The sequence below is a fragment of the Dioscorea cayenensis genome, chromosome 20 (genome assembly GCF_009730915.1).
Source record: "Dioscorea cayenensis subsp. rotundata cultivar TDr96_F1 chromosome 20, TDr96_F1_v2_PseudoChromosome.rev07_lg8_w22 25.fasta, whole genome shotgun sequence".
Classification (NCBI taxonomy): Eukaryota; Viridiplantae; Streptophyta; class Magnoliopsida; order Dioscoreales; family Dioscoreaceae; genus Dioscorea; species Dioscorea cayenensis.
Window position 1 is genome coordinate 6,857,182 of NC_052490.1, and position 72,089 is coordinate 6,929,270.

Sequence of the window (72,089 nt, forward strand, 5' to 3'; positions counted from 1 at the left end):
TTGATATTTGAGACGGCATTGGTTGACATGTATAGTAAGTGTAAAACGGGGTGGATGTCATGAGAAAGTTTTGATTGGATTGACAGGAGAAGAACTTAGTTTCTTGAATACGATGATCTTGCATTGTATGCATGCTTGTGCCCAGGATGGTCTTTGCATTGTTTGATGAAATGGTTCAAATAGGTAGGTTTCTGTTTTAGCTGATATGAGACTTTGTTGTAGATGATTTGAATGAGCTTGTTCTAAGTGTGTTTCTGTGATTTGGTATCTTCAGGTGAAGAAGATTCAGAATTAAAAACCCCGATGAAACTACATTTATTTTGAATTTTATTGGTTGTTCCTAAAAGTGCTATTGTTGGATGAAGGAAGGAGATACTTCTGACGAGATGAGCCAAGCATACATAGTCTCAAACCCACATTTGCACATTATTGGTGCATGCGGCAAATCTACACTGGAGTCTTGGTATGGTTCAAGAAGCGGAAGAGGTGTTGATGGGCATGCTGAGACACCGAGTCACAGGTGGAGTACTTTGTTTGTCTATGTCGCTGTGGAGACATAGAATTAGGCGAGCAGATAGGCAAGAGGCTGATTGAGCTTGGAACCGTACAACAGCCTCGCTATGCGTTATTATGAACATTTACAGTGTAGCTGAAAGATGGGAAGATGTTGAGAAGGTGAAGGAGATGCTGAAACAAAGAGCAGTGAAGACATCACCCGGTCATAGCTTGTTTGATCTAAAAGAAATAGTTCATAGTTTCAAGGCCGGGGATCGATCCCAACCAGATGAAAGATATCTATTCAATGATGGACGAGATCGCTGCAAGGCTCAAATTTAGAGCACAGGCTCATGGTCCAAGTTGCCTGTATAATTCTCTGTATTGTGAGCTGACTTTTGTGGCATTGTTGGACAAGTGTTGTTGTCAAGTCACCCTGCCATCAGAATGAGAAACCAGTTACAGAAATAAAATTTTAATATAAAACTGAACCATTTTAGAAGTTTCTTTTGAGAAATGTGATTATGAAAAATGAGAATTTGTTATGAAAAATTGAGAAATTTTTCATGCAGAAATATCACAAGTCAAGAACTTGTCAGTTTGCGTAATCTGCAGCAATCGTAACCATTGATGATTATTTTTGGTCATATGTTGTGAAGCAACTTGCTTTTTGCAGAAATATCAACAAGACAAGATTATAGATTTGCTGCCAACTTGAAAACATTCCTTCTTATACTCTGCTGATGTGTCAGATTCACTAATTTCCTCCTCTCTCTACTGCAAGCGTTTGAGAAATATTTCATACTATTACAACTTGGGATATTCCATGGACAGAAATTAGAGGAGTTCACGCTTTGCTTTAATTGATATAAGTTCTGATATGGATCTTTGGTTTATATCCATGAGACTTACAAAATGGATTTCGTGCTTTTATATCAGTGCATACTGAGTGTTAGTCTATAGGTGTGTATGATATATATATATATATATATATTGCATTCTTATCTAATTTCCTTCTTTACTCCTCCATCCTCACAAATTTTGTTGGTATGCACACATATATATCTATTTTGTTGGTATGCACACATATATATCTATTTTAAAATTAAATTAAATACTGTTGAAATTATTTTATAAATTGTAAATATATTGGTTTATTATTTTCAATAATTTTTATTTTATTTAAATTTTTTTTATTTCATTTACTTATAGTTTAAAAACAATGTAAAACCATGGATTATAGGTTTAGCAATAAAGGCCTATTGTCTACAGGCAGAACACATATAAATTAATCATTGCTCATTGTATTTACACCACATTATTAAAAATAATAATAAAGAATCTATTTATAATTTATTAAATAATATCAATAATAATAAGATTATGTTACTGTTTAATTTTTTCTTAAAAATTCAGTTAAAATAGAAGAAAAATCAAAAGAAGTAGAAGAAGGAACTCGAGGAGGAACTAGAGTAAAAGAGAAAGGAGAAAATAATAAAGACAAATAAAAATTAAAATATCTAAAAATAAATAAAAATAATAATAATTAGAAGAGCTGATTTATTTATTTTTTTTAAATAAAATCAAGTTAAAAAATTAGCCATATTTTTTTAGAAAAATAGTTTTAATTTATTTTAAAAATTATTTTAAAAAAAGGCAGCTAAATTAATTATAAAAATATAAAATTCTATTAAGGGTCACAAAAACCACGCTTAGCGTTTGTTTTGTAAAACAAAGCTCACAGAATACATATGCATAATTGCACCGATAGATAAAACTTGAGGAGTAATATATTAATTTTATTTAGATGAAATTCTTTATACATGTTTCTGGGAAAATTGACAAGTAATGAACTAGATTTTATTCATTACATTGGTTTATCAACATTTTTTAAGAAAAAAAAACTGAAATATAAACAATATTTTAAACATAAAATAGATTTAACGACTATCTGAATTGAATATCAACCAATGGGCTCGTAGCTAACCGGGTACCCCCAGTCCCCTGCAGAGAGACGTGAGTCTCGATTCCCCGTCCGCACTCCCCCGCCTCAAAGGGGTGAATACGTTGTGGCATAAAAAAAAACAATTATGACTATCAATAAATAAGAAGCATAACTGGAACTCAAAGCAAAAAATAAAATAAATAAACACCGCTGAGATTTTCTTTTACTATACTAAATAGATTTTATCTATTTTGTTTTCTTTCGCTAAATACAAGAAGTTCGTGTCTTTGTTCAATCATCATTAAGAAGTATCCATCAAAACAAAGATCTCGATGACAGTCATAAATTTCATCTACGATTGATGAATATGCAGAAAGTGGGAATGTTGTGGAGACGATGACGTTGTTTAGAAAGATGCCAACAGAAGACGTTCAGCCAAAGGAGGTCAAGGCAATGGTTGTACCGCCTAGCGTGGCTAACTAGGAAATGTTCATGAAGGAAATTCAGTTTATGAGTTGTTGTTGAGGATTGGACTATGCTCTGATTCTTCACTCAAGAATTGTTTGATCACAATGTACTGCAAGTGTGAGAGACTGGACATTGCTACTGAGATCTTTTAGATGTTGCCAACAAAGACTCTTGTTTCTTTGAATACTATGATTTCTGGCTATGCGCAAAAAGGGCGAGTAGAAGATGCTCTTGGTATCATTTGCGGATTTGCAGTAGAAAGAATGTTCAGCCAGATTTGTTCACTTTGGTTAGTGCGATTCCTACACTCCCTGATGTATCAATGCTTCAAGCGAAATGGATGTATGGAACATGCTATATGCACTACAATATTTTTGGCTTTTAGAGGCAGTTAAATAGAGGGTTTTAAAAAACCACCTCTATAAGAAAATAGGATATTTTTCTTCATGTTTTTAGAGCTAGTTTAATTAAACCCCTCTACATTAATTTTGTTTTAAAAAATAATTAAAAACCCTCTCTCTCTCTCTCTCTCTCGCCCCTAATTTATTCATTCTCTCATCTTCGTGCTTGCCTCCCTAAACCTTCTCCCCTTCTTGGGGCCATCCTCAAACCCAGAGCCCCACGATAACTCCTCTCGAGAACCCTCATCCCTCCGCCTCCATGGCACGCTGCCTCACCCTCGCTGCCTTCCTCGGCCATCCTCTCAAGCTAGCCTTCGCTATCACCCCGATCTCTCAGTCTGAGACCCCCCCTGAAATCCCTCTGTGATGATGAGAAAGTCCGCACTCGAAGACCACCCTCACCTTTGATCCAGATGACATCAAGGTGCTTTTGATTGCTACTTAAGCTCAAAGTGAAGACCAATCTACTCCCTGATGCTATCTCCATCATGGACCACCTCATTGCTCTGGAACCTAACGACAAGGACCTTCCCCTGCTCTTCTAATGTGATTATTTTGGTTTTGATATGTGATTGGTTTTTAATAGAATGAATTTGTTTTTTTCGATGGATGGTTTTCCTTTTTGCTACAGCAATTTTTTGCTGAGTTTGCATTGCAAGAATGGGTGTAGTTTTGATTTTTAGACTTGTTTTGTGTTTTTAATGTGATTAGTGTTTTGATTTGTTGAATTTGTGTGTTGATGGGCTAGATTCATTTTTTCGATGTTGCGATTGAGGGAGATGTTTAGCATTCTTTATTTGACTTTATTTCATTCTATTTTTTTGTAGTTTGGTTTGACTTTATAGGCTATTGCGGTGTGATTACTTTTGTTTTGTTTTGGATCAAGACTTTAATCTCTTGAATTGTTGTAATGATGAATTGGATTTTGTTTTAGTGATTCTTGGATCTTGCGTTGGTATGGTGTTTAGATTTTCACGGCAAACTTGATTTGAATTTATTTTCTGTTTTTATGTGAATAATGTGGTTTTATTTTGGGGGACTAAGGTTCAATTCGTTGTCTTTGAGTTTTGTTAAGTTAGATCCTAGTTTTAGGGGTTGTGTGCTTCTTGATCTTTGAGTCAAAAAGAAAGGCAAGGATCTTGATTTTTTTCTTTGGCCTTTCCTTGTTTCTTATGGTTATAATTGGGTTATTCGGCCATGGTTTGTGCTTGGTTTGTTGGAGAAGTATTCTATATTCAAAGATCCATTTAATCTGGGCTTTTAGCATGATTTCTCTAGCCAAAAATATAGTTTAGTGTAAATCTTGTAACTATAGTTCTTTACAAAGACTATTATACTATCCACATGAACACTTACAAGGCTTTTTCGCATCTTACAAGAGAAGCTCTAAGATGTGTGCTATGATTTCTTTAATTTCTAGCTTCCTACTCACTTTAGCAACATGCTAAAATAAGTAGAATTCCTTTAGTAGTTTGTAAATTTTAGTCTACTAGTTTAGTTTAAAGGATTTGTGATATAAGGCAGTGCTTTGGGTTGATTCTATGCCTGGGGTACTTGATGTGTTCTCCACAAGTGCACGGGTTAGGGTTGTCGAACCACAGGGACTGGACATAAAGTACTAATTTATCTTCTGAAGTTTAGTTAAACAAAGATGGATTGAGGTTGAATTAAAAGCAAGCATCAAAGGAGAGAAATGAGTAGTGATAGGGGGATTAGGATTGAGATTTCAACAACAAAAGAGCAATACCCCGAGATGATTCATATAAGTTATAGCATGATGACTTGATCCTAAAGCCTACTAGGTACATTCTATGGTTCAGGTGTGCGCTCAAGAGCAATGTTGCATTTCAGCCAAGGTGGTAACAACATCCACTTGGTAAATTCTGGTGCCTTGCCCGGTTTGCTTCTCTCAGAACTCCATTGATAGCCATTGTTTGCCATCTTTTCAATTAAAGTGTATGCCACACTCAGTTGCTTGTTGTAGAACGATCCCCCTGAGGTTGCGTTAAGCATTTGTTTAGTGGAGATGTTCAACCCATTATAAAAAAAATCCGGATTTGCATCCATTCCACAATTCCATGAGGTGGGCATTTCCTCAACATTTCCTTATACCGCTCCCAAGCATCGTACATAGTTTCAGACTCTAGCTACACAAAGGATGAGATGTCACTCATCAATTTAGTAATCTTTGCTGGGGGAAAGTATCTTGTGATAAAGGTTTCTAAGATTTGATTCCATGTTGTCAACGACCCTTGCGGCAAGGAATTTAGCCACTATTTAGCCCTTCCTCACAACGAGAATGGAAAGAGTGGAAGGCGAAAAGCTTCCTCAGAGACGTTATTTGCCTTAAAAGTATCGCAAATCTCAAGGAAACTACTCAAATGCTCGTACAGGTCTTCATCCTAAAATCCATCGAACTAGCACATCTCGCTGTATCAATGTAATAAAAATTTGGTTTTAGTTTTGAAATTGTTCACAGCAGAACCAAAGGGTGAACAATACTAGACCCCCACTCCCTCTAAGTTTAGCTCGGGCATAACCCTGAAATACTTTGTTGTTTATTCTCGCCATATCTTCTTCTTGACCAACTTACACTTATCTCCACTAACCCCTGCTTTCAGCCAAGTTAATTTGTCTAATTCTTCTTTAGAAATTCATCTCACCTCCGGATCGTGATTCGCCAATGGAGAAGATGTACTTCCATGGGTCATGCTATTGTACCTACACCCCTATAAGTAGATAAGAGAATAAATAAAAATGGAAAGAAAAACTAAAAATAATGAATAAAAACATACAAGAAAAACAAGTATTCATAAATATAAACAGTATTAACAAATTAAATCACTAAAATCCAAATTTTTCTAAAAATTGCCAGTCCCCGATAACGGCGCCAAAAAACTTGATGTGTTCTTCGCAAGTTCACGGGTCGTACATAAGTAGTAAAGTGGTACCCCTTGAGGGGTACGGTTGTCAAACAACAGGGACTGTACTTAAAGTACTAATTTATCTTCTGATATTCAATTAAACAAAGATTGGATTAAGGTTGAATTAAAAGCAAGCAACAAAGGAGAGAAACGATGGTAGGGACAGGGAGATTAGGATTGAGATTTAAATAACAAAAGAGAAAGTGTGTGCTTATGAGTTATACCAAGTACATTCTATTGTTCAAGTGTGTGCTCAAGAGAAATGTTGCATCTATGATTCTCAAATACACCAAGTTTTGCTAAGTTAATCAGATTACCTAAGCAACCGTGCAAATCAAACACATCAAGTTATGCTAACACATGATTAACACAAGAAACCAAAAGAACTCCATAAACATTAAAATCAAATAATCAAAGCATACAAAATAACATAGTTCACATCCTGGAGCACCGTGGACAATAGCCCCTCATGGATGGGTACAAAGATGAAAACAAAGATGAAGAACTAGAGAAAGAAGACATAAATCGCTTCGCTCAAGATAATCTTCCTCGCCCAGCTCAGATAAGCTAACCCCACTTCTCTTGTGCCTCCAACTCATCCTTGATCCCCTTAAAAGATGTGGTGAAGCCTCGATCTTCACTCTCTTCAAAGTTCTCCCAGAGAGATTAGAATCCCCGAACAAAAAGTGAGAGCAAACCGTAGAAATTGGAGTTAAAAAGGATGTTTTTGAGATCGACACGGGTTAAGCACGATTGTGTTTTGACCGTGTTTCTATGGTAGGGTTTGAGTGAATCAGCTAAGTGCTCGCCTGGAATTTCCAGTGGAAGAAAGTGCAGTCATGCTTGGACCATGCTTCACTTGAGCATGATCATGCTAAGAGCATCCATCGCGTGCTGCTCCTGTTGAGCAGAAAATAACTCCAGCTAGAGATTTCCAAGGTGAGGAGCACGAGTGTGCTCCTACCGAGTTTGGCTTGGTGACACCCCACTGCAAGCTTTATCACCTGGGTCATCATGAGGATGAATTATCTGAGGGGGACATAGCACCACTATGCTCGCCCATGCTAAGCTTGAACACTTAGCAATTTCTCTAATCTTCACTCGCTTTGGTATCTATTTCACTCCCTAATTGCTTCGAGCTCCCCAATTTCTACATCATTAACAATTATACCCAGAATAGCACCAAATGTATACACAGATGTACTGAAAGGCAAGCAAAAGCATGAATTGAGGGTAAGAAAACATGATATGAGTTGCACTCATCAGTACTTTTGTAGTATTTAACATGTCAAATTCAATTTCATAGTGATTAGATTTAATTTTGTGAAACTAACTAATAACTTTTTTTCATGTGTTTACTTAGACTAAATATGTTGTAGCAAGATTAGTATCAAAGAAAATTTAACCTATATTTGAAAATGAAAAAAAAAACCAATTTGTTATTGTACTGGGATATCTAATTGATTACATGAGGATGAGAGACTGATTCATAATTACTAATTTCATTGATATTGAACTATTGGAGGACAACCATAACCAAACATCATCAGTATACATTGGAATAGTTAAATGGTTCACAGGATGAGAATTTTGACTATTTCCTGTGTTTAATTCTGATTGAAAATTATGTTTGATTTAATTTTCTATTGAACTCAACTTAGGTTGACGAAAATATATTGTTTGACTTTGCTCTAAACTAAAATTTTTTTTAACCAAATTTTGTGGAAGACCTATCAGGTGATGGTTCAAGCTGCTTGTCTCAATGAAACATGCAGTGTTACTAGGCTTGTGCCTATTATAAGGTCTTTACAACACCATGGTGGTGCAATTTCCTAACCTATCTTGTCCTTAACCTGAATGGTTGGTAAATGCTGAATGTTGAATGCTCATAAGTATAACCTGAATGTCAAGCCCTTAAAGAATGAAAGGATTTTCTTTTTCTTTTTCCTTTTTTTTTTACCTGGGCAAGATTGTTCAAGTGATGGTGTTAGGTACTGTCAACTTCATAGATTCACACCATCAAAGCCAAATAAAGAATCAAAAGAAGACGGTTGAGAGTAGATCATTCATTACGGGATACCAAATTGTTAGTATTTATGCTTCCCGAACTTGAGTTTCTCAAATTCAAAGAATGGTTGACAAATTTTTTGTTGAAAATTTGTTCATCTTTCTCCACTTTTTCCATTTTGCACTGTAATCATTCCAGTTATATGTATTATTGATTTAAACTTGCTATGTTAATTTTAAATATCGAAAGAATAATGATAAATATATACTCTAAGATGCAGATTATTCATTTATTTATTTATTTATTCTGACAATGATCCTTTTGTTACTTGGAGTACAGGCCAGAGTTGAGTATTTAAAAGATTCAAGCATCATGCTGCCTGTCCAGATTAATGGAAAAACTAGGGGCACCATATTAGTTAATGAGGACTGTTCAGAGGTTGAGGCCTTCAAATTGGCATCACTTGATGAAAAGCTTTCCAAATACTTACATGGGAAGGCAATCAAGAAAAGAAATTATGCCCCCAGAAGAATCTTTAATGTGATCTTGGATCAGCAAAAAGTACATGCATTTTTTTTATTGTCCATGTTGTTAATCATTTTTAACAAAATGTTGTATGTGTTATTTTTGGTTCATTCAACCATCAATATATTCTTTCAATGTTAATTTTATAAAGTACACTTTATGAAATATTGTTTTCATAGTAAGTAAGTAAAAGATTTCTTTTATTTTGCTACTCCTTTCATAGTTTATTTCTTACACTTTGATTGAGAGCAAATTATTCTTTTAATCAAGTCTTTTTAATGGATTCTTTGTTAAGAGAAAGTTATTATTTTTGTGACCTAGTTATTATTTAATGGATTCTTTATTAACTAGTTATGATGCTCTTTGCAATTTGTTCAAGTATTATGATTCTGTTAATATCCTTTGAGTTAGACTAATGTTATTACCTTGTTACCCTGTGCAGCTTTTGGAGATTGCACAAGTTCCTGATGCACATGTAAGCTTTGATTGTAATCCTATGTACCTCATAGTTATTAATTTTTTCATCTTTTATTTTAGGTGAATGAGTTTAAATCAATTGAAAAATTCAAGATCTTGATCTCGAACAACTTGTATGCTCCATTTCTTGCTTTCTAGTGTCAAATTATATGTAAATGGATCCTAACCATTGTGTTGAAATAGATGGGCGAACTTGAAGGCTATCATGCGACTTATGGAGGCCGATGCACTTAAAATGAAGATCATTCCTAACCCTAAGGCGAGTTCCCATTTTTCCTTTATAGATAACACACTATTTTTGTTTAATTTTGGCATGGATATAGTTGACAGTAACAACAAAAAGTACTAAAAATATCCGGAAGTCAATGGTATGAAAAATTCTTCAACTTGAAATTGCAGCGGTGCAAGTAATACAAGCATCATGTGGCAATCTTAAAAAAATTTACAATTAGTTTTTCAAAGTTACTTATCTTTTAATTGCACAAAAAACCCTTATTTGTCATTTCTAGTTCTTCGATCATTCTATTGGGATTGATGTTGACACGACCGAATATGCGTAAACCGCAAGTGCATGGGTGTCGAAGTAATAATACCCCGGTGAGAGGGTAGTCGAATCCATAGGAAATAGTGCTTAAAACCACCAAGATTGTTATTTAACTAGAATGAAAATATGTTGAAAGTGATGTGAAAACAAACTTAATGCAAATGAAAATAATAAAAGATAAAGGAGGCGCAAGTAAAAGACAGGGGAGGCAATCGACGATAAATGGGGTACCCAAATATTGATCCACCTAGGACAATCGTTTCAAGTGCAAGAACCCTCTATTATACTTCCTAATTGATGCAACAATTAGTCATGGAAATCCTTAATTACATGATCCCAAATCTAAGGTCAACCATGCCTAACTCTATACATGTCCCGGAGAAGAGATTGAATAACCTCTCAACCTCGCACTAGCATAGAATTGCAATGAGCTCTAGGGATTCCGAGTGATAAACCCTATTCCTATGTATAGACCTAACCCTTTGGTCCAGGTGGAAGATCCCTAGCCACAATTAAGCCCTAGGTGCTAAAATCAGTTCAACGCTTCACTCCGTTGCACTCGCCACGAAGCCCCAGTGGAAGGTCATCCCTTAGCCCATTCACTCTACTATACCCGCAAAGAACTCTGGAACGTGGAGGTAGGATAGATCACAACGGAGGGGAAAGGGGACACTCCGCTACCTCTCGACTCACGCTCTTAACCCTCTCCAATCTAGCTTTGTCTAACTCTCATGGTGTGTCACTCACTCACAAGAGTTACCAACAAAAACTCTCAACCCTAGTGTCACTCTAGGGGAGTATTCATACAATCAAGTCTCCAAGATTGGAACTCACAATCAACATCAATTAATTGAAAGCATAATAAAGAGATTCAGTGAAACGAATACATCCTAGGGTTCACAAATACCCAAGTACCCACTAGGGGTTTAGCTCTCCATGGAGCAAAATAAAATAGATAATGAAATCAAAAGTAAAGAGATGCAATCTATGAATGAAAACCCCCTTGTGTTTGTGTCAAAGGTCTTGTGGATCGGCCACGTCTTCTTCAAAGGTCCCCTCGTGAAACCTAGGGCACACCACCCCGCGATCGGTGCCGACGAAAGCTCCCCCAATAGCTCTCTTCCGAAGGAAACGCGGTGTTGAAGGCCGTCAAACCTCTCCAAAGGCTTGCCAAAGCCTCTCCAAACCCTAGCCGTCGGCTCCTCCAAAGATGGGGAAAGATGGAAGAAAAGATAGGGGAAAAAGATAGATAAATCGGGCTGAATCGCGGCTTTTAAAGTCTTTGGAATCGGGCATCCACACGACCCATCGTGGAATTTCCACAGCCTGCAGTGAATTCTCTCGAATTTCGATTTTCGGGACGGTCGTGAATAGTAACCGTGCCAGTAAATTGCTACAATGTTTTGCTATATTAATTTGCTATAGTACTCCCCGCCAAAAACACTCCCGAATCCAGTTTTCATCGAGGCAATATAAATGGGCACACGTTTATGTCATAGATCGCGTCGTTTCTTTAATAAACGGTTTCATTGGTGAAGATCTTGCTATCATTGCACAAGTTGGGATACGCATATGTGACTACCTTCGTGCCCCTCCAACTCATTGTAATGGCTTGAATACATGGAAGTTGGCACACATTCACGTATCTTAGAGCCCCACTTGTATCTTCGCGTTGTTGCTTCTAAGATTCCACCAAATAGTGCGTACACGATCTATTTTTTTGGCTTATTTTCTTAAAACATAGCTTCACAACCCTACATGCGCAAAAGAACACAAATACACATGTATTAGCGCTTAAACCTGATAAAAGTAATGCTCATTGTAAGGAAAGAACACTTTGCATTCTTATCACACAAGCACTTATCAAATGTTCCCCGCTCTCACTTATTTCCTATGAAAGCAAAATCATACTTGTTGCTAGTCCAGGTTATATTTTAATTCAAAATCTTGGCTTATAAGTTTGATTATGACGAGTGATTTTGGCATGTGATTTATTATATGCTACTTCTATAGTCTGATCTCTATACTCTCGTTGATGGCTTTGTGATTGACACACCCCTTACATGTTTGTACCGCAACTACACAGGTTATCAAAGTAATAAAGTACCCCGGTGAATCGGTAGTTGTATCCATAGGGAATAATTGCTCAGAAACATAAGTATTGCTATTTAACTATAGTGAAAACCAAATTATGATTTGAGTGAATAACATCAATGCAACTAAAAATAAAGAAAAGAGAAAAGGAAGCAACTGGAATAAGGAGAGGTAATCGATGATATAATGGGGTACTCGGATAATGCTTGCCCTAAGACTATTTAATATGGTTGTAAATACTTCGTTTCTTCAATTAGAACGATGATTTATGTCTAGAACAAAGTTAGAAGCATTTTTGAGTTGTATTTTTAGATTTTTGTAGCGTGGCCGTGCGGTTCTCATGCCCCATGGATCCAGACGGGCGTGCAGAAATTCCACACGACCGTGTGGATTTCTGCAGCATTGGTTTATCAACTTGTTTAATCCATTTCGTTTAAATCTTGCAGATTATGGCACCTAGGTCAAAGAAGCAAGCTAATAAGAGACCACTTGAGTCATCTCCTGAGCCCGAGGGCATGCGGTTTGCAATTCCAGATCATCAGGTTCGCTATGAGCGCTTGTCGAAGCTCCGTTATGTGCAGACTCGATTTTTAGACATAACTATATTGTGAGATCTACAGCAGGAAGATGAGTTTACTGATGAGATCGAGGATCTCGTTTCAGAAGGTGGTTGGCGGCGATGTCGACGATTAGAGAGCCGGCCATCTGAGAGTTTGCACTGGAGGTGCTTTCATCATTCGAGTTTGATAGATCGTATGCGAGCTTCGACAGTGTGGACACCATTCAGTTTAGAGTATTTGGACACCACCATAGCTTGAGCATCACGCAGTTTTTAGTACTATTTGGCTTGTACGAGGAGGCATTCATAGATACAGAGGAGTACGCACGATTACTGGGTCGATTACCCTAGAATCTTGACCCCGCAGAGAGCTTACAGAGTGTTATGTGGTCACGGTCAGTACGAGCCAGGGGTGTCCAAGGCCACGTGCCTTTCTTGACCTGCATACAGATACTTGCATGCCATTATGAGTAGGTCGGTAAATGGCCGTGGTGATAGCACTGGTGTCCTGAGCCGTCGGGAGCTCATCGTACTTTGTACTCGATGGTGCAGCACGTACTGATTCATTTAGGGCACATCCCTGGCGAGTACATCGGACATCGGGGACACTATGCTAGGGCCGGGAGCGATCTTCTCGAGGGCCCCTATATTACGAGATTAGTGTTAGGCATGGGTCTCTTGGATTCGATTCGCGGGGTCAAGAAGATGAGTGTACCTGCTCCCCTGAGTCTAGAGACGATGCGGATGATGGGCATGGTCCGCAGGGTTCGGACAGGGATTTTTGCTTTAGTAATACCAGCTCCAGAGATAGCCGGGGATGAGGGTGATGAAGCCGGAGCATCTCAGCCCGCTCACGAGCCTCAGCCAGCAACGATGGAGACCGAGGCACCTCAAGTGGTAGAGGAGCCACCCCGTGCAGTATGTTTTTCATCATCTCGAGCCAATGATCGCTTTGAGAGGCTCGAGAATGCTATAGGAGTGATCCGAGCTGAGGTTGCTGAGATTAGGGCTACGAAGGCCACTCAGTACACAGAGTTCATGGCGCGTTTCAACATGTTACAGCAGATTTTAGAGCGAGACATCGCCTCATTATTTGTATTGCGGACGAGGACTCCTCCGGCCCCCTCAGTTCCTCTAGCACCTCCATCCTCTACCCCGGCACCGGTAGACCCACTATGTGTTTCACCAACAGCAGCAGCACAGGAGCCTGAGAGCGACACTGACACTTGATTTTCCCTTCCTTTACTTTCTTGCATTTTATTTTATTTTTCCTATTTTTAGACTTTTTTCACTCAGAAAGGATTCTCCTTATGAGTTTATTTTCATTTTGCATCATCGAGTTGTAGTCATTGCTTTATCTTTTATATGCACTCGATTTATTTTGTCTTTATTGAGCTTCACTGAACCCCTCGTGTATGCGTGCAGATGGTCTTGTTTCTTAGGAATTGAGACTTAGTCATGGGCACGGTCAAGGTACTGAGGTACTTGGCCGTGTGAGCTTCACAACCCGTTGGAACCCTACTCCCAACGAACTAGCTTCATCAAACGTCACACTAGGAGTCAGGGGAGTATTGTTTTGATTGCTTCTCCCACATTTTCTTTTGAATGATTTACATTTTGAGTGAGCTTGAATGTGTACATTGGGGACAATGTACAACTTAAGTGTGGGGGGGAGTTTCATAGTGCACACATCTTTTCTATTGTTCTTGATTGATATATGCTCACATAGCTAATGGCGTTTCACCTTAGTTGCAATGATTGTATTCTTCAGATTAGGAGAATTTCTAACATTGAATGTTTTCATGCTCTAGTTCTTGCTTGAATTTCTAGGAATATTTGCCCGATTTGCACTTAGTGCACTACTCACTCTTTGAACTCTATTGGAAACTCATATTCGATGTTAAAGGGACTAGTTAGGTTTATTTTCTTGTGCTAAATTTTCAAAAAAAAAAAATGGAAAATGAAAAGAAAGAACAAAATAGTTTTATTGTTTATTTGTGCTTGTTGGGTCGAAAGAGCTACCACCTATGTAGTATGAAGCTACTCTCATAAGTCGGATACTAGCTATGCCTTAATGAGAGAAAGAGCTATCTCATAGGATGAGTGAAAGCTACCACTCTGGTATAAAGAGCTACCACCTCGAAAGTGTGAAAGCCACCTTAGCGGACGCTTTGGAAAGTGCTACCTTAGAGGATGTGTGAAGCTACTACCATCTTTGAAATTGTTGTCACATTTGTAGATAAATAAGTCCCTTGTACTTAGAATTTTGAGGAGTATACCTTGGGTTGTTATGAGTGAGTTCACACACGTACACGATTTCGGGTTTGTTGTCCTTTTTTATTCAAGTTTTTAGCTAGAGCTTTGGTTTTTTGTTTTTAATGTTGAAATTTCCCTTACTTGTAGAATGCTCTCTTTGTATACTTTGGTGAACCTAAGACCAAGCACTTCCAATATATTTTCTTCATTGATGCACATAACGTTTTTAATTTTTGCTTGAGGACAAGCAAAATCTTAAGTGTGGGGGAGTTTGATAAGTGCTTCTGCGTTACGAATGCGAAGTGTTCATTCCTTATGTTGAGCATTACTTTTCTTGGGTCTTTACACTAATATGTGTGTTTTTATGTTACTTTTATGCAGGTAGGGTTGTGAGGCCGAGTATGAAGGAAATAGGTCAATGTGGATCACAGTGCACTGATTTTGGAGCAAATCTTGCTAAGGTTCAAACGCGAAGACATAGGTCGATGTGACATAGGTCGATGTGAGATGCTAGAGTGTGTGCCAACCTCCTCGTATTTGAGTTGGAACATCCATTTGGAGGGGCACAAAAGGCGGTCACACTCGAGCATTCCGACTTATGCACATAGAACAAGAGTTTCACCAACGTGTACACCATTGAAGAAGCAAGTGATCCACGACGTGAACGTGTGCCCGTTTGCGTTACCCCGATGAAAGTATGGAATTAGGAGCTATTCAGGTCGAATCATTGTAGCGAGCACCATGAGCATGTATCTGTAGCAGACCGCGTTCACGGACGCTCGAGAAACCAGAGAAACAGAGAATCCACACGGGCGTGTGGAAATTATCCATGCCCGTGTGGAAATTCCATACGGGCGCGTGGAGCATCCACGCCCGTGTAGTCGCCCGATTCCAGCCCTATTTAAAGCCGATTCAGCCCCGATTTTGGTATTCTTTTCTCCATCTTTTCCCCAACTTGCGAGAGGGCTTCGGCTAGGGTTTCAAGGGGTATTAGCTAGGTTTTTGGAGAGGTTCTACGGCTTTGACATCGCGCATCGTTTGGAAGAAGGTTATTGGGAGAGCTTTCGTCGGCACCGATCTGGCGAGGTGTATCCTAGGCCGGACAAAGGATCCCTTGCAACGAGTACAGGACTCTCCACAAGACCATCGACACGACCATCGAGGGGGTTTCTTTATGGATTCATTGCTTTTACATTCTATTTCTTTGATTGTACTTAGCTCCATGGAGAGCTAAATCCTTAGTGGGTACTCGGGTATTGTGAACCCTAGGATGTATTTGTTTCTTTGAACCTCTTTATTATGCTTTCAATAAATTGATGTTTATTGTGAGTTCCAACCTTGAATGCTTGATTGTATGAACATTTCCTCTAGAGTTACACTAGGGTTGAGAGTTCTTGTTGGTAACCTTGTGAGTGAGTGACACACCACGAGCGTTAGACAAAACTAGGTTGGAGAGGGTTGAGAGGGTGAGTCGAGAGGTACAGGAGAGTCCCCTTTCCCTCCGGCGTGATAGATTCTACCTCCATTCCTCGAGTTCTTTGCGGCCATAATAGAGTGAATGGTCTAAGGGATGAACTTCCGCTGGGGCTTAATTGCGCGTGCAACGGAGTAAAGCGTTGAGGTGATCTTAGTGTCTAGGGCTCAATTGTGGTTAGGGACCTTCCACCTGGACCAAAGGGTTAGGTCTATTATAAGGAAGAGATTTATCACTTGGAATCCCTAGAGCTCATTGCAACTCTATACGAGTGCGAGGTGTTGAGATTGTTTGATTTCTCCTTCGGGACATATATAGAGTTAGGCATAGTTGACCTTAGATTTGGGACTATGTAATTAAGGATTTCCACGACTCACCATTGCATTGATTGGAAAGCATAATAGAGGGTTCTTGCACTTGAAACAATTATCCTAGGTGGAGCATTATCCGGGTACCCCATCTTTATCGATTGCCTTATCCCCTTCTTTACTTTTGCTCTCTTACTTGTTGCTTTTACTGTTGAGAATTGAATTATTGTCACACTCATTATCATTGATCTTTTACATAGCTAAGAATCTAATTAAGTATTTTTATTCCCTACTCCCTGTGGATTCGATACCCGCTCACCCAGGATTATTACTTCGACAAACCCGTGCACTTGCGGGATATACACAAGGGGACCTTGTCATAGGTAGAATCAGAGTGCCTCATTGGTGTGTAGATAGCATTATTGAGGATAGTTCCAAATTTCTTCTGCTGATAAATGATCGACAAAGCTCATCCTGATGGAAACATCAATACTCATGCACAAAATAGCCATAACACGATCATCGGCAACCGGCCAAGCCTTGACAGCAGCCGCAACAGTCATTGCCTCATCAGGAGGATCATCAAATAGATGAGAGGCTAGACCAACTGATCTCAAAAGCATGCATACCGAAAATGCCCACTCATGATAATTTTGACCATTAAGTCTAATATTGGTGTGAGAAAGAGACCACTGGCAATAACTGTGTCAGAGGACTGAATTGGGATCGACATTTTTTTACTGTTGTATATCACTGTATGTTGTCATTGTGCATGTCACTATACGCCGTCACTATGCATGTCACTGTATGTCGGTACTATACACATCACTGTTTGTCAGCACTGTGTGCCATTACTATGCGCCGACATTGTACACATCATTGTGCTTGTCTCCATGCAGGTGTCTCATGTAGATATCTCTTTGTGCTTGTTTCTTTGTATTTATGTTAGATCCTTTTACATGTTTTTGTTACAGAATAATATGATTTGAGAAAATTTTGAATGATGTAGATAGATAAAATGAAGAATTTGAATTGAACATACCTAAGAAACATAGCCATGTTTCATTGAACATAACTACAATTTTACTCATTTAAGTATGGCCAGAGAACATGACCGTGATCCTGTCCCATAAGGCTGTGTGCCAGGAAGAACAAGACCTTGTTTGTATTCTGTGGACACGTGTCCTAAGCCATGTATTTGCTCGATGATCATAGATTAAGAACATCAATGACTTAACACACCCACTAAACACCCCCATGTTTTGTGTTCGAGTTTAGCCTTCTAAAAGACTCTATAAATAGATGTTCAAGAATTTCTTTTTATTTTTTTTAGGGGAGGGGGAGGGTCTAGAATTTGAAGTTCAAAGACTTTATTGGAGATCAAGTAAGCAATTGAAGAAGAGTGTCAAAGTTGAAGAGTTGGGAGTCATTTTGTACCTCATTCCATTAAATTTGTGGAAGACATTCATGAAACCATTTCATTTGTAATTTCATCACATTTTTTTCATGTTGTTTACAACTATGAGTAGAAAAAAACATATTTCTTGGTGTTTGGATTGGATGAAACTTGGTTGAAATAAATTTTTCTAGACTCCTTTTGCTATTGATCTAATTTGTTTTGATATTGAGATTCAATTGTATCAATGCTTCATCCATTTGATTAGTAACAAGAGCCTCAGCTTGTGAGCATATGTTTAGTTATCAAGAGCCTGAACTTGTGATTGATTGCATGCTTAGTTGTCTAGAGTTAGAGTATGCGAATGATCTCACACAATTGAAAGAGTTTAAACTTCTTTCTCATAGATAGAATAATAAGAACTTTTCGAACTAAGGTGACTTGGTAGAGAGGACCAAGAATCATAATGCATTCATGGGGGGAATGTGCAAAATACCTGGCCTACCATGTTTAGGACCTAGCCACTTAGAGATAGGTACTAGTTTATGTAAGGAACCTTTATGGTCCAACGATCATAACCAATTAGGCTCAAGAATTCTTAAAAAAATAGATGTCTTTACTCTTAACAACCAAGGAAAATCTTATCCAACTACCATTCTTATCATCTTAATTTTTACTTGATTATATTAGCGTTTCTTTGAAGTATATTCTTTGTTGTTAGAAATCTGAATTTTGATTTGATTGGCTAGATAATAAGGGAAAGAGTTAGTATCTAGTGTTCAATTTCCTTCGTGAGATCGACCTTACTTATTTGCACACTTATATTGCTACAACATGTGCACTTGTGTCACTATTAGGTTTGTTTGTGCGCCTTATCAAATTTTGATATAAAACTTGTATAATTAAGCACTTATCAGTTTTCCAAATATTTACATCACTAGTAATGTGAGTAATTTTAAAGATGGGGAAAAAAATTAATAGCATATTTTTCCATAATCTAGTTTTTAATTTTTTTTTCTTTTTATATATCATATACCATAAGAATTGCATAGGCATCACTGCCTCTAACAAAAAAAAATCAAATATATAAGAATTATATTAATGGCATTTGTGAAACCAAGGACCTCTCGTCTGGTATTGTTTTTGTATTTTGGGTGTGTATAGTAGTGTGGTTTGAGTAGTTGGGGATTTCCTTGACGTAGAAAGATCATTTCTACATTTTTTGTAGAATACATGACCCAAAATCCACACCGGCATGCACACGCCTGTGTGAAGGTTGTATAGGCCTTTGTGTCTTTTCTGGTGTTGTGCACCACATGCCTGTGTGAAGGTTGTATATGCCTTTGTGTCTTTTCTGGTGTTGTGTACCACACGCTCATGTGGGTGCCCTTGTTTCTTTCTGGCATTTGGTAATGTGGTAGTAGGCTTGTAGCAAACTACAGTAGCACGGTATTGTAGCAATTTGGCAGAAAGGCGCACAGGGTGGCACACGGCCGTGTGGAATTTTTCATACGCCCACATAAAGATTTTTCTAGGGCATTTAGGCGAGGGGATTTTGGTCTTTTATCCATTTTTCTTCCCTTTTAATGCTTTCTTTCTTTTCTTCTTTATTTTTTACTTGGATGAGTGCCTCCCCAACCCTTCTCTTGCTACTTTGATTATGGATTGAAGGATGATCCTTCACCTCTTCTTTTTGAAATCATCAAGGTATGGTTTCTCCTTTCCTTGTTCATTCATATTTTCTCCTAGATGTTGAATCTAGGGTTTTGTTGAATGATGATCACTTGAGCTCTTAATCTTGCAATCTCTTCTTCTAAGATGTTTAAAATGTTATTGATTATAATCCATTTTGTATCCTCTCCAAATCTTGTTGAAATCTTGAGTAGATTTCATCCTTGAGATCGACATTACTGTATCGGTAGTATAGCAAGCAAAACCCATTAGTTCTTGTTTTAGGTAAATTGGACATCATTTGAGTCTAATTCGGGCCAAATCATGCTGATTAGGGGAGTCACACGCGTGTGTTTTTATGTATTTTTTGTTTTCATCATTTTCATGTGTTGTGTTCTTGCTTGCTAGGTGGACCAACCTCTGAGTATAGTGAGGAGCTCACGGAGGTGTGGAAATGACTTTTTGGGAGTGTTTGTTTTTGAGTGGGTTATGTTGAAATGCATACTTCTATTAGGATCTTTAAATGCTTTCTAATCTTTTGATGAATTGTTCTTGGTTTTATCATATTTAAATTAAGGTTTGGTTGGTTTGAAATGGTGCACTATGATATTGTCTTTTATACGAAATTACTAGACATATGAGTGTGATTATATTGTGATGCATAGCTCTATTAGCTTCCAAATGATTTTAATTGCTCGTGTTATTATGTTTATGTTTCCGTACTATTTTTGTATGTTACCCAAATGATATTTGTAAAGGTTTTGCACGGATTATTATCCTATTGATAATTGTATTTCACATGATGGGTTACAAGTATAAATATATACATATCCCTATATGAATTGATTTTACATGGTTAATGATTGAATTCTCTATGAAACTTGAATTCCCTATTCTATGTTGGGAAATGTGGTGAAATGGAACTTTTGAATATTATTGTGACACTTGGGGTTGTTAATCTTCTATGATTATGATATGGCCTTTGACCCTGTTCTGTGCTTATGTTTTGATAGTGATGGGGTTGTAACCCACCTGCTCACGGTCAGGCCTTGTAAGGCGGCGTGCTGGACCCAGATTATGTTTTCTTTTTAGAGGTGTAGAGAATTTCTCAAATGGGTATTATTACATTGAGATACGGATGTCGCCACATGAGTCTTAGTGGGTCAACATCAAGTGTAGAAAGACCTTGACGACTCTCAACATAGTTGCAATGACGGCTAATGTTGGAGTGGTTTTTAGGCTATTGCTTGAGAATGATTTTACATTTCAATTTTTCCTTGTGAAATTTTAAGTTTTATTCAGTTACACAATGTCAAATTTTGTATTGTTAACGATTTTGTGATGAGGTCCATTATGATTTCTTTTGAAGGTTGTTTTAAACCAAATTTCTTATTGATAATTGTCGGCTACTTGAATTAATTAGATTTATTCTTATACTCATTTTGGAACTTGATAAGCACCTATATATATATTTTATATGTATAAGTTTTCCACTATTCGTGTATATCTTGATAGGGCGATGCCCTTTTGTGGTTTAATTGGTTCCATTCATGTACACTATAGCAAATACTGTAGCACAAAGGACTGAAAAAATCACAAAGCCTCAGGTTCTCCTTGTGGGCAACCTTGCAGCCATGAGAATGCCGCAAGACAACTATAGATTTTCATACCAATTATTGTAGCAAAATTACTACAGTAGGTATTGTAGCGCTTTAAACAAAATTTTGATAGAAATCATAGGGCTTTATGGGCATCTTTTCACCCACAAGGGAGGCAGTGAAAAACCCGAAAAAGTCTTTAAAAAGGTTTCTATTACATTTTGTGAGGGGTGTTCTTCTACTACACTTGTCTCCTAACCATCCAAGGCTAAATCCGAGGTGAAGGATCAAATTTGAAGGAGTTTTGAAGTGGAAACCAAGTGGAGAAGCACATTTTGGCAAGATCCTTTTACGATCTCACTTGAGGAAGCTTGAAGACGCCGAGGGAAGCCGCCACCATTGCGGTGTTCGTGGAAGCTTTCAATGCTTTCCGACTTGCCATTCGCTTCTAGTGTTTGAGGGAGTATTTGTTATGCTTATTTTAGTTGTTTCCATGACTTTGAATGTGTTATTTGGTTGTATACCGGTGAACCTTGGGGTGAACTTTCTTGTTTGGATGCTTTGAGTACTTTTAATGCATTTAGTTTGGATTTGTGGTTCAAGTTTAGTGTTCATTTATGTTTGGATTACATGAGAACTTTGTGGTTCAATTTCTAGGTTGTACTTGAATGTACAGGGTGTGCCCATGTATTAGACACAATTAGCTTGAAAAAGATCCATGTATGAATACACTAAGATATTCACGTATTTTGTACCCCTCTAACAATTAGGGATGAACCTAGATATTGTGTTTAACCCTAATTAGAGATTCACTAGCCTTAATGCAATCATAGGTAGATTTGGTTGGAAGAGATTTTGAACCAATACTCATATGAGATTAGGGGTTAATCATTGAGGGATTCGGAATTAACCTACTTTAGGATTCTCTTGGCACAACAACCATTACCTTATAACCTTAGCATCCTTCTTGCTTTAGTAGCCCCAAGGGAATCAACATCCGTAACCATCTTCTTCCCTAAGGTTTTTCTTTCATTCACCCCGGCGTGTAGACACTCTACTTTAATTCTTTTTAATCTTTTTAATAGCTTAGAACACTTACACTTAAAGTTGTATGTTAAACAACAATTAAAAAGATAGTAAGTATAGCTCCTTAGCCCCGTGGAATATGACCCCTGTGTCGCTCACAGGGTACTACTTGACTACCCCGTGCACTTGTGGGAAGTCAATTAGAACCTATATATATACTTATGTTGACATGTTTATATATACTAGAATGTTTTGGAGTCATATGTATAATTATAAAAGCTTATTTTATTTGGGTTTAATTATTGCGGTTTTATATAATTTTTTTAATTTGATTATATATTGAAATATTTTGGAGTCATATGTATAATTATAAAAGTTTATTTTATTTGAATTTAATTATTGTAGTTTTATATCCTTTTAGAATTATGCTAATCCACTCACTGAGTAACATCATTACTCACCCACTTCCCTCTTTTTCCTAGGTCTAGCATAGCATAGCGATGGTGTTTTAGGAGTTGTGCAGGGTATTGTTCATCTATGGTAATGGTCCATTTGGGCCTTTCTATTTTGTATAGGCATATTTGGTGGATCCACTAGACTATTATAGAATTTTACTTGTTATTCCTTATATATTTTTTTTATACTTGTATTTGAGAGTTGTGTGAGATATTGTCGTATACTTTCTTGTATACATATTCTTTCCTTATATTTGTTTGAGTGAACCTTTCTTGAATCTTTTGTGTGATCTTTTAGTTTCTTTGATGATATGAACAGGTATGAGAAGGTTCTCTCTTGTAAGACTTGCGGTGTGTATCCTTACTCGGGATTGTTGCAGTGGTAGTTGCATGCCTGGCCCGCATGTTGAGAAGTGACAACATTAGTCGAAGTGGTTAAAAGTAGAGGGCCGCTTAAGCAAAAGATTAGATATCGAATCATTGTGGATGTAGAAAATCCCCGAATGGAAGAGGTTTACCCTTGTAATAGTCACCCTACATATGAATTTTCATAGAAATGAGCATCAAATCCAAACAAAATACTTTAGGATCAACCAAAATGCCAAGTGAAATGCCATAAAATTAATGACTAATCAAGCAGTTATCATAATTGTCATACTTATCTTTTTTCTCTTGCGTGATTTGGGTGTTTTTTAAAATTTAGTTTATTTCTATTTCATGTCTAGACTAAAAATCATGCACTTGGAGTAGAAGATATGATTCTGGAATGATTTGGAGCCAAAAATGAGTAAATATCAAAACTTCAGAGGAATACACAGGCAAACTATATCCATGTTGAGGTCATGTAAACACATGTCCTAGAGACTCAATTGTACATGTAGGATTTAAGGTGAGGAGCTCAACTTGGGAGTTACATGCCCATGTCGAGGATGTGTAGATCATAGGAAATCCAAGTTCATGTTATTTTTTCCTAGTATTTTGCTCTAAATGACTTAAAGGACAAGTGCACTACATGAACACACCCATGCTTACCTAGTATTTAACCTAGATTTGTCCAAATAGTTAAGACTGAGTTGCAATTCTTTGAGGGATTCTTTTGGGTGTTTTCAATAAAGATTTTACTAGTTAAGGAGTCATTGGGAAAGATCCATGGAAGCATCATTGGTAGTCATTAATTGTTATTGAAAAGGAAGGATAAGTCTTTTCTAAGAGGATTCTAGGAATTGAGATTGAAGTTTAATGGAGTTTTATTATGTTCTATTTCTTTCTTTCTTTCTTTTATTGTATTTCTGATTTCCTTAGGATGAGGAACTAAATATCCTTGGTTATTTGGATATTGGTGATGCCTAGTATGAATTTGTAATAGGATACCACTTTATATAGGTTTCATATAGATTTGTTTTGTGTTTTATCTTTGTGTGGTATGAAGCATGAACTATATGTATACAACAAGATCTTTAACTCTTGTTTGATTTACATGTATAGATTAAGAAATCATTAGCCTATAGGTCTACCTTAAATGAAGGGAATTATAGGTGTACCTCACAATTCTTTTAGACTATGATTAGAGAGTGCGAGGCATCAATCCTAGGAGATAGATTCATGGAGAGTTAAGAAAGAGATTTCATTTGACCTTTGTATGAGATTAGGCACAAGTAGCCTTGATAAAAATATTATTATAATTCATGAATCTCCACAACCCAAACCTATCAAAAATTAAATCATTATTGAGTCTAATTGTACTTGAAATTTAGGGGGATCCATGTCCGGGTACCTTCTCTATCAACTAATTGGCTTTTTAATGCACTAGTTGCTTAAATAATATAATGATAGAGTAAAGTGTAGAATCCCACAAGAACTAGAAGTGCTAGTACTAGCCATTTGTCTACTATTTAGCCTATAAAATAATAAAGGTTGTAAGAAATAAAGAAAAACTAAACTAAATTTTGTAAACATCGAGAAGACAATAAAAGATCATGAGGTATTCAATTATGAAATGAAGCATTTAATTACAAAGTCTCAGTAGGATGAGACCTAATGTTAGTTGTAGTCACGAGCCTATTGCACCATGGAGATTCATAAATTATGCCAATTCTTTCTCTCAAGGCTATTAGCACCTAATCCCATATGAACATAGGTTGAAATCCCTTTTTAATCTACTTTCTCAATGATAACATTAATATTTTGTGAATCTTGCTATTAGGTTTAACGCTATGTCAAAAAGTTTGAGATATCCTATCTCTGGGCATGCTTACAACCCTTTCAAATGTGATATATTTACAATAGAACACAAACTAAAGTTTGCATCATCAAGAGTTGAATCTCAATAAAGAAACTCAATTAAATATGAAATTGATGTAAACAAAGTCCAGTTACATGTGTTATCATCAAGATCATTGATATCCAAAGACCTAAGGAAGCTTAGCTCCTCATCATGGAAGAAAACATACCTAAACAAAGAAAAACAAGCAACAAAAGAAAACATAATGACTCCCTCATGCCTTGCTATCTTCCTAGATTGGTGACTCCTCTCTATGGAGACTCGATCCTAGACCCCTTACTCTTTGCACTCTCGATAGCTACTAAGGATATTTCTAAAGGTAGTTCATGTAACCCAAGAAGATTCCCTCCAAAGTTTCTCTATAGAAGTCTGAAAATATCTCCAAAAAAGTCTTGAAAAGTTATGTAAAACCCCTCACGTAATGACTACATAAAATCAAAACCAAACATGTGGTTAACCACGAGGTTCTTCCAAGCTGTGTTTAATAAACTACACATGCAAGTCATCTAGAGCAAAACCCTCTCGAGGCTTTCCATGGCCATGGAACTAATATTACCAGAGGTGGTGTTAAACCCTAAAATCTAATTTAGAAATGAATTTTAGTTTATTTCTAAATGTAGTTTCTAATCTATTGGTAACCATTCGTAATTAAGTTCATTAAGTGAATTATTTTCCTCATATGTTATAAATCCAAGTATGATTACAAATAGAATATATCTATTTCTAAAATTTAGTTTCTAATATAGAAAATTTTTGTAGCAATAGAAGTTGGTTTGTCAACAAAATTTAAGACCATGTACATGATTGCAATTGAAAACACTTCATATGGTAGAAGCTATGTCATTAATCAAGGCCCATGTTAGTGAGTTTTTTTACTAAGATAAATGGTGATGATCAAGCTTTATAATTGTTATATTCCTTAAAAAGTAACATAATACGCCCTTTGCATAAACGTAAGTGCACGGGTCATATAAATAATAAAAATCTACCTGAACGGTCAGGTAGTCGAATCCTCAAGGATTGGTATAGCTCTCGATACTTGCTCAATTTCTAAAATCTAGCCGGCTCGAGAGATTAGTTGAAATTTAGTTTAAAACAATTAAAGAAATACGGAAATAGAAAGAAAAACTGAGATAAGGTTTAGGGTTGAAAAGACAGTAGTGGAAAGGACAGTGATAAGTTCTTGTGTATAAGTAATACGAAGTATACTTTTCTTATATTGAGCATTACTTTTATCAAATTTTATTGCACATTCATGTGTATTTGTGTTCATTTTGTACATTTAGGGTTGTGGAGACAAGCTCAGAAAAAAAAAGAAACAAAAGTAGATTGTGGACGCGATTGTTGATGGAATTCTTGGATCGAACAAGGGTCAAAGCACAAGTTGTGCTCATAGACATTTGGGTGTGTGCCAATCTCCATTATGCTTAAGGGAATACACAAAGTGGAGTGGCACAAAAGCAGTCACACTCATATATTCTGACTTGTACAACATTGTTAAGAGCTTCGTCAATGTTGTTTAATTGAAGATGCGATGTGATCTACCGCATGATGTGTGCCCAATCATGTGGCCTCGATGAATAAAGTGAATTCAAGAGTGTTTTAGTGAGCCACTATAGCAATTTACTGTAGTAAAATAACTATAACAGTTACTGTTCACAGTGCACAGGAAACCAAAAAACCCTGGAAATTCACACGAGCGTGTGGAAATTCCACATGCCTGTGTGGATGCCCGATTTTAGCCCTATAAATACCGCTTAGAGAGTTTTATTGGGGGATCTTGTTCCTATCTGATAAGTGGTTGTGTATAAGTAATGCGAAGTATTCTTTCTTACATTGAGCATCACATTATTCAGATTTTATTGCTTATGCGTGTGTATTTGTGTTCTTTCGTGTATTTAGATTTATGAAAATAATTTTGGAAGAAAGAATGCAAAAGCAGATCGTGGATGCATTTGTTGATGAAGTTCTTGGATGTTGAAGTAATCCTTAGTGCTTAAGCTTAATTGTGACTAGGGATCTTTCTCCTAGACTAAAGGGTTAGATCTATACTAGGGAATACGGTTTATCACTGGGAGTCCCTAGAGCTTCGTGCAACCCCATACAGTGTGAGATGTCGAGAGTATTTCTTTCCGCCGGGGCATAGTGTAAGGGTTAATCACAGTTGACTTTAGGTTTGGGACCGTGTGTCTTTGGATCTCCACGACTCAATAAATGTCAATTTGGAAGTATAATGATTAGTCTTACACTTGAAACAATAGTCCTAGGGTGAGCAATGTCTGGGTGCCCCATCTTTCTATCGATTGCCTTTCCTTATCCCTCTTGCACTCTCATTCCTTTTTTTTATTTTCTTTTGCATTGATATTGTTCACATAACTCATCAATTGTTTTCACTATAGTTAAATAGCAATACTTTTATTTCCAAGAACTATTCCTTGTGGATACAACTACCCACTCACCGGGGTACTTTATTACTTCGATAACCTGTGTACTTGCGGTACACACATGCAAGGGTTGTGTCACTATCTTTTACCTATCTTCTGGGGAGAGTGCGGCTAGGGTTTAGAGAGGCTTTTGCTGGGTTTTAGGAGTGGTTCTATGGTTTTTGACATCGAGTACCTTAGGAGGAGAACTATTGGGAGAGCTTTCGTCCGTATTGATTCGGCGATGTGTGCCGTAGGTTTGACAAGGGAACCTTTAGAGAAGATGAAGAAGCTCTTCAAAACCATTGACACGGATAACAATGGGGTTTTCTCTATGGATAACTTGCATTTACTTTCGATTTCATTGTTGATTTTGTATTGCTTCATGGAAAGCTAAACCCCTAGTGGGTGCTTGAACTTGTAAACCCTATGATGATATTGTTTCATTGACTCTTGTTTTGCTTCTTTAATTGATGTTTTAATTGAGTTTCAACCTTGAATGCTTGTTGTATTGATTTTCACTTAGAGTGACACTAGGGTTGAGAATCTATCTTGGTAATCCTAATGGAGTGAGTGACCTCCATTAGGATTAGACTTAGCAAGATTGAAGAGGGTTGAGAGGGTGAGTCGAGAGGTAGTGGAACGTCTCCTTTCCCTTCTGTCATGATTTATCCTACCTCCACACTCCAAGATTTCTTTGTGGTCACGATAGAGTGAAGTGCTAAGAGACAAACTCCACTGGGGCTTAGTTGCGCAAGCAATAGAGTGAAGTATTGAAGTAATCATTAGTGCTAGGGCTTAATCATGACTAGGTGCCTTTCACCTGGACCAAAGGGTCAGATCTATATTAAATAATATGGTTTATCAATTGGAATCCCTAGAACTTCAAGCAGTCCCACACAGTGTGAGTTGTTGAGAGTATTCCTTTCCGCTGGGGCATAGTGTAGAGGGCTAGTCATGGTTGACCTTAGGTTTGGGACCATGTGTCTTTGGATTGCCATGACTCATTAAATTTCAATTAGGAGATATAATATTAGTCTTTCATTTGAAACAATAGTCCTTTGGTGAGCATTGTCTAAGTACCCCATTTTACTATCGATTACCTCTCTTTTTTACTCTTCCTTGTTCTCTTTTCTCTTTAGTTTATTTGCATTGATATTTTGAATCAACATCACAATTTGGTTTTCACTATAGTTAAATAGCAACACTTGTGTTTCCAAGCAACTATTCCCTATGGATTTGACTATCCAATCACTGGGGTACTTTATTACTTCGACAACCCGTGCACTTGTGGTACACACATGCAAGGGGTGTGTCAGACAGTCCCCCATATTAATCCCTTTTGACAAATGTATTGACTAGGCAATGATTACATGTATATCTCCTTGGACCATGGTAACCACCTACGGAGGGTTTGATAATGTACGACCTCACTCATGACTTGAAGTAGAGTCAACCCCTTCCCTAATGTGTGCCCTAGATAAATGGATCATTCAATCACAATCTAGATACAGATGTTTAACTAAGGTTAACATGCTTCTTGACTACAATTATAACTACAGGGAACATGAATGCCAAATAAATGCTCACGTAGCTAGCGACAAATCCCACATTGAGTTTTGCAACATACAACATCAAGGCAATCAACACAAAGATAAGCAACCAAGATAAACAAGAGGGGGAACCACAAGGAAACTCAATAATGAAAGGAATTAAGTTAATACATAATAAGTAAAGGATCATAATTCGGGGTACCAAATGAAAGTTAGCCCCTCATGGTTCTATAATGCATCAATGAAAAACAACAAGAGAAAGAAATACCATTCATACAACTCCCTTCTTGCTTCACTATCCTTGTTGGAGAGTTATCAAAGATAATATTGCCAGTATTCCTTCATTCCCACGATGATCTCTCCACCTAGATCTAGCCCTGAATGGTGCCAAGTTGTGTTCAAACCCCTGTCTCCTAGAAAAAAGAAGATCCTTTCACAACCTAAGTTTAGGGCTTAAAAGCACCATTCCTGATGCAAGCATGGTGGTGCTCTTGATCTTGTTTTCCTCAGAGTGTATTGGAACTTGTTCTTAGCATGATTGTAACCCAACTTGAAAAGTGCAAGGGCGTAAGAATCCTCGTGCTTGTTGCTCTGCCTCAAGTGTACGATGGTGCTTGGAGCCATGGAGCCATGGAGCCATGCTTTTTTGTTTATGAAGATCCTAGTAAAGTGCACTGGCATTATCATGCCCGTGCTTACTGACTATGCTTCCAAAGCACGATGGTGCTAGGGACAGTGAAACCATGATCTTCAGTTCATGTAGATTCTATTGAAGTGTACGGGTGTAAGCACACCTGTGCTTTCTGACTATGCTTCCAAACATGGATGTGTGTCCTTCATCAATCGGACTAAAATTTTCTAAGTCCTGAAAAGTGCACAGTTATAAGCATGGGCGTGCTTCCCGACCATGCTTGTTCTAAAAAGTGCATTCCAACTCCATTTCATCCCAAAATTCATCTCTATTCATTCCTTTCAATCCAAGACCTAATTATTTGCATCATTTAATAAATATACCCCAAGTAACATCGATTTATAACAAAAGTAATTTAAAAAGACAAGTAATTCATGCAATAGGGTATATAAAAATGTATATATAAAATGCACTTATTATAACCTTTTGAGTAAGAGTAATTTACTAATAAATTAGGGTTTGATAGTAAATCAAATGAATAAGTATTAGGGTTGTTTGTGAAAAATAGAATGCACCATCTAAGAGTTTCAGCAAAGAGAGATCCAAGTCATAGTTAAAACTAGTACAAGACAAAGGGACATATCTAGGCAATTTGTTTTAAGTTTCACAATAAGAACAAGGTTGTACAGTACATTGAGGTTGGAAAGCAATTTTAGCTGATTGAAGGTTTGCTGTTGTGAAGTTAGAGCTGAAGCTGGTTATTCTTTTCATAGAGTTTGTATCATTTTGGTGACTAAAGTTATGTTTAAATTTATGTTATTTTAGTTACTATTGTGAATGAGTGAGAATGGAAGGAAATGAAGGGCTAGGATAACATCATCAAAATTTTCTAATTAAGTTCGAGGCAAGCAAAGAGTTTGCTAAGCTAGTTTAAGTGACGGATAGTTTTGTAATTTCCTTCTCATTTATTTGTTTCTTTTTTTCAATATATAATTGTGAAGATTGAGTAAAGTTTGTGAGTGTGTCTGCGAAATGTGTTTGTTTGACCATCAGATCTGTGACTTTTTTTTAGATCTTCATCTTCAAATCCAAATCTTCATCTTCAAAGAAGTAACAATGGTATTCGAGCTTGGAAGTGAGAAGTTTGGGCATGTTGGAGTACGTTTTTAGAGAAGATGAAGAAGTATAGCAATATGTCTCAAGGATGGTTTCTCTTGAAAATTAAATCAAAGGTCTGGGCTATGAAGTAGAAGAGAAGGAGATTGTGTCTAAGGTGATGAGAAGTTTAACAATCAAGTATGATCATTTAATTACTTCCATTGAAGAAGACAGAGATGTTGACAAGCTTACTTTGAATAAATTGAGTGGAAGCTTGCAAACTTATGAAGCCAGATTTAATAGATTCGAAGATCAACATGCAGATAAGGCTTTGTATGTAAAAAGAGAGCCATCAAGTAGAGGTGGTTCTCAAGAGAGTGAAGACTGGTCTGCTTGGTCTAACAAAGGCAGAGAATTTGCAAGAGGTAGAGGAAGAAATTTCAGAGCTTGAGGAAGAAGTTTCGACAGTGCAAGAGGAAATTTTTATGATAATAGAAGTAATTTCTCATATGGTTGGACACAGTTTTAGTCAGGTCAATAATATAGTAGTGGAGGTCAAAGGCTATTCAACAGACCACCAACTTGTCAGGGGGGTGGTAAAGGAAATTATCAAAGTGTTCAATGTTTTCATTGTAGAAAGTATGGTCATATGAAGTATCATTGTTGGTTATTAAACCAAAATCAAGATAGAAGTTCAAGTTCAGCAGGTTCAGATGGTAGCAGAAATTCTGATGAATTTGGTAGTCTTTCCATGGGGCATGATGGGGTTGAAATAAAAATTCATTAGTTTGGTTGGTGGATAGTGGAAGTTCACATTACATGACAGGTATAATGGAGCTGTTTAAGTAGCTTAACGAGTCATTATCTCATGTAGTCAAGTTGGGGGATAATTAGAAGGATAAGGTGGCAGGAATGGGCTCAGTGGTTGTGGTTGTGGTTATGCAGAGTGGAGAAATTAAATTGATTCATGATCTTTATTATGTGCCTAAGTTGGCACATAATTTTTTAAGTATTGGCTAATTGACTGGAAGTGGGTATGTTGTGAAGTTTGGAGAGCATAAATGTATTGTGAAGCATGCTACAACAGGTGATCAGTTGTTGTATGTAGAGAAGAATGGTATTTTATATCCAGTGGAATTTTCCAAGATTGAGGCTGCAAATGTGGTAGTAAAGGAATATGATCAAAATTTGTTGTGGCATCAAAGATTTGGGCACTTGAGTTTTCAAGGAATGAAATTGTTAAAGCAATATGATATGGTGATAGGCTTACCAAGAATGAAAAATTTTAAAAACTGTGAGGCTTGTGTCCATGGAAAATGGCTAGAAAACCATTCTCTATAAGAAAGCCATTGAGAGCTAAGAATAAATTGCATCTTGTACATGCTGATGTATGTGGCCCAATGCAAACTGAGTCTTATGGAAGGAATAAATTTTTTTGCTATTCATTGATGACTACTCACGCATGGAATGGGTTTATGTTTTAAAATACAAGCATTAAGTGTTTACCTATTTTAAAGAATTTCTAGCACTTGTTGAGAGGCAATCAAATAGAAAATTGAAGATCCACAGGACAGATAGAGGAGGTGAATTTGTATCAAGGGAATTTGATATGTTTTGAAGAAATTCAGGTATTAAACATGAGTTGACAACACCTTATTCTCCTCAGCAAAATGAGGTAGCTGAGAGGAAGAATAGGACCTTAATTGAGAAGCGAAGAAGTATGTTAACAAGGAAGAACTTACCTTTAAAATTCAGGGTTGAGGCAGTTTTGACAGTAGTATACTTGTCAAATATTTCTCCTACATAAGTTGTTCATCAGAAGACCCGTCATGAAGTTTGGTTTGGTCTTAAACCAAAGGTGCATCATTTAAAGGTGTTTGGTTGTGTAGCTTATACACGTCAAGCTACACAGAAATTGCAAAAGTTGGATGATAAAGCTGTGAAAGGTATTTTTATTACTTATAGCTTGAATTCTAAGACTTATAGAATTTTTATTCCAGATATACCGAAAGTTGATTATCAGTAGGGATGTGAATTTTACTAAAGATGAGAGCTAGAATTGGGAGGTGAATGAATATGTAACAAAGAAAATTGTGTTTAGAAATGCAAAAGGACAAAATTTAGTGTCAATTGGAATTTCTAGCAATGTTTCAGCCTAGTGTGTTAGTGACTGATACTTTGTCAAGTCATGATATTGATGGCCTATCTTCACCAAGTTTTGAGTCTACAACAATCAGAGAATCTAGTGTTGATGATTCTTCAATTTAAAGGGTAAGATCTCTTAGATATATATATATATATATAAGAGTTGTGGTTCTGCATTAACTGTATCTGATCCTACAACATATGAGGAAACAAAAAAATTATAAAAGTGGTAGAAGGCAATGGCTGAAGAAATTGAGTCATTCCAAAGAAATGGAACATGGAGATTAATTAATTTACTACTTGAGAAGAAGGTGATTGGAGTAAAGTGGCTTTACAAGACTAAATATAAGGCAGATGGACAATTATTAAACATAAGGCAAGGTTGGTTGCTAAAGGATTTGTTCAGGATTATGGTGTTGATTATAAGGAAGTGGTTTCTCTAATAACCAAATTAGACACAGTGAGAATGTCTTTTAGAAATTGCTCCACATAAACAGTGGCCAATATTCCAATTGTATGTGAAATCTGCTTTTCTTAATGGAGAAATTGAAAAAAGAGGTCTATGTAGCACAACCAAGGGGATTTGAGGTTCCAGACAAAGAGAAAATGGTGTATAAATTAATTAAGGACTTGTATGGTTTAAAACAAGCTCCAATAGCTTGGTATGGCAAAATTGAAGAGAACACACTTTGTATAGAAAAATTGAAGAGAATGGTGGAGTGTTGCTGGTTTGTGTTTATGTGGATGACCTGATCTATATGGGACATCATTGAAGATTGTTGAACAATTCAGATTGACCATGAAAACTGTGTTTGAAATGAATGACTTGGGGCTCATGAATTATTTTCTGGGTCTTGAAATCAAGCAAGATATGTTTGGTATTCATTTGTCTCAAAATAAATATGAGGGATTTATTGAAGGTCTACAATATGCAAGGATGCAAAAAGGCATATCCTAATGAGCTCAAGAATTAAACAACAGTTGTTTGAGAAAGATGAAGATGCAAATACAATAATTTACAGATGTTTGATTGGTAAATTGTTCTATTTAACTCACGTAAGACCTGATTTAATGTTCATAGTGAGCTTATTGCCCAGATTTATGTCTTGCCCTACTAAAATGCAATTTGCCCTAGCCAAAAATGTTCTCTGGTAAGTTGCATGGACTTTAGACTTTGGTCTGTAGTATAATAGAAATGCAAATTTTTTATTGCAAGGCTTTATAGACATTGATTGGTGTGGTGACTTAAGAGAGAGAAAAAGGACTTCAAGATTTGTTTATAATCTTGAATCAGGAGTAGTGTGTTGGGCATCAAAGAAACAAAATATTGTGCCTTTGTCTAGTACAGAAGCAGAATATATAGCCTTGTGTGCAACTTGTTGTCATGGTGTTTTGGATAAAGAAGATTATGTGTGACTTTGGTATTCAATGTGATGGTTCTATTCCTATATGTTGTGATAATAAATCTTATCTAGCATGGGAGATCCAAACACATCCATCTGAAGTTTCATTACATCAGAGAAATAGTTAACAACAAAAGTTATAAGTTTGAAATTCTGCAAATCTGATGATAACAAGCTGCTATTTTTAGCAAATGTTTAAGTGTACATCAGTTTTACAAGTTCAGAGAATGTTTAGGCGTTTATAGTCTTTAATCAAGGGAGAGATTGTTAGCTGATTGAAGGTTTGCTATTGTTCAGTTCTCAGAGTTGTATCAGTTTGGTGACTGAAGTTGTGTTTAATATTCTGTTATTTTAGTTACTGTTGTGATTCTTGTGAATGAGTGAAAATGGAAGGAAATGAAGGGCTAGGATAACATCATCTCAGTGTTTGGATTAAGTTTGAGGCAAGCATAGAGTTTGCTCTAGCGGGTCATCTATAGTTCTCATGAGAGGCTGCGAAATATCTATAGCTCATTATTCTTCATTGTTAAACCAAAGGATTAGAAGTTATCTTCTAGCATACGAACCTCTGAACCTCTCCTAATGGCCCCTTCGGGCCTCCCAAATCTGTTCTCCGTCCAAGACCATCTTTTGGAGTCTCCTGGGCTAATGTTGTTACCTCCGGACCTAAGTCTGATCTTCAAGAACATCCTCCTAATCTGAGAAGAGACCACTTTGAAAAAAATTAAGAATTCTTCCACTATTTCAATTATGATTGACCATGAACTATGGATACAAGCCAAAAACAACATGCAAACCTCTCTTTATGGTAAATTCCTGAGAAAGGCTCTCCCTTTAGATCAAGCTAAGCTAGCCCTAGCGGATACTTAGAGAGTTTCCAGCATGCGTTTGGGAAGCTGTCGAGTGCGGCTGTTTGGATCCAAATATACTGTCTACTTCCTCTATGCATTCATTTATGCATCCTATTGTGCGTACTAAATTTAACATTCTCAGATGGAAAAAAGAAAGGTCTTAGTCACATTGAGGATGAAATTTCTAATCTTCAAGCTGAAATCAAAAAAGTTGAAAAGGAGGGTTGCTTCCACACATGATAATTGGCATACAACATAGCTAAGAGCTTTTTATACAATCATCATAATGCTTTACTTAGACAACAAAGTATCTTCTAGGGACAATGGGATAAACTACATTGGATGACAAATAGAGACAATAATACTTATTATTTCCATAATTCAGTTAAAGTTTGCCAGCATAGAAATAGAGTTAATGAAATCAAGGATCTCTCAGATAATTTCTTTTCTAGTCAAACTAATATTATAAATTGTTTTATGAATTTCTTTAGGAATCTCTGGTCTTCTTCTTCAGTTCATAACTCTAATTTCTATTTTAATGCTTTACTGGATGATTTTCCTGTTCTTACTGGCATGAAAAGAGAGGTTCTGACTAGTCCCTTCTCCGAGGGGGAGATTTACTGAACTTTAATTTCTATGCCTCATGGTAAGAGTCTTGGGTCTGATGGTCTTAATGTAGAATTTTATATTTACTATTGAAATCAGATTGCAGATCATTTTTATAAAGCGGTTTCCCATTTTTCAATACTAGTCACCTTCCTTTCTCTTGGGGTAAAACTTATGTAGCCTTAATTCTTAAAAAAGTCAAGCCTATTTCTGTCACTGAATTCAGACCTATTTCTCTTTATAATGTTTGCTATAAAGTCATCACTAAACATGCTTGCTAACCACCTTAAGCAAGTGATTCACACCCTAATTGGCCCGGAACAGAACGGACTTATCCCTAGGCGTGGCGCTTCTGATAACATTATCGTAGCCCAGGAGATTGCCCATAGCTTAGAGACTGAGATTGGTGTTCCCCTAGGATGATTTGCAAAATAGACATTGAAAAAGCCTTTGATACAGTAGAATGGCCTGCTATTATTGCTACCCCCTAAGGATGTTATTCCCAGATGTTTAGACTTTGTGGATTCAGGCTTGTCTCTCTTCTGCAACTTTCTCCCATATTGTTAATGGTCAGCACACTTCCTAGTTCAAGAATAGTTGAGGGGCTCATCAGGGTGATCCTATCTCTCCTCTACTCTTCCTACTTGTCTCTCAAAATCTCACAGTAATTCTTAACAAAGCCCGTCTCCCTTGACCTGGTCCATGGTTTCAATAGTCATCTTCCCAGGAACTTTAATCACTTGATGTTTGTGGATGATCTAATTCTTGTTACCAAAGCTTCTAGGAGATCAGCTAGAAACTGTCAACTGTGCCTTAACCTTTACAAACTTTTACTGGTCAAAAGCCTAATTTGATGAAGTCTGCCATTTATGTTTCCTTTTGGTGTAATTGGAAGTTGGCTAATGCTATCTCTAGAATTATTGGTATAAATCTTGGTTCATTTCTATTTATTTATCTTGTCAAACCTATCTCTTCTAAAAGGTTGATGGTGAACCAACTTTAGTTCATTCCTAATAAAGTGAGAAACACAATACAAACTTGGAACCACTCTTCTATCTCTATAGTTTGCAGAACTATTCTCCTAATTAGCATAGTTTTTTCTATCCCTAATTACATTCTGTCAGTGATGCATTTGCCTGCTTCTATCTTGGATTGTATCTCAAATCTTGCCCAAAATTTCCGCTGAGGTAGGACTAGCAATAAGCATGGTTTTCACTCTAAAGGTTGGACAATTACTACTCTTAGCAAACCTGAGGAGGGACTTGGCATTCGAAATCTTAGGGCACTTATTCACTCTCTTATGATAAAAAAATATTTTTTTCAATTCTTAATTCTGATGAAAAAATTTGGGTTGACATTTTCAAATTCAAATATAAAGATTGCCATTATTGGAATCCGAAATCTATTCCCAACTCTTCTTGGTTTTATAAATCTATCCGCAAACTCTACTAATGTCTTGAAACCCAATCTTAAACTTCTCTCTTGCAATCCCACTAAGGTTGATTTATGGAAAGATGCCTATATTTTTTATCTTCCCTATTTCTCAAAAGCCTACTTTCTTAATATAACTCTTGATTTGGATGATATTCATTTTTATGACCTTCTTAATTCCAATAGCTTTTGCTCTAATACTCTAGAGACTACGTTTGGTTGCTCTTTGGATTGGGATGGGATTGGAAAATTTAAAATCAATATGGAAAAAACTAATCTTTGGATTTGGAATCATCATTTTAACAAAGCTTCTATCTCCTTTGAAGTTTATGATATTATTAATAGGGATGTCTCTTCTCTTGGTGCCTGGAAAGGTTGGTTGGCTATTTGGAGACTTCCTATGATGCCCCGCATCAAGATGCATATTTGGAAGCTGGCTCATGGAAATTACCAACTGGGAACTATCTTTATAATCCCAACATTGGTCCAAATAACACTTGTCCTCTGTGTGGTTTGGAACCTGAAATGGCCGAACATCTTTTCTGGAATTGCTCTAAAATTTTAGATTGCTAGCATGAATTGTTTGTTAATCTTGGCCTTGATATTAATCTAAATCCTTCTCTTAGCTCAGGTTCATGGCTCTTGGAGTTTAGTAACACTTGGGCTAAAGCTTTAATTGCAACCATGGTTTAGCTTATTTGGAAGCAACGCTATAATGTTATATTTAGAAACTCCAATCTGAATGCCAGACTGCTTATTCCCCAAGCTTGGTCTGTATGCTTTCACTTCAATAATAGAGCTCTCAGGGAGTGTTCTAAACTTTATTCTAATCTAAACATTATCACAATTTATAATGACGCTTCTTGGTGTGCAACCACAAATTCTGCTGGTTTAGGCTTCTTAATTATGCTTAATCTAAACTGTTCTGATATCAGGGGCTCAGGGCTTGTATACTGATCCTCTAATCCAAGCTGAACTTGCAACCATGAACCTTGTTCTTCAGACTTGTCTCTCAAATAGTTGTTCTCCGTCTCGACTCTTCTGTGACTGCCCGGGGATTGCGCAATTGGTGAAGCACTACAACGCCTGCATCGCTTGGCACGTCAATATGGAGTATCAGAACTTGAAGTCTACTCTAAATCTATGCCCCAATATTTCTATGGAAACCATACCTCGAGAGAAAAATACAATCACTGATGCTCTTGTAAAATTTTGAAGATTGAACCCTCATTTATCTCTCTTCTTTCGCGGGATGGATTGCCCAAATTGGCTCAAAAACCTTCTTGCTGCGCAAAATCTGAGCTTTTGAAGTTGTTTTGTTGTGTTTTTTTATTTTCTTAGCTTCATGCTCTTTTTGTATAAAAAAAGCTACTTTAAGTAAGGATAGTTTTGTAATTTTCTATTCATTTGTTTGTTTCTTTTGTTCAATATATACTTGTGAAGAATGAGTAAAGTTTGTGAGTGTGTCTGAGAAAAATGTGTTTGTTTAAACAGTGAATGTGTTTGTTTGAGCATTAGACCTGTGACTAATTTTTAGATCTTCATCTTCAAATCCAGATCTTCATCTTCTAAAAGTAACAAGCAAGAGATTGATATAGCTAATATAGATATTGTTGAGAAAAAAATATATAATGATGTGCTTTTAGTAATATCGTCCCATAAATCAAAGTTAACAGATGGCTATATTCTTGATTTTAGATGTTGATATCACAATGTCACATATCAATGGAGTTGTTTTAGTAGCAACAATGTTCTTGTAGGACTATATACTTGACTTAAAGAACTAGGATGCGTGTGTGATGGTGTTATTAGGACCTTAATTAATATCAAACATATGTTTGACTTAAAGAAAAATATTATCTCATTAAACATTTTGATTCAAATTCGAATGCATTGTTGCTATTGAGTCTAGTAATAAAAAGATTTTCTATGTTGTTTCTGGTTTGATGAAATGAACAGATATTAGCAGCTACTCCCTCTATTCTTAAATACACGTCGTTTAAGGATATTGCATAAGAATTAATGATAGCATTAAATTATCTAAATTTCAACATAAAAAATAACCAAATTACTAAACTATCCCTATCTTGAAACTATGTATTTTTCTTAAAACTATAGATATTACTCTCTTCATTTATACTCCCTCCTGTTCCTTTTTAGTTGTCACATTTTGGACATCTTCTCTGTTTCTTTTTACTTGTCATATTAGAAGTTTTGTGGAACATTAAATAATTTTTTCCAAATTTACCCTTTAATTTAATGAACTTATACAATTTTCAATAAATTACAATCAACTAAGTATTAAATTATATACTCCACTAGTGGGGTTTCAAATATGGCTAGTTTTGGAAAGTAATGGTTTTTTTTTAAAAATATTGGTAACCAACTAACTTTAACCAATTTTTCTTAATCGGTGTGAATTAGGTAAATGTGACAAGTAAAGAAACAGAGGAAGCATAACTTAGGAAATTGAAGATGGATAAAATTGAAAGAAAAAAGTATAAACATTGCCTTGATATTGTACAACGACAAATATTTTGGAATAATTTTTTTTTAAAATGGCATGTATTTTAAAATGGAGAGAGTAATTAATGTGTTTTTCAAGACTCGACTGTAATTTGCTATAATGTGAATCATATTTATCTTTTGAAAAGTCCTTCTATAAATTTAGCAATCTTCTCAAAAACGAGATTGAGTTAGTTGTCATGGTGCTCTTGGCAAAGAAGAAGCACCAAGTATATGGCTTTGGAGATGTGAACAATTCATTTCTACATAGAGATTTGTTAAATGTATTTTAAATCTCTTTTGAACCAACGTTATTCTACTTTATTATTCAAACTAATAATATGTAATTATTTTATGTTTATTTATTTTGACTAATAGGCGACAAATACCCGTATTTAAAGTATTTAATTATTTTGGTTTTTTGCATACCATCATAATTGATTGCTGATTGCTCAATAAAATTAAAATCAGACTGCTTTGAAAGTGGATGTCCCATGCGTAATTTTTCTCCCTTTTCCCAATAGTTTGATTAGAGAATAGTATTTATCTCTGAACATGAGTTCCCGTCTGTCTTGATAATATTCGACGACAATAACTGAGATGAATGATGTGGATGAGTTTTGGATACCGTGCAATCACTTGGTAGTTTTGGATATAAATTTGTCTTCATTTGTGTCTGTATGCGCAAAATGAATGGCTCCGATAGGTTCACCGTCTCTTTGGTTCACCATTCATTTCTTGCTCGCCCATTTGTCATCGCCCACAGCTATTGCTTCCTTTTTCTTATCAATTTCCAAAATTAACTTTGCTATATTTGCATTGAACTTGTTTCATAAACTAAACTTTATAGTTCTTTTTTTAATTGACTTGGCATCAATTATCAATTCATGTTTAATTGTGTGAAGTCCTCTCACCACTACTGATGCACTACGAATGGGTCTGTGAGATCAGGGCATGCCGCACTGTTGTTCTCTTCATCCAACAATCAAATAGCTGAGAATTCGAGAATAAATTTCTTTTTCCACCTACCCACACAATTCTTGGTCACCCACCACCTCCCTATCTACCAGCCAAAGAGCATAAAAAATGTGAGAAGACTACTCCATTCTTTTTTGAACTTACCATACATACATATTTTGTCAGTTTCCTGGGCTTGCTTCATTCCGTTGGGAACTTTATTGAAGGAATTTCATTTTTGTTGATGATGAGATGATAGGGGCATTAGCAGTAAAACCAGTGGATATGATATTCAAGGCTGGCGAACCACATGTTCTGTTATGGTGGCGTGTACTGCCATGGCGTTCCAATAGCCTATTAGCGAGACTAGTGCCACTCTTTGATCTATCCGTCATGTGTGGGCATGAGTTGATGACAGACATTTCATAATTGTACTACTACTTATCCTCCTCCTCCTCCTCCTCCTCCTCCTGCCTCTTTCTCTTATTGCATCTCCTTTATTCCAGAATCAAGAATGATTCTCTGATTGCTTTTCTCTGGTTTTGATTTCTTAATTCAATTGAATAATTAAGTCACGGGAGTGATGAGTAGGTATGAGTAGGGTAGAAGGGACAAGGTGTACAACTGTGACATCTATACATGATTGTCAGATTAGGATTCCTGGTCGCTGCCTCCATTGGAGCCTATGCTGTGAGGCAGGTTAACTGCTCAAGGCGACGTTTCAAGCCCAACGGTATGCTCCTTAAATTCTTCACTTCAATTATCATTTATCATTGAGGTACGTTTCCTATTTTTTTTGCAACTGTTTGGTGGTTTTTCTTTTCTTTTCTTTTTTCCTTTTTGTGAGAAATTTGTTGGTGGGCTTTTGAAAACAGATAATGGAGAATCAACGCCGAAGCCTAATTGGATTGAAGAAAGTCAGAAGGAAGCGGATGAAGTCTATGATGTATTTATATTTTATATACACATCGATTTTTATATTTATTTCAGGATGTTTTGCATATATGTGATAGGCCAGGAGCTCAAAAAGGAATTATTATTATTATTATTATTAATTTTAATGAACAAACCCAACCATTGCAGTGGCAGGTGGAAAAAGAAGAGGAGGAGGAGGAAGAGAAGGTTAAAACAATTAGCAGTGTGATAAACTCAGCAGAACTGATGAAAAGGTTGTGTCCCACAAGCTTGGAGAATGATGATGATGATATGCTGCCTGAATTTGAGAACCTTCTCTCCGGAGAAGTAGAGGCCCCCCTTCCTAGTGACAAGTTTGATATGAAGCCTACTTCTGAATATGACATTGAAATGGCAAACAATGCGTATGAATTGGAGAGGCTACGCAACTTAGTGAATGAATTACAAGAGCGAGAGGTGAAGCTGGAAGGAGAGCTGCTTGAGTACTATGGCCTGAAGGAACAAGAATCAGATGTAGCTGAGTTACAGAAACAGTTGAAGATAAAGATTGTGGAGATTGACATGCTTAATATCACAATAAACTCCTTGCAAGCAGAGAGGAAGAAGCTTCAGGAAGAGGTAGCTCAAGGGATTGCTGCTAAGAAGGAATTGGATTTGGTCAGGAACAAACTCAAGGATCTGCAGAGGCAGATTCAGCTTGAGGCTAACCAAACCAAAGGTCATTTGTTGTTGCTGAAGCAGCAAGTGACTTCTCTCAAAACTAAAGAGGAAGAGGCATCCAAAAGAGATGCTGAGGTGGAGAGGAAGCTGAAAGCTCTGATGGAGTTGGAAGTGGAGGTGGTGGAGCTGAGGAGGAAGAATAAAGAATTGCAAATTGAGAAGAGAGAGCTCACTGTGAAGCTGGATGCAGCGCAGGTCAGGGTGGAACAACTTTCAGAAATGACAGAAGTAATCACTAACGTCCATCTCAATACCATCCACAACTCTGGATTTCCTTGTAGCTTAAAATTCTCCGGAATATATATATATATACTGATACTCTGTTTCCTCATAACACTACTTAGTCCGTACTTCATAAATTAAATTTATGATAGACTGAAGTCGTGTTTTTAAAATGGATTATTAAATAGCATCTTGGTTTCTGATGTTGCATGGATGCAGACTGAAATGGTGGCCCGGGCGAGAGAAGAAGTGAGTAAATTAAGGCATTCAAATGAAGATTTGACAAAACAAGTGGAAGGGCTGCAGATGAACAGGTTCAGTGAGGTAGAGGAATTGGTGTACCTGCGCTGGGTGAATGCATGCTTGAGATACGAGCTCCGCAACTTTCAGAAACCATCAGGAACGATTTCTGCCAGGGATCTCAACAAAAGTCTGAGCCCCAAGTCCCGGGAGAGAGCAAAGAGGCTCATGTTAGAGTATGCAGGGTCAGAGCGCGGACAAGGCGACACTGACCTTGAGAGCGTTGCCTCCATGCCTTCTTCCCCTGGGAGTACTGAGGACTTTGATAATGCCTCCATGGATAGCAGCTCCAGTAGATTCAGCAGTCTGAGTAAGAAGCCCTCCCTAATCCAGAAGCTCAAGAAATGGGGGAAGAGCAAGGACGATTATTACACTGGTGCTTCAGCCTCCCCCACAAGGTCCCTAGGTGGTGCCAGTTCACCCATGAGAACTAGCATGAGCTACAAACCATCATCATCATCATCATCTGCCAAGGGCCCTCTCGAAGCCTTGATGCTCAGAAATGCCGGAGATGCCATGGCCATCACCACGTTCGGCACAAAAGAGCAGCCCGTCTCACCCAATACCACTGTGGAAGCTTCTTTCAATCTGATATCTAAATCTGTGGAAGGTGTGGCTGAAGACAAGTATCCGGTGTATAAGGACAGGCACAAGCTGGCTCTCGAGAGGGAGAAGGCAATCAAGGAGCGAGCAGAGAAGGCCAGAGCACAAAGGTTTGGTGGCGATGCTGCTGCTGCTGCTGCAGCTCCCAGATCAATAAATTTTGAACGAGAAAAAGTCAATCATTTTGCCACCCAAACTTGCTCAAATAAAGGAGAGGGCTAATAATGTACCAGCTGCTACTGGTGATAATGTCAATCAACAGAATTCTAATGAAGGCCTGGATCATCATCCAGAACAAGTAATGAGCAAAGATCAAACTTGGGCACATTGAGAAGAGAGCTCCTCGGGTACCTCGGCCACCACCAAAACCATCAGGAGGTGACAATACCCGCAGTGATTCTAAAAGCACCACTACTACTGCCTCAGCTGGTGATGGCGTGCCACCACCACCGCCACCACCACCACCGCCGAGGCCCCCATTGCCTACAGGTGCGCCACCACCTCCTCCTCCGCCAGCTGCTGGTCTAATAATAAAGGGTCAAGCAAGTGGAGACAAAGTTCAGCGGGCTCCTGAGGTGGTGGAGTTTTACCAGACTTTGATGAAGCGTGAAGCAAAGAAGGAGACAACGTTGTTGCTGCCTTCATCAGCATCAAGCGCTGCTGATATAAGGAGTAGTATGCTTGGAGAGATTGAAAACCGATCAGCATTTCTCTTAGCTGTCAGTTTTATCTTTTTTGCTTTCTTTCAATTTGATTTTTGTCTCTTTTTTTATCTGAAGCTGATATTTTCTAATTGTGAGAGATATTTTAAAAGTTATCAGCCCATCTCATGACCAGCATTAACTAGAAATTTTGGTGATTCAGGTTAAAGCAGATGTTGAGACACAAGGAGATTTTGTACAGTCCCTTGCCGCCGAGGTCCGAGCAGCTTCCTTTACAAATATAGAGGACCTTGTTTCATTTGTGAACTGGTTGGATGAAGAGCTCTCCTTCTTGGTAATCCTTGTTTCATTTTGATATTTTATCTTTCCATATGTCTTCAAATTTGAACTACTAAACTGTTGAAACTATTATTTTTCTAACCAACTTGAAATTTAGCACAAAAGAAGGATTTTACTAATTTATATTCTCATACTTATTTACAAATTTAAAATATATGTTAACCATTGGATAGCCCAATGGTATGACATCAAAGTGTAAGGGGGAGGTTATGAGTTCAAATCTCTCCCCCAACAGTACTGTTTCTATACTGTTCATACACTATTCACCCGTGATTCCTATACTATTCTCATATTGTACATATACTGTACAGCCGGGTTCCAGTACTGTTTAATACTGTTTATATTCATAAAAAAGGGCGCTTAACGTCTATCATTTAAAAATATATATATATATGTTCATTAGGAAAAGTAAATATCACAGAATTATGTGTTAAATGACAATTACATTAAATCTTTTGAAAATGTAAAAGCAAAGATCGACATACATATCACCATATTAAATTAGCAAATAAATATTGTTATAAAAACATAGTTATTGTCTCAATATTTTTAGATGGCCAAGTGCCTGGCCAATCCAACTGTATACTATCACAAATGAAGACAATTACGTTTCTCAACTTTTGTAGGTTGATGAGCGAGCTGTTCTTAAGCATTTTGACTGGCCAGAAGGGAAAGCTGATGCCTTAAGGGAGGCTGCTTTCGAATACCAAGACTTGATCAAGTTAGAAGAGCAAGTTTCCAATTTTGTTGATGATATGAAGCTCTCCTGCGAAGCTGCCCTGAAGAAAATGTATTCACTGCTCGAAAAGTAAGTTCATAGCATGTGATATGATTTGTTTCTCATTTTAAAAGAAGAGGGAAGAGGGTGCATTTCTTGCCAAAGCACATCTATGATCAATTTGCATTTTTATTGCAGAGTGGAACATAGTGTTTATGCATTGCTTCGAACAAGAGATATGGCAATTTCGCGTTATAGGGAGTATGGAATTCCAACAAATTGGCTGTTAGACAATGGTGTTGTAGGAAAGGTGTGTGTAATTTTTGAGCTCTAAATAGTTAACAATAATTGATTTGAATTCAACTTATTCTAATATTACAAAAGTGAAAAAAAATACAGTTAAACAAAATTTTCAAGTAGCAAAACTTTTGCTCATTTCTTGGTAAACTAAGATCATGAAGACTTAATAGTGCACTAATGATATTGTAGATCAAGCTTGCATCTATTCAGCTAGCAAAGAAGTACATGATGAGAGTTGCTTCAGAGCTTGATGCCCAAAGTACTGCATCTGAGAAAGAGCCTAATAGAGAATTTTACCTACTTCAAGGAGTGAGGTTTGCCTTCCGTGTTCATCAGGTAAAATACTATATAAAGTCAAATTAATCCATTTCTTCATGCACGCTTGCCAATAAGTGCATGTATCTAACTTTACTTTTAATTTAGTTTGCTGGTGGATTTGATGCTGAAAGCATGCAAGTTTTTGAAGATCTAAGAAACAGAGTAAAAACTCAAACAACTGAATATGAGAAAACAGAAGCCTGATGCAGCTCCTCAATAATATTTATACTTCACTTGAGCATTATTTTGTTTAGTTTTGGTTATTAATACCTTAGTAATGTTGAAAGGGTAGTAAAGGTTGTAATAGTATATACAAATGCTATGCTATGATTTGTTTCTAATTCTGCTTGTTCCTATTGCGAATGTGTATGAGGGTATCACCTCTTTTGATACTTGATGCAAGTTTATAGAGTATGCTAGTAAATACACTAATCATTTCAAGTAACATTGAGATAAGTAGAGTTTTAAACCCCACGAGGACTATCGCATTCAAAGACGACAAACAATACTACTTTATGCTTTATTTGAGGAATCAAAAGTGTTGTTTAATTTGATAGAAACAAAATAAAAGAGATAAAAGTGTGTCAAGAACTTTGAAGAAAACTCCTTTGTGAAATAGACATTAGGGTTTGAATCACCGTTTGTGCTTTAAAAATATTGAGTCTTTAAGAGAAGATATGAGTTGATATGATTCTCTACAATACAACCCAATGAAGTAGTAAACAAGCTACAATCAAAATTTGAACCCAAATTTCTCTGCCAATCAACTTCCATATCTGACAACTGTCATAGTTAGGTATTCTACACCGATCTCACTAGAAAATTCTAATAGACAACTATATGTTGGAATAATAAACTTAAGCATTATTATAAAATAAAATAAAGGTTTAAGTTAATCATTGAAAGTTACATGTTATGGAAGTTGTAAGGTTTGGAGTTTCAAATGTCAAAGGATGTTTATAAAGCCTATATAAAGGGCTATTTTTGTAGTGTCTTGTTAAGAGATGAAGATTTGTAAATAAAGTTTATAACAAGATTGATGTTTTTTTATCTTCCTCTTCGTAATATCTTTCTTGAGCATATTTTGGCCCATCGTCGCTTCCTATAGTGGTATTAGAGCCAGGTAGTTAGATCTAAAAGTATTAAATAGATGATTCTCCATTGTTGAAATAAGACCTCTGAAACCCAAGCTCGTAGAAGTGAAGTCGAGGCAAGCATAAGGATTTGCGACCTTTGAGGCTAGAAATATGAAGTACAAGTTGACACACCCCTTATGTGTGCCTGCAAGTGCACGGGCCGCTTAAGTAATAAAGTGTACCCACTAGGTCGGGTAGTCGAATCCACATGGATCATGAGTATTAGTAATACCTACTTCTAAGTAATCTAGTGGAATGATCAAGAGTATGATGTGATGAACTAATTCATGAAAAGATGAATGTCACGAACAAGTAAGCAAGAGTAAAATGAGGGAATGTCTCAGTCAATGATTAATGAGGTATTTGGCCAATGGTTCCCCTAGGATTCAAACATTAAGCTTAAGATTCACAAAGTGTTCCTAAACCGATTTAGTTAAGTCATGGAAATCCAAAGATAATCAGATCCTGCCTCAAGTTCACCAATACTTGTCCCCTACGAGGTCTCGGTGGAGAAATCTCTCTGTCTCAACACCTCATAGCACATATGACCACATAGCACTCTAAGGGATTCTATGGGATGCATCCAATTCCTAAGAATAGACCTAGCTCTACTTTTAGGTGAAAGGTCCCTAACCCCCTACGAGGTCTCAGTGAAGAACTCTGTCAACACCTCACACCACATATGGTTGCTTAAAGCTTAGGGAATACAGAGATAGAATACACCAATCAGAATGGAAAGGGGAAGCTCCACTATCTCATGACTCATCTTCTCAACCCTCTTCAATCTTGAGGTTCTAACCCAAATGGAGACATCTCTTTCTCACCAAGGTGAATGAATCACTGCAAAACAATCAATCAATAGGTCAGTAAAGTAAGCAAGCATTAAGAACACAAGATTAAAACTAAATTAAACTCGGATTAAAAGAAAAACACAATGTAAATCAATACGAAGAATAAAATCCTAGTGTTCACATGCCTAAATACCCTCTAGGGGTTTAGAACAAGTTACAAAACAAATAATAGAGTGAAAATCTGTAAAATTTATCGAAATAGACCCCCTTGATGGGTAGTTTCAACAACTTGATGGATTCCTCTCTGAAGCTAGGGTCGCCGATGGCTTCCATGATACTAGGATGGAGGAGAAATCAATCAAAGTTGGTAAAAAAAGCATCCCAAAGTCACAAAGACCTCCTCTCCAAACCCTAAACGGCTTGTCTATCAAAAGACGTAAAAAGAGTCTCCAAAAAATCAGGCAAAACGGCCTTTTATAATTAGAAACATGTGCCTGTCACGTGCTGCTACACTGCCATGTGGGCTACCACGCACCCGTGTGGGCTACAAATATTTTCGACGCCTGTGTGGAAATTCTACAATGTAGTGAATAGTTCTACTATAGTATCTTGCTACATTACTCTCATGACCAATGCTTCCAAAATTCTTCTCTTGAGGGCACACGTCCATGTGGTAGATTATGTGGCTTCTTATAGACTAAACATCATTGGGATGGCTCTTGAAATATTTACACAAGTCGGGACAAAAAAGTGTGATTGCCTTTGTGCCCTTCCAACTCACAAATTAACTTTGGAACTCTTTCAGAAGTTGTCACACACTCCCATGTGAATGAGCAACACTTGTGTCTTGATCCTTATGTACCGTAAAAGTCTCCCAAATTATGTTGTCATGACCTATCTTTCCTTCCCTTTCTCTCTAAAAACCTTCACAACCCTATTTGCAAAAAAGAACACCAAATACAATTTATGAGATATAAAACATGATAAAAATAATGATCAATGCATGTAAAACATATATAGAAATATGTTCACTAAAGCACTTTATCACAAGTCAAATGATAAAAAACGTAGTAGGAAGAAGACTGAAGAAGGCAGTCAATATAAGTAAAGATATGGAGAGCGAGAGACCTATTGTTGTGATAATACAATTCAAAGCCATGCTCTAGAAGATATTAGAAAAGCTGAACCTTTCACTTGTTTTTGCTGTGAACATCAAGTTTGAAGAATGATTTGGATGTCATACATAGTATTACAATAATGCTTATATAAAAAAAGAAACTAAGAATGATGTATCATTGCAAGTAATATGACACCTAGATCAAACTTATGATATTACAGTAAAGGATGTGAACAAGAAAAATCTTATTGAAAACAAATATGACATGGAAGACATTAAAGAAGCTAATTAAAAAATTAAATCAGTTAAAGAAGAAGTTAAGCAAGAAAGTGCTCATGGAAAAACTTGATTCAAGTTCAAGTGGTGTTCATGTTTAACAAACAACATGTTTAAGATTAAGGGGGAATGTTGGACCAATAGACTTAAACATTATTATAAAATATAATTAAGGTTTGAGTTAATAATTGTGAGTTACATCTTATATAAGTTGTAAGATTGGAAGTTGTAAGGTTTAGAGTATAGAATGTCAAGGGATGTTTATAAATGCCTACATAAAGGGCTATCTATGTAGTGTCTTGTCAAGAGATGAAGATTTGAAAATAAAGTTTATAAAAAGAGTGGTGTTTTTTTATCTTCCTCTTCCTAACATCTTTCTTAAGCATATTTTGGCATTTCATCACTTCCAATAGTGGTATCAGAGCTAAGTGGTTACATCTAAAGGTATAGATAGGTGATTCTCTATTGTTGAAAGACTGAAGAAGGCAGTTAATAGAAGTGAAGAAATGGAGAGCGAGAGACCTATTATTATGATCGTGCAATTCAAAGCCATGCTCAAAGAGATATTAGAAAAGCTGAGCCTTTCACCTGTGAGGTATGAGTGTGAACGGTTTGGTCCTGACCATTTGCATGTTTTTATTGTGAACATCAGGTTTGAAGATCGATTTGGAAGTCATACATAGTATGGATCTAAAACAGTTATGGTATTCAAACTAACACAGTTTAGGATGTTTAGGCGGGTCATGTGGGGGTGGTGGTGGTTTAGGCAATCCCAGCCACCACCTTGCCCTAATGCCATCTCTGGTAAGTATTTCTAAATAAATAACCCCCACTTTCCATTTGGCACTCCATTGTCTTCCTCCTTCTAACCCTAACCTTTGCCCACACCTGCCACATCAGTACCATCACAACTCCAAACCTCCACCTAACCACCCATGCATGGGACCCCAAATCCCAACACTTCATCCTTGCTTCCTATTTTCACCCATCATCTCTCCCTATCTCTGATGTCGGCATTGTCCAAATAGTATTCTTGTTAGATGGCTCCTTTGACAACATCATCACCATTGATTTTCCATTTAAAGACTACAAGCCTTCTTGTGCATTCCTCTTTCCTAGGCAGGTTCTTCTTGAGTGCTTTGGAAAGATCTATTTGTTTTCTTTTTGTTAATTTTTTTTTTTAAGATTTGGTGTTGCTTTGGAGGTTAGAAAAAGATAAAATTACCGAGTTAGGGATATAGTAGTGTTTTGGTTTTGTATGAATTGGCTTAGGAAAGGAAAAACAAAAACGTTTAGGGATTCCTATCTTGTTGAGATTTGTTTTTATTAGATCTACTCTTTCCATAATTAACTAGGAAAATTGAGTTAGCTGAGATAAAGGAAAAAAGGGAAGGCCAAACATTTTTGTTTGAATCTCACATGTTAGTCTTAAGGCCAATTAAGATTCTCACATCCTTTTTTGATTGTTGGTTACAATTATGTGGTTACAAATAGACTTACCAATGCTAAATTCAAAGACCTTTTTTCTCATGTTCTTGTTTTTCCCTTACAATCATATTGAATGAAAGTTGCATATGATTGCTAAAATCAGAACATTGTTCATACTATTTTAATTTTTTTTTTTGTTTTAGCCCATTGCCACATGGTGTGATGCCATTCTGGTTGGCATTATCATTTCTACTTGTGATGCACTCTAGCTCTAGATTAGGCTCAACGTTGGGATGCAATTATATTTTTTGGTTAATTTAGTATAACTTGTGAATTAATAAACAAGAAATATATATAGCTTTGAAATATAAAAGTTTGTGGTTAGGTGTATGAATCTTTTACCTTTTTGCTTATGCAATCAAAGAAAAGGAATCGAAAGGGCATGAATCTAAACATAAGTCACTATTAACTATATGATCCTATTCCCATGTTGATTTGCTAGGGAGAAAGATGTTGTTAGAAAATCGGAACAAATGTCATTTGTTAATCTTGTTTACAATGTTAGGTTATCATATCATTAATTATTTATTATTATTAATAATTTATTTTTGTTTTTTATTTAATGACTTTTGCAACATGAGTTATAGATGCGATCAAATTTTGAAGATGAATGTGCTACAGTTACCTCTAATGTGTTTGTTAGTATTTTTTGCTTTAATATGGTATAGATGGCAAAGACTTAATCTGTGGTGGGAGCCTTATTACAACAGGAATTTTGATAAATGCCTAAATGTACATATTTTATGCGTATTGATCTTGTATTATTTGCTTATATTCTATTAGATTGATGCCCTCTAAATTAGTTATTTTCGTGTTACATGTCTTAAAAGAGCTGAGCGAAGCTTGAGAACGCACTTAAGAGGAATTCAACACCAAACAAGCATTTTCGGAGTTTCGACACTGTTGCAGGCTACTATAGCATACTGTAGCTAAGTCACTGTTTAATGCTATTGGCAATCGGCTGTGAACTTCACGGGTTCAATGCACCCGCATGAGTGCCTGTGAGGTTTGTTGAAAATTTACAATCTTCAATTACAATAGTAGAAACACTGTAGCAAAATCAATATAGTTGGGTTACTGTAGCACTGACACTTTTTCTGGGCAAAAAGACAGTAAGCTTCATGAGCATCTATGCTCCCGCATGGAGCCCGTATGGACTCGACGGGATATAAAAAGGGGCTGATTTTCTAGGGCTTGGAGGGGGGTTTTGGGAGATGCTTTTTGAAGAAGAAAACTTGGGGAGTTCTTGGAGCCGACTTCCACGAGCTTTAAGGAGGCAAGATCACACGTTTTGGAGAGAGGGAATCAAAGGGAGAAGTTTGGTTTGGCTAGATCTTCATTGATTTCTTCTTTGGGATCTCGTAGATGATGAGTGAAGCCTCCCCCGAACGCGGCGTCCGTGTAAGTTTTCCACTCCATTCGGCTTGTCTTCTCACTTCCATTGTTTGAGGGAGTTTTCTTATACCATTTGTACTTGTTTTCATAAGCTTATTGTTTGTGTTTGTTTGTATAGACAAGTAGACCCCAAGGTCACCTGATGACGGTGAACCTTGGGGTGAACTTGTGTATTTGGATCATTTAATTATGCTTATTGCAATTGTTGTGTTTGTTGATTCATTCTTGGTTCATTTGATGTATTGTTTACATGAGAACTCTGTACACCAACTTCTAGGTTGTGATTGGTAGCGTGACCATCACCCTTGTACTAGACACACCAAGTTTGGAAGGGAATTATGTACAAATACGCCGTGACCATCGGGTATTTTGTACCCTTCTAGCATTACGGTTAGACCAAGTTGTGTTCCGGCCCTAATTAGAGATTTCCCTGTTGTTAATGCAATCGTATGAAGATTTGATCAGAAAAAATTCCGTGTCAATACTTATGCCGTATTAGGGGTCAATTGCCGTGACCATCGAGTTGATCTATTTTAGGAAGTCAATTGGTTCAAACCTTAAGTTGCACGACATTCTTAATCCCCTTTACACTTTAGTAGCCCCTAGGGAATCCGCATCCGTGACCATTTCATTCCCCTGATTTTACACCCTTGCCTTGTTTTAGACTCCACTTTTAGTTCCTTCATTTTAATTAATAGTTTAAAGCCTATTTTCGAATCTGTTGGCTAGACAATACGCAAAGAGGAAGTAAGTGTAGATCCTTGGGCCCACGGAGTCATCAAGTAATACCTCTCGTGCAAGCATGAGAGGGTTGTCTCATGGCTGAACCAAGGAGAACTTTGTCCGATTATGAAAGCCCTCAGTTTACTAGTGAGGAATTCCAAGTGCATGCTCCCACCGTGTCGGCAAACAACTTTGAAATTAAAGCAAGCATGATCGGGATACTCCAAAATTCTGTACAGTTTGACGGGCTAGCTGATGAAGACCCACATGCTCACTTGTCTCGCTTCCTTCAAATATGTTTCATCCTCAAGATTAACTCGTCTGATGATGCGATAAGATTGAGATTATTCCCCTTTAGTCTGAGAGGAGAAGCATACATATGGCTCTTGTCATTGGCTCCTGGGTCAATCACCACCTAGAAGGAAATGGTGGAAAAATTTCTTGTGGCCACCAAGCAACACAGATTGAGATTATTTCCCACCACGCAAGGCCACTAGGCTAAGGCAAGAGATGCCAAAATCAAGAAATTTTCTAGAAGGAAATGTTATTGCCTAGTGGCCTTCACATGTTCTCTAGGGTTGGTTTCTGTGTTGCTTGGTAAACTTCCATGTGGCCTTTCGCAGAGAGACTTTGCAATTTGCCCCACTTGATTTTCAAGGTTATGCAAAGAGGCGGTGTGGTTGCGAAGTGTAGACTCAACTGATTCAAACCTTGTATTTGCAGATTGTATGAATCTAGTCAAGTGCTTCTCTAGGTCACTCATTCGGGTTTCCAAACCTGAGACCCTCTTTTCCACTTGAGGAGCTTGTTGTTGTTGGAAACCTGATGGTCCCATGGCCTTTTGTGGAGCTTGATTACTCCATGAAAAGTTGGGATGATTCTTCCAACCTGAATTGTAGGTATTGCTATATGGATTTTCTTGAGGTCTCATGCCATTACCTACAAAATCAACATTCTCCAATAGAGATCGGGCAATCGGAGGGATCATGTCCTCCACCACAATTGGCTGCAATTAGTCACGGCCGCCACTCTATTTAAAGTTAAGTGATCTAACTTCTTACTCAAATTCTCTACTTGGGCCGCCAATGAAGTTACCGCATCAATTTCATGGAGACCGGCCACCTTTTTCTTCTCCCTAGCATTCCATTGGTAGCTGTTTAACCCCATTTTTTCAATTAACTGTTGGGCCTCATCGGGGGTCTTGCTACCTAAGGTATCTCCTGATGCCGCATCCAAGAGTTGCCTTGTACTCGGGTTCAAACCATTGTAAAAGGTTTAAACAATCATCCACTCCGGGAATCCGTGTTGCGGGCATTTCCTCAGGAGCTCCTTGAACCTTTCCCACGTCTCGAATAGAGACTCCAATTCCAACTGAACAAAGGATGAGATCTCATTCCTAAGCTTTGCTGATTTTCCGGGAGGGAAGTAACAGGCTAGAAAAGCTTCTACCATCTCCTCCCAAGTAGTAATCGATGCTCTAGGTAATGAGTGTAGCCACTGCTTCGCTCTCCCCTTTAGGGAAAATGAGAAGGCTCTCAATTTGATGGTATCATCCGTAACCCCATTTATCTTTAGCATGTCGCACACCTCGAGAAAGCTCTCTATATGACTATTTGGATCCTCATCGGCCAAATCGTTGAATTGTGCGGATTGCTGCAACATATGGATGAATGCCAGCTTCAGCTCGAAATTCTGAGCTGTAATCAGGGGACGCACAATACTCAATTGTGTCCCCAACACTGAAGGTCTGGCATAATCGGATAATGTTCACTGTTGCTCATTCTGTCCTACCATGTTTTCATATTCTTCTACTTCCAAGTCAGCTGAATTAGACTGTTCTTGTACAGGTTCTTTCCCTTTTCTTCTAAGTGTGCGTTCAAGCTCAGGATCTCCTTCAATCAATATTGAGGGATTCCCTCGGGTCATAACCTGGAGCTGCACCAAAAGAAAGAAAACAAAAATCAGAACGATGATAGAATAAGAAGATATGAAACAGAATGTATGGTGAAATAGCTAAGAAAACAAAGTGCAAAGTATCTTTAAACGCCTAACTCCCCGGCAACGGTGCCAAAAACTTGATAAGGTCCCCTTGCGTATATCCCGCAAGTGCATGGGTTTGTCGAAGTAATAATCCCGGGTGAGCGGGTATCGAATCCACAGGGAGTAGAGAATAAAAATACTTAATTCGATTCTTAGCTATGTAAAAGATCAATGATGATGAGTGTGATACTGATTCAATTCTCAACAGTAAAAGCAACAAGTAAGAGAGCAAAAGTAAAGAAGGGGGGGTAAGGCAATCGATAAAGATGGGGTACCCGGATAATGCTCCGCCTAGGATAATTGTTTCAAGTGCAAGAACCCTCTATTATGCTTCCTAATCAATGCAATGGTGAGTCGTGGAAATCCTTAATTACATAGTCCCAAAACTAAGGTCAACTATGCCTAACTCTATACATGTCACGGAGGAGAAATCAAACAATCTCAACACCTCGCACTCGCATAGAGTTGCAATGAGCTCTAGGGATTCCAAGTGATAAATCTCTAACCATAATTGAGCCCTAGATACTAAGATCACCTCAACGCTTCACTCCGTTGCACGCGCAACTAAGCCCCAGCGGAAGTTCATGCCTTAGACCATTCACTCTATTATGGCCGCAAAGAACTCGAGGAACGGAGGTAGAATCTATCACGCCGGAGGGGAAAGGGGACGCTCCTGTACTTCTCGACTCACCCTCTCAACCCTCTCCAACCTAGCTTTGTCTAATGCTCGTGGTGTGTCACTCACTCACAAGGTTACCAACAAGAACTCTCAACCCTAGTGTCACTCTAGGGGAAATGTTCATACAATCAAGTATTCAAGGTTGGAACTCATAATAAACATCAATTTATTGAAAGCATAATAAAGAGGTTCAAAGAAACAAATACATCCTAGGGTTCACAATACCCGAATACCCACTCGGGATTTAGTTCTCCATGGAGCTAAGTACAATCAAAGAAATAGAATGTAAAAGCAAAGAATCCATAAAGAAACCCCCTCGATAGTCGTGTCGATGGTCTTGTGGAAAGTCCTCTACTCGTCGTCCAAGGATTCCCTCGTCCGGTATAGGATACGCCTCGACGGAAGCTCCCCTACCAACCTTCTTCCTAAGGATTGACGATGTTAGAGCCGTAGAACCACTCCAAAACCTTGGCCAATACCCCTCGAAACCCTAGCCGAAGCCCTCTCTCAAGTTGGGGAAAAGATGGAGAAAAGAATACTAAAATCGGGGCTGATTCGGCTTTAAATAGGGCTGGAATCGGGCGACTACACGGGCGTGGATGCTTCACGCGCCCGTGGGGAATTTCCACACGGGCGTGGATAATTTCCACACGCCCGTGTGGATCCTCTGAACTCCTGTTTTCTCGGCCGGTTGTGAACAGTGCTACTACAGTACTTACTACAGTGTTGCTACAGTTTTCTGCTGCAGTATTTGCCCTGAATTGCTTCCCGAATCCATACTTTCATCGGAGTAACGTAAACGGGCACACGTTCACGTCATGGATCACTTGCATCTTCAATGATAGGCACGTTGATGAAGCTCTTGTTCTATGTGCATAAGTCAGAATGCTCGAGTGTGACTGCCTTTGTGCCTCTCCAAATGGATGTGCCAACTCGAATATGAGGAGGTTGGCACACACTCTAGCATCTCACATCGACCTATGTCTTCGCGTTTGAACCTTAGCAAGATTTCCTCCAAAATCGGTGCATTGTAATCCACATTGGCTTCTTTCCTTCATACTTGGCCTCACAACCCTGCCTACACGAAAGTAACATAAAAACCCACATATTAGTGTAAAAACCTGAGAAAAGTAATGCTCAACATAAGGAATGAACACTTCGCATTCACATCGCACAAGCACTTATCAGTATTCAAGCAGCTACACATAAATCTCCCTCTTATTGAAGCGGCGACCGAAATGCCCAAGTATACAAAGTTTATGAAAGACCTACTCACCAACAAGAGAAAATTGGAGGAATTAGAAATGGTTGCATTACCACAGAATTGTTCTACAATGATTCAGAGGAAGCTCCCTAAGAATTTGACTGATCTCGGGAGTTTCATCATCGCGTGTGTGATTGGAGAGGGCACACAATATAAAGGATATGGCAGATTCTGGGGCCAGCATCAATGTAATTCCCTACAAGCTATTATTGAAATTGGGATTGGAGGACATAAGGCCTACGAGGATGACGATACAACTTCCAGATTGGTCTATAAAGAAACCTCGAGGTGTTGTCGAGGATGTGCTAATTAGAGTAGACAAGCTCATTATCCTGGTGGACTTTGTTATTCTTGACGTGGATGATGATGTTGAAGTCCTGTTGATCCTTGGGCGACCATTTCTCAACACCGCTAGTGCCCTCATCGATATAAAGGGTGGAAGGATGACACTGAGAGTGGGGGATGAGGAAGTCATTTTCACACTACCCGCGGCTATGAAACATACCTTGGACTATGATGATCCCTCTATTTTACTGATGAAACTGATATGATTATCACTGATTGTGTGTAGGAGGTCTTGGCGATTAACCCCTTGGATGAATTTTTAGAAGGAATGGATAGCAGAGAGTACAAGAATAAAGACCCACCTCCCAAACAAGTAAAGCATGTAGGCTACATGAGGGCATTTCCGTGGCTGAACAATAAAAAGAAGTCAACCACAAGGAAAATTTAGTGTAAGGTGGACAAGAAAGAGAAAAAGGGGATCTATTACACACAATCACCACCACAGGAGGTCAATCGACTATTCTTGGAGGGGAAGGGTAAATTCCGTATCTTTTCATGGCTCTCGATGAGCTTCCCACCTTGGAATGCTTCTCTTGGACTTGGAGGTAAATCCCCACCATTTGATCCACTATGAGGTAAGAACGAAGGTTCGTCGAGCTAATGACGTTAACCAAGCGCTTCTTGGGAGGCAACCCAAGCCTTTAAATTCGTCATCTTTAAATCTTCGTATTTCTTTTAGTTGTTTAGTTTCTTTGTTGTGGATGAATGTTTGTGTTTGTGAGTTTTTCATATTTTTATTGTTGTGCTCAATTCATATTAATGCTTGTTCCCTTAATTTTGGCCTTGAATTTTGATAAGTGTTTGTGTGTTAAGAATGCGAAATGTTCTTTCCTTACGATGAACATTACTTTTATCAGGTTAAAGCGCTAATATATGTGTATTTGTGTGATAAGTGCTTCTACGATAAGAATGCGAAGTGCTCTTTCCTTATGATGAGCATTACTTTTATCAGGTTTAAGCGCTAATACATGTGTATTTGTGTTCTTTTGCGAATGTAGGGTTGCGAAGCTAAATATTGAGAAAAGAAGCCAATGTAGATCGTGAATGCACTATTTGATGAAATCTTGGGAAGGAACAAACGCAAAGACACAAGTCGGGCTCAAGATACGAGAATGTGTGCCAACATCTAGGTATTCAAGTGAGTACAATGATGTGGAGGGGCACAGAGGTAGTCTCATTCGAGTATCCCGATTTGTGAATTGATAGCAAGATCTTCACCAATGAGGTCGTTTATTGACGAAGCGACATGATCTACAGCGTAAACGTGTGCCCGTTTATATTATCTCGATCAAAAACATAGATTTGAGAGTGTTTGAGGACAGTACTATAGCAGGTTACTGTAGTAAAACACTCTAGCAATTTACTGTAGCAATATTGTTTACGGTCGGCTGAAAATGTGATTTCCAAAGAATCCACAAGGGTGTGTGTGGAAATTCCCATGCCCGTGTGGATGCCTGATTCCAGCACTTTTAAAGTCGCGATTCAGCCCGATTTCAGCATCCTTCTTTCCATCTTTTCTCCAACTTTGGAGAGGCTTGCAGCTAGGGTTTAGAGAGGTATTAGCAAGGCTTTTGGAGGGGTTCTACGCCTTCGATACCGCGATTCTCTTGGAAGATAGCTATTGGGGGAGCTTTTGTCGGCACCGATCAGGAGAGGTGTGTCCTAGGCTTGACAAAGGGACATTTGAAGAAGGCGCGACCACTCCACAAGACCATCGACATGACTATTGAGGGGGTTTTCCTATGGACTATTTATTTTTACTTCCGATTTTATGATTGATTGTATCTTGCTCCATGGAGAGCTAAACCTTTAGTGGGTACTTGGATTTGTGAACCCTATGATGTATTTGTTTCTTTAAACATTTTATTATGCTTTCCTTAATTGATGTTTTAATTGAGTTCCAATCTTGAATGCTTGATTGTTTTAATAATCCCTTAGAGTGACACTAGGGTTGAGAGTTCACCTTCGTAGTCCTTGTGAGTGAGTGACACACCATGAAAGTTAGACAAAGCTAGATTGGAGAGGGTTGAGAGGATGAGTCGAGAGGTAGCAGAGCATCCCCTTTCTCCTCCGGTGTGTTTTATCCTACCTCCATTTCCTCAAGTTCTTTGCGGTCACAATAGAGTGAAGTGCTAGAAACTGAACTCCGCTAGGGCTTAGTTGCGTTGAAGTGAACTCTAGTATCTGGGGCTTAATTGTGACTAGAGGCCTTCCACCTGGACCAAAGTGTTAGGTCTACACATAGGAATAGGGTTTATCACTTAGAATCCCTAAAACTCCATGCAACTTTATATAGTGTGAGGTGTTGAGACTGTTTGATTTCTTTGCCGGGGCATAGTATAGAGTTAGTCACAGTTGACCATAGATTTGGGACCATGTATTGTAGGATCTCCATGACTCATTATTCCATTAGTTAGGAAGCATAATAGTTGGTTTTGCACTTGAAATGATTGTCCTAGGCAGAACAGCATCCAAGTACCCCACTTTATATCGATTGCCTTTCCTCTCACTTATTTGTGCTTCTCTTTCTTGTTCTTTTATTCTTGTTTACATCACACTTTATCAACACAATTATTGTTCATCTTCACTTGGTTAAGTAGTAACTTAAATATTTTTATTGCCTACTCCCTGCGGATACGATACCCCACTCACGTGGGAATTTATTACTCGACAAACCCGTGCACTTGTGGCTCACACGCAAGTAGGCGTTTAGAGATACTTTGCAGTACAAACCACATAGAATAGAAAGTTCAATTATTTGCAGTACAAACCACACAATGTTTACCTTTGCAAGAGCACTACAATATTCACAAACCAGTAGAAGAATCAGTTGTTGAGTATATTTAAAAATTTAGGATCAGAATGGTGAACTAGATAGTGTGCTATATCAGTTTGAGGAATCTGCATTGGCATCTATGAGTAATCACTTAGAAGAAAATTTGGAGAGAGTCCTTGCTCAGTTTGACTCATCTTATCATGAACAAATACATGAACTTTTCTCTTTGAGTGTATAAATGTTAGGAAAGGAAAGTGGTGAGATGGAAGAGTTGATAGCCGTTGAGGATCCTTCAGATGCACATGCACAAGTGGAAGAGGTGGAGAATGATTTTGAATAGGAAGCGAACAATTTTGAGGGAAATTGACAGATTGAAAGAAAGCAGATTGCACCCATCAATTGATGAACCACCCGAACTAGAGCTTAAAACCTTGCCGACACATTTGGATTATGCATTTTTAATGGAGGACTCAAAGCTCCTGGTGATTTTGGCTTCAAGTTTGTCTATAGATTAAAAGGAGAAGATTGTTAGCATGTTGAAAAGGCATAAATTGGCTATTGCTTGAAAAATCTCAGATATTCAGGGCATCAATCCCTCATTTTGCACTCATAAAATCTTGATGGAGGAAAATTATAAATCTGTGATCCAACCCCAAAGAAGATTGAACCCAAACATGAAGGAAGTTGTCAAGGCAGAAGTGGCAAAATTACTTGATGTGGGGATTATTTATCCCATCTCCGACAGTGCATGTGTGAGACCAACTCATGTAGTCCCAAATAAGGAAGGAATGATGGTTGTGAGGAATGAAAAGAATGAATTAATTCCAACCAGAATAGTTACGGGTTGGCATGTTTGTGTTGACTATAGAAGGCTGAATGATGTCACTTGAAAGGACCATTTTCCATTACCGTTTATTGATCAAATGTTGGAGCGGTTGGCAGGGCATTAGTTTAATTACTTCCTTGATGGTATGTAGGGGTACTTCCAAATTCCAATAGCTCTAGAAGATCAAGAGAAGACAATATTCAGTTGTCCTTATGGCACTTTCTCTTACCGATGAATGCCTTTTGGATTGTGTAACGCACCGACGACATTCAGCGTTGCATGACTGCTATCTTTGATGATCTTCTAGAGGACATAATGGAGGTGTTCATGGATGATTTTTCGGTATTCGGAGACTATTTTGACATGTGTTTAAAAAATTTGGAAAGAGAGCTAGTGAGGTGTGAAGAGACAAATCTTGTTCTTAATTAGGAGAAATGTCATTTTATGGTGCAAGAAGTCATTGTCCTCGGACATAAGATTTCCTGATTAGGCATGAAGGTAGATAAAGCGAAGATTGAAATCATAGAAAATCTCCCTCCACCTGCAAATGTAAAAAGGATTCGTAGTTTCTTAGGGCATGCGGGCTTCTGATGTGATGCTCATCCGCAAGTGTACGGGGTCACCAAATAATACCATGTGAGTGACACAAGGGTCGTATTCTACGGGGCTAAGGAGCTCCTATTACTCCTCCATCACCTATTATCTGACCTTACAACTTAAGCATGATTTACTACTCTAACAAGTGCAATAATATAAACAACCTGCAAGAATAAAAACTATAAGCAGCACAGGAGATCATAAGAGCAACAATGAAATATAGATCTAGGGATGAGGATCCCCTTGGGGGGTCATCATGATATATGGATGTACAGTAATAGCAATGCAAGGGTGATTTATACCGAAGAATCTCAAGACTAGTCCAATCCTAATTTTTTAGTGATTGAACCCTAATCCCATACAAAAGTCAATAAGGATGTCTCCCTAATCACATTCCTACGATCGCATTAAGTGTAGGGAAATCTCGTAATAAGGACACACTTACCCTAAGTCTATCCTTAAGATTCGGAGGGGCTACTGACATCCAATTTCTTGGCATGTCGATCCAAGAATACCCCTTCTAGCTCATTAATGATCTAGTACATGTGAGTAGGTCGCATCTACACGTATAACTCAACAAAGAACTAAGGATCTCTCCATTTTATAATTCTAGACATGAAGAACAATGAGCCAAGATATAAATCAACCTAAATGCATTTCAAATAAAAGTTTAGCATCCAAAATAGATGATGAACCCCCCAAGGTTCACTTACATCGGGTGGCCTTGGGGATCTAGTGTGCCATCATACAAACAAACATAACAAACTCAAGAAGAACACAAACCAAATGCATAAGAGGCACTTCCTAGTCCGAATGATGATGAAGAAGAACAATGCTGGCCGAATGATTCTTCCTCTAGCCCAATGAATGCCGAATGCTCCTCCTCCATTGATGATGAAGCTCTCCCCTTAAAGTTCAAGCTCTTGATCATCTCCAAGCCTCAAGCCAAGATGTCTAAAGATGTCTTCATTCTCCTCCTTCTTCCTCCCAGTGTTGACTACCAAAAGTCCTCAAGAAATCCTCCAAATCCTCTCTTATACCCCCCAAGCATACTCCCCCAATGGAGGCCGTATGAGGCATAAAATGAGACTCAAAAACTTCCCCAAAAGCCTTCCATACCGAGTTCATACTCGGTCAATGAGGGGGTCATTGAGGCAGTATGAACCAAGCAAAAACCCATTCTTCTCTTATAACAGTGTCCATACTGGGTCAATGAACTGATCAGTGAGGCAGTATGTCTTCAAATAAATAATTCTCTTCTCTAGCTACAGTGTTCATCCTGAGGTCAATGAGCTCCTCATTGAGGCATTATGCCTTGAATCAATTCTTAGCTCAAAAATTCTCCAAGTGCTACAGTGGATGCCTTTTCTCTGGCCCATACACCACTAGGCTCATCATCGGAATGGGTCTATGAGATGCAATTAAAGGGATTGAGAAGACAATCATCCCTACACCCTTGGGTGGAGATGATTAGACAGATGGGGATACTTCTTGTGTGTTAAGAATGCGAAATGTTCTTTCCTTACGATGAGCATTACTTTTATCAGGATTAAGTGCTAATACATGTGTATTTGTGTTCTTTTATGCATTTAGTGTGGTAAAGCTGAGTATTAAGAAAAGAAGCCAAAAGTAGATCGTGAACGTACTATTTGGTGGAATCTTGAAAGGAACAAACGCGAAGACACAAGTGGGGCTCTAAGATACGTGAATGTGTGCCAACCTCCATGTAGTCAAGGCATTATAATGAGTTGGAGGGGCACGAAGGCAGTCACATTTGCGTATCCCGACTTGTGCATTGATAGCAAGAACTTCACCAATGAAAACTTTGATCGAAGAAGATTTGCGATCTATAGTATAAACGTGTGCCCGTTTATGTTGCCTTGATGAAAAGTATAATACTAGGTCTTGCACTTGAAACATTAGTCCTAGGGGGAGCATTGTCCGAGTACCCCACTTCTATTGATTATCTTTCCTTTCACTTACTTGTACGTCTCATTCTTGTTTCTTTTATTCATGTTTACATCTTATCTTATCAACACAGTTGTTATTCTTCACTTGGTTAAGTAGCAATTGTGGTATTTTTATTCCCTACTCCTTGTGGATATGATACCCCACTCACTTGGAATTTATTACTTTGCCAAACCCGTGCACTTGTGGGTCACACGCAAGGGGCGTTGTCAAAGTTTTGACGCCGTTGCCGGGAGTACGCGTTTAGGGATACTTTGCACTTTGTTATCTTAGCCATTCATCATTCATTCTACTTTACATCTTCTTATTCTATCATCATTCTGATTTGTTTTTTTTATTTCGGTGCAGGAAAAATGATAAACATACCCGAATTATTTGACATAATCATGGGGATGGTTGAAAATATAGAGCAGAAAGTTCAACTGGTTGCAGTACAAGCCACGCCGTGTTTTCCTTTGCAAGAGCACTACACTATTCACCATCAAGTGGAAGAACCAGTTGTTGATTACATTTCCATAATTCAAAATTCAGAATGGTGAATTAGATAGTGTGGTAGATCAGTTCGAGAAATCTGCAATGGCATCTATGAGTAATCACTTAGAAGAAAATTTGGAGAGAGTCCTTGCTCAGTTTGGCTCATCTTATCATGAACAAAGATAGGAACTTTTCTCTTTGGGTGTGTCAATGTCAGGGAATGAAAGTGGTGAGATGGAGGAATTGACGGCCATTGAAGACCATTCAGAAGCAAATGCACAAGTGGAAGAGATGGAGAATGATTTTGAACAGGAGGCGAACAATTTTGAGGAAATTGACAGATTAAAAGACAGCATACTGCACCCATCGATTGAGGAACCACCTGAATTAGAACTTAAAAGCTTGCCGGTATATTTGGAGTATGCTTTTTTAATGGAAGAATCAAAGCTCCCAGTAATTGTGACTTTAAGTTTGTCTATAGATTAGAAGGAGAAGCTTGTTAGGATGTTGAAAAGGCATAAATCGGCTATTGCTTGGAAGATCTCAGATATCCAGCGCATCAATCTATCATTTTGCACTCATAAAATCTTGAAGGAGGAAAATTATAAATCTATAATCCAACCCCAAAGAAGATTGAACCCAAACATGAAAGAAGTTGTTAAAGAAGATGTGGTAAAACTACTTGATGCAGGGATTATCTACCCCATCTCCTACAATGCATGGGTGAGCCCAACTAAAGTAGTCCCGAAGAAGGGAGGAATGACGGTTGTGAGGAATGAAAAGAATGAACTAATTCTGACCAGAACAGTAACGGGTTTGCATGTCTACATTGATTACAGAAGGCTAAATGATGCTACTCGAAAGGACCATTTTCCATTACCATTTATTGATCAAATGTTGGAGCGGTTGGCAGGGCATCAGTTTTATTGCTTCCTTGAGGGTATGTCGGGGTACTTCCAAATTCCAATAGCTTCAGAGGATCAAGATAAGACAACATTCACTTGTCCTTATGGTACTTTTGCTTATAGAAGAATGCCTTTTGGGTTGTGTAACATACCGGCGACATTCCAGCGTTACATGACTGCCATCTTTGACAATCTTCTAGAAGACATAATGGAGGTGTTCATGGATGACTTCGCTATTTGGAGACTCCTTCGACATGTGTTTAAAGAATTTGGAAAGAGTGCTAGTGAGGTGTGAAAAGACAAATCTTGTTCTTAAATGGGAAAAATTTCATTTTATGGTTTAGGAAGGCATTGTCCTTGGACATAAGATTTCCCAAGTAGGCATGGAGGTATATAAGGCGAAGATTGAATTCATAGAGAAACTTCTTCCACCTACAAATATAAAAGGGGTTCATAGTTTTTTGGGACATGCAGGTTTCTACAGAAGGTTCATTAAGGATTTTTCAAAGATTACGCAACCATTGACCAAACTTCTTGAAAAGGATGCTTCTTTTGATTTTGGGAATGACTGTCTAATGGCGTTCAATTTGTTGAAGAAGAAACTAGTGCAAGCACCAATTTTAACTATACCAGATTAGAATGAACCTTTTGAGCTCATGTGCAATGCAAGTCATTATGCTTTTCAAGCAGTTTTGGGTTAGAGGAAAGATAAGCAGTTCTGACAGATTTACTATGCTAGCAAGACTCTCACAAGTGCTCAAGAGAACTATACAACCACCAAAAAAAGTTGTTGGCAGTGGTGTTTGCTTTTGACAAGTTCAGGCCATACCTCATCTTATCTAGGGTCACAGTATTTACCGACTACTCAGCACTCTGTTACCTCATTAGCAAGGCTAACACAAAACCGAGATTGATTTGTTAGATCCTATTGTTACAATAGTTTGATATGGAGATAAAAGATAAGAGAGGAACCGAAAATGTCGTTGTGGATCACCTATCAAGGTTAGAAGGTTGTGAAGAACAAGAACCGAAAAGCAAGGAAATTAACGTTGTATGTAGCACAGGATTTTGATCCAGAAGACACTCCGTGGTTCGCAGATTTTGCAAATTATTTGTCAGGGAAAGTACTGAAGCAGGGCCTCACCTTTTAACAGAAGAAAAAGTTTTTTTAGTGATTTGAAGAACTACTTTTGGGATGATCCATACTTGTTTCGTATTTGTGCTGACCATGTGGTTCAAAGATGTGTGTCGAGGGAAGAAGGTTGGAATATTCTTGCACACTGCCATGCTGGGCAAGTTGGGGGACATTGTGCATCAAGTAGAACTGCTGAGAAAGTTTTGGCTGCTAGTTTTTGTTAGCCGACTCTATTCTAGGATGCTCACTAGTTTGTTCTTCGATGCAATAGTTATCAAAGGGCCAGAAACCTATCGCAAAGAGATGAGATGCCTCAAAATCTGATGTAATTTTATGAGGTCTTTGATGTATGGGGTATCGACTTCATGGGTCCATTTCCGAAGTCTAATGGTAATCAATACATTCAAGTTGCAGTTGATTATGTGTTTAAATGGGTAAAGGCTCAAACTTAACCTACTAATGACGTCAGAATCGTGCTAAAATTTTTGAAGAGGTTGTTCACTCGATTTGGGAGTTCATGGATTATCATTAGTGATCAAGGGACTCATTTTTGCAACTCTCAACTTGAGAAAGTTTTGAAGCGCTACGGGGTGCATCATCACTTTGCTACTCCCTACCATCCTCAGACAAGTGGTCAAGTGGAAGTCACAAATAGAGAGCTTAAGAGAATCTTGACAAAGTCCAGTGGAACAAGGGAAGCAAGATTGGTTGGAGCGCTTGGATGACAAACTTTGGGCTCATAGAACAGCATATAAAACACCGATAGGGACCACTCCTTATAATTTGGTATATGGTAAATCATGTCACTTGCCCGTGGAGCTCGAGCACAAAGCTTATTGGGCCATCAAGGTTATGAACTTTGACTTGAGGGAAGCAGGTGAACAAAGAATGCTCCATCTTAATGAGTTGGATGAATGGAGAATGAAGGCGTATGAAAATGCAAGAATTTATAAGGAAAGAATTCGGAAGTGGCATGACAAGCATATTAAAACTCCGAAGGATTTTAAGGTGAGGAATCAAGTGTTATTTTTCAATTCTCGCCTAAGGCTATTTTCAGAAAGCTCAAATCCAGATGGTTTGGACCCTACACCGTAATTGAGGTGTCACCCCATGGTGCTATTGAAATCTTTCATCCGGAGAGAGGTACATTCAAGGTGAACGGACATCAGCTAAAGCCCTATTTTGGTAGGGAGGTTAGTAAAGACGACAAGGAAGTATTCTTTCTCCGAGAGCCCCCGTGAGGTAAGAAGAGATACGTCAAGCTTAGTGATGTTAAACAAGCACTTTCTTGGGAGGTAACCCAAGTCTTTAATGTTTTTCTAGTTTTTAGTTTAGTGTTTGTATGAATAAGGTTTGAAGTGTTGGTGTCTTAATTTTTAGATGTTATTGCTGTGATTTTATCGTGGATCTTTGGTAAATACATGTGGTTTAAATATGTATGGCGAAGTTTCTGGTCATTGGAGCATGTTGTGCATTTTTCTCTAGTATATTTAGCATGATAAGGCAGGCTCTGAGTGTATTGATATGTTCAAGAATTTTTTGCAGAGCCTGCAGAGTTTCCTAAAGCATCCAGAGAAAACACACGGTCGTGGGTCTTTACTGTGAGAACATTCCAAGAGGACACAGGGGCGTGGACTCGCCCTTGTGAAAGACGGTCCACGCCCATGGGTAATTTACACATGGGTGTGTGTCGTCCTGCAGATACTTAGAGATTTTTCCCAAGAAGACATAGGGACGTGGACTCGCCCTTTGTGGATGACCCTGTGACAAATACACGGGCGTGGGTAATTTCTGCACGCCCGTGTGGATCTCTATAGAAGAGCTCTCTTACATCCTGAGAATACATAGAGGCGTGTGGGTGCCCCTGTGAACTGACCCTTTGAATGTTCACGCCTTTGGGGAATTTCCTCACGGGCGTGTGAAACACTTAGAAGAATTTCTCGAGTTGGACAGAGGAGCCACAGGGGTGTGGAGATACCCCTGTGGGTTGGGCACACGGGCATGGGTAATTTCCACTCACCGGTGTCGATGTACAAAACTTAAGAAGGCTGCGATTTCCTTTATAAACCTTTCAATCCTCTTTCATTATCACACTCCCAGCACTCAGAGAAAGCTCTCTCATACCCTCCTGATCTTCCACCGTCGATTAGAGAAGTTTCAATTGAGTCTCTCGGCCGTTTGAAAGGTTCCTCAACTTCATCTTGTTGGTAAACCATTATTTTCTCTTTTCTTTGCCATACTTAATTATGTTTGATTGAATCTAGTAAATGTGTTTTGTTTGGCCTTTTTTATGATGGATGCATCCCCTAGAGTGGGTTTGAACTGAATTTGAGATGAATTTGTGAGTTTTTAGCAGGATGACCGTGCGCCTTTAATGCCCCGTAGATCCACACGGGCGTGTGGAATTTCCACACGACCGTGTCTATTCCTGCAGTGTTAATTTTCTTGAGTAAACTTAATGAACTCCTTTCAAAACCCTTGTAGATTAGCACCTATGAAGACCGAGGTACCTCCGGTGACAGAGGACCCACCCACCGTGATCATGTTTTCACCATCTCGAGCCCAGGATTGCTTTGAGAGGCTCAAGAGCACTGTGGGGATAATACGGACAGAGGTACCAGAGGCCCGAGCATAGATTACCGATATTAGGGCTGTGCAGGCCGCACAGTATATAGAGTTCATGGCATGTTTCAACACATTACAGCAGATCTTAGAGCGAGACGTCGGCTAGTCATTTGTCCTACGGCCGAGGACTCCTTAGGCCCACTCGGCTTCTCTGGCACCTCCATCCCTATTCCAGCATCAGATGACCCACCATGTACTTCATCACCAGCAACAGCAACAGCAGCAGAGCCAGAGCGCGACATCGACACTTTATTTTATTTTCCTCGTCTTTTACTTCCGCATTTTATTTTGGACTTGTATAATCAGAAAGGACTTTCCTTCTAAGTTTTTTTCATTTTGTATCTCGAGTTGTATTCATTGTCTTATATTTTATATACTCGAGTTATGTTTGTTTTTATTGAGCTTCACTAAAACCCCTCATGTATGCGTGCAGATGGTCTTGTCATCATGGGAACTAAGACTTTGTCATGGGCACGATCAAGGTGTTTTGGCACTTGGCCGTGTGAGCTTCACAACCCGTTAGAACAACACTCCCAAGGACTTACCTCCATGAAATACAACACTAGGAGTCAGGGGAATATTGTTTTGATTGCTTCTCCCACATCTGAATTTAATTGATTTACATTATGAATGAGCTTGCATGTGTACATTGGGGACAATGTACAACTTAAGTGTGGGGGAAAGTTTCATAGTGCAGGCATCTCTTTTATACTAGTTTTGATTGATATACATGCTCACATAGCCAATGGCGGTTCACCTTAGTTTAGGAGAATTTTTAACATTGAATGTTTTCATGCTCTTGTTTTTGCTTGAATTTGTAGGAATTTTTGCCCGATCGACACTTGGTGTACCACTCACTCTTTGAACTCTTTTGGAAACTTATGTTTGATGTAAAAGGGACTAGTTTTAGTTGTTTCTTGTGTTAATTCTGAAAAAAAAAATGGAAAAAATGAAAAGAAGGAACAAAAATGTTGTTATTTTTTTTTGTAGATAAATAAGTTCCTTGTACTTAGATCATTGAGGAGTATACTTTGGGTTGTTTTGGAGTGAGTGCACACACTTATACCATTTCGGGTTTGCCATCTTTTTGATTCAAGTTTTTAGCTAGAACATTGATTTTTCGTAGTTAGTGTTGAAATTTCCCTTACTTGTAGAATGCTCTCTTTGTTTGTTTTGGTGAACCTAAGGCCAAGCACTTCCAATATTTCCTTCGTCTATGCTTTAATGTTTTAATTTTTGCTTGAGGACAAGCAAAAGCTTAAGTGTGGGAGAGTTTGATAAGTGCTTGTGCGATAAGAATATGAAGTGTTCTTTCCTTGTGTTGAGCATTACTTTTCTCGGGTTTTAACGCTAATATGTGTGTATTTATGTTACTTTCATGTAGGTAGGGTTGTGAGACCGATTATGAGAGAAAGAAGCTAATGTGGGTCGTAATGCACCAATTTGGAGAAAATCTTGCTGACAAGTGCTTGTGTGATATGAATGCGAAGTATTCTTTCCTTATGTTGAGCATTACTTTTCTTGGGTTTTTACACTAATATGTGTGTTTTTATGCAGGTAGGGTTGTGAGGCCGAGTATGAAGGAAATAAGCCAATGTGGATCATAATGCACCGATTTTGGAGGAAATCTTGCTAAGGTTCAAACGCGAAGACATAGGTCGGGTGTGAGATGCTAAAGTGTGTGCCAACCTCCTCGTATTTGAGTTAGCACAACTATTTGGAGGGGCACAAGGGCAGTCACACTCAAGCATTCCGACTTATGTACATAGAACAAGATTTCCACCAACTTGTCCGTCATTAAAGAAGCAAAGTGATCCACGACGTGAATGTGTGCCCGTTTGCATCACCTCAATGAAAGTATGGACTTGGGAAGTATTTTAGGCCAGGCAATGTAGCGAAACAATGCAGCGAAAGACTGTAGCAGCACTGTTCACAGCCGGCCGAGAAAACCGGAATTCAGAGAATCCACACGGGCGTGTGGAAATTATACACGCCCGTGTGGAAATTCCACATGGGCGTGTGTAAAATCCACAGGCCCGTGTGGTTGCCCGATTCTAGCCCTATTTAAAGCCAATTCAGCCCCAATTTCAGCATTCTTTTCTCCATCTTTTTCCCAACTTGAGAGAGGGTTTCGGCTAAGGTTTTGAGAGGTATTGGCTAAGGTTTTGGAGAGGTTCTATGGCTCCGACATCGTCATTCCTTAGGAAGAAGGTTGGTAGTTGAGCTTCCGTCGAGGCATATCCAATACCGGACGAGGGAATCCTTGGACAAAGCTAGGTTGGAGAGGGTTGAGAGGGTGAGTCGAGAGGTACAGTAGCGTCCCCTTTCCCCTCTGACGTGATAGATTCTACCTCTGTTCCTTGAATTCTTTGCGGCCATAATAGAGTGAATGGTTTAAGAGATGACCCTCCGCTGGGGCTTAGTTGTGCGTGCAACCGAGTGAAGCGTTGAGGTGATCTTAGTATCGAGGGCTTAATTGTGGTTAGGGACCTTCCACCTGGACCAAAGGGTTAGAGCTCATTGCAACTCTATTCGAGTGCAAGGTTGAAAGGTTATCTAATCTCTCCTCCGGGACATGTATAGAGTTAGGCATAGTTGACCTTAAGTTTGGGACTATGTATTTAAGGATTTCCACGACTCACCATTGAATCGATTAGGAAGCATAATAGAGGGTTCTTGCACTTGAAACGATTGTCCTAGGCGGAGCATTATCCGAGTACCCCATCTTTATCGATTGCCTTACCTCTTCCTTTACTCGTGCTTTCTTACTCGTTGTTTTTACTTTTGAGAATTGAATTATTGTCACACTTATCACTACTGATCTTTCACATAGCTAAGAAGCGGATTAAGTGTTTTTATTCCCTACTCCCTGTGGATTCGATACCCGCTCATCCGGGATTATTACTTCGACAAACCCGTACACTTGCGGGATATACTCAAGGGGACCTTGTCAAGTTTTTGGCGCCGTTACCGGGGAGTAGGCGTTTAGAGATACTTTGCACTTTGTTTTCTTAGCTATTTCACCATACATTCTATTTCATATCTTCTTATTCTATCATCGTTCTGATTTCTTTTTCTTTCTTTTTGGGTGCAACTCCAGGTTATGACCCAAGGGAATCCCTCGATATTGATTGAAGGAGATCTTGAGCTTGAACATATACTTAGAAGAAAAGGGAAAGAGCCTGTGCAAGAACAGTATAATTTAGTTGATTTGGAAGTTGAAGGATCTGAAAACATGGCAGAACAAAACGAGCAACAGTGGACATTATTTGATTATGCCAGACCTTCAGTGTTGGGGACACAATCGAGCATCGTGCGTCCCCCGATTACAGCTCAGAATTTTGAGCTGAAGCCGGCATTCATCCACATGTTGCAGCAATCTGCACAGTTCAACGGTTTGGCCGATGAGGATCCAAACAGTCATATAGAGAGTTTTCTTGAGGTGTGTGATATGCTGAAGATAAACGGAGTGATGGATGATGCCATCAAGTTGAGAGCCTTCCTATTTTACCTAAAGGGGAGAGTGAAGCACTGGCTACACTCATTACCTAGAGCACCGATCACCACATGGGAGGAGATGGTAGAAGCTTTTCTTGCCCATTATTTTTCTCCCGGAAAATCTGCAAAGCTTAGGAATGAGATCTCATCCTTTGTTCAGTTGGAATTAAAGTCTCTATTTGAGACATGGGAAAGGTTCAAGGAGCTCTTGAGAAAGTGCCCGCAACACGGATTCCCGTAGTGGATGATTGTTCAGACCTTTTACAACGGTTTGAATCCGAGTACAAGGCAACTGTTGGATGCGACAACAGGAGATACCTTAGGTAGTAAGACCCCAGATGAGGCCCGTCAATTAATTAGGAAATGGGGCTAAACAGCTACCAATGGAATGCTAGGAAGAAGAAAAAGGTGGACGATCTCCATGAA

At 38.1% G+C, this 72,089-nt stretch overlaps 1 protein-coding gene and 3 non-coding genes across 4 annotated transcripts; 3 read left to right on the plus strand and 1 right to left on the minus strand.

The window, feature by feature from the left end:
• The first annotated feature begins 5,382 nt into the window (after window positions 1-5,382).
• On the plus strand, window positions 5,383-5,489 carry LOC120252389. The gene has a single exon (XR_005533922.1). It is a non-coding gene; the product is annotated as a small nucleolar RNA R71 (small nucleolar RNA).
• A 35,241-nt stretch (window positions 5,490-40,730) lies between these two features.
• Window positions 40,731-45,997, plus strand: LOC120251509 (protein CHUP1, chloroplastic-like). Its single transcript, XM_039260048.1, is given in 11 exon segments — window positions 40,731-41,241; window positions 41,384-41,454; window positions 41,592-42,371; window positions 42,585-43,397; window positions 43,444-43,575; window positions 43,577-43,987; window positions 44,133-44,264; window positions 44,896-45,077; window positions 45,186-45,297; window positions 45,477-45,623; window positions 45,711-45,997. Coding segments are annotated over 11 exon segments (2,973 nt in total). The 5' UTR covers window positions 40,731-41,147; the 3' UTR covers window positions 45,810-45,997.
• Window positions 45,998-53,828: 7,831 nt separating this feature from the next.
• Window positions 53,829-53,935, plus strand: LOC120252123. Its single transcript, XR_005533670.1, has one exon. It is a non-coding gene; the product is annotated as a small nucleolar RNA R71 (small nucleolar RNA).
• A 17,855-nt stretch (window positions 53,936-71,790) lies between these two features.
• LOC120252058 lies at window positions 71,791-71,897 on the minus strand. The gene has a single exon (XR_005533610.1). It is a non-coding gene; the product is annotated as a small nucleolar RNA R71 (small nucleolar RNA).
• Window positions 71,898-72,089: the final 192 nt, after the last annotated feature.